We start from the raw sequence: 72,089 nt of genomic DNA, 5'->3' as shown, positions 1-72,089 counted from the left end.
CCTCCCATAACTGACTCTCCCCACGGGCAAGCTGAAGATGGTATTTGAGGTAATGGCTTGGGCCTTTTCGGGGAGTTACTCACTTTTCCTGGGTTTCTCCCTTCTATACAGGAGGCATATGTTACTCAACTTCTGTTTGTTTTTTTCCTGTTAATCTTTTATAACCAAGGGGTCTTAGCTAAGAACTTAGAAGGGTAGACGCAGAGGTTTCCCTATTTTCCTTCCTCACTGAGGTTCCCTGAGCCTGTCTTTTGTACCTCTGTAACTAGTGCCTAGAGATTCTGCAAAAGTACAAGTCCTGCAGAGACTAAAACTCAGATGTTAGTTGAACGAATTTATTTATTCTCCATGTACAGATTAGAAAATTTGGCCTAGAGAGGTCAGGCAGTCACCTTACAGTGACCTTACAGCTAGTAGGCAGTCACCTTACAGCTAGTAAGAGGCAGAGCCACGGTTAAAACCATGCTCTATATCTGTAGGGTATCTTCCAAGGGAGGAAGCAGGGAGGCATTCTGATTTGAGGGTGCAGCAAGTGCACGGTGCATGGTCCTGCGCAGTTCACGGGTTTGCAGCCTCTCCTATATGTCCTTGAAGGGCAGCACCCACAGTGCTGCCTTGGTGTCATGTGTGTTTCCTCTAAAAGCAGGATCTAGGCCGTGTCCCGCCCTCATAGTCAGGAGAATCATGTTTCACAAATGGTAGAGAAGAGCTGCAGGACTTTGAAACCTGGCCCCTCAAGATCGCCTGTCCTGCTGATAAAACTACAAGTAGGCATGTCCTGGCTCCTGTTTCAAGGACTGACATCCCTGGCTCTGGATTGCTTGTGTGTCGACAATTCCTCTTGGAAAATCTTACAAGCACCTTTTGAAAGCCACACAGCGCCCGAGGAGCTTGCATACAGCACAGGCACAAAAGCTTGAAACCTTGAGGCTCTGCCCACACGGATTAAATAAAATGCTTTAAGTGGCTTTGCAGCTACTTAGGAAAAACAGTTTACATAAGTTGGTGTGCTGTTGGAGGAGGGCAGAAAGGGTGGTTTTAATTTTTTTTTAACCTTCTCTTCCCCTTAGTTTAATAGCTGCAGACGCCTCAAAGAGGCAACTCCTTTTAATACAACCTGCTTGTAAATTTCCCGAGACAGAATCCAGATGCCCCGATTTCAGGCCGCTCCCCAGGGCCTCCCACGTCCACCGCGCCAGCGCGGAAGGGCCCCGGGCGGGGCGATGCCCGAGGAGGCCATGCGCTATGACTTATGCTTTCTGGGCCCTGAGATGCAGGATATTTAATTGCTAAAAGTATTCAAGGTTTTACTGAAGAACTAGGCAATGCTTAGAGGTTTTACTCTGCTTTACCTTGATGAAAATGGACTCTGGAGAACTGAGATGCCAGCACACAGCAATCACACGCACATACACACACACACGCACATGCACACATGCACATACACGTGCACAACACACATATACACACATGCACAATCCATATATACACACATACACATGTACACACATACATAATACACACACATACACATGTACACACATACATACATATGCATACACATGCACACACATACACATGCACACACATACAAATATATACACATACACATGTACACGAGGAGTGTACGAGGGAGAAAACTCCCTCGTTTTCTCCCATCACACTCAGTTGTCTGTTTACTCTCCAGAGAGATAACAGCATGGTGAATTTCTTCTAAATTCTTTCAGAAATGTGTTGTACATAAGACATATTTCCCATCCTCTAGTGTACATTTTTATGCAGAAACAGTAGCATGTGGATATAATTATGCATCCCGATTTTTTACTGCGTAATGTATCTTTGAAATATTCCACTTCAGTGATGTTGATGGTGAGGGTGGTGATAGCGGTGCTGCTGCAACACGCGCACACACATATAGTATATGTTCTAAATCTGACATCACTCTACGTCTTTAACCCTTACAGCGCCCTTACAACAGTTCTGTACTCCATTCCCCAAGCCATTCTGCAGCATCAGCTCTCAGCATGAAATCACTGCCTCTCACTTAGGGATGCCTTATTCTTAAGGGCTGCGTGATATTCCTTTAAACAGGGTATCCCATTGATATATCCTGTGCACTGTTAAGGATGTCTTAGGTTTCTTTTTCCTATTTTTTTGCTATTTCAAGCAGCGTTTCAATCTTTCAATATTTGACTACATACCTTTGAACTTGTGCTTTGTGTACATATTTGTAATATCAATGAATCAAGTTATAATAGCAGTTTTTTAAAACACCAAATGCTGATTTTCTTCTTACCTAGAGGAGAAATGGAGAGGGCTTACTGAAGCAGGCGTTTCCTGTGTCTCTACTCTTGCAGCCAATTTGAAATGGCCCCGTGAAGTCCAAGGGCTTACTAATTATCTGTTAAATGAAATAATTAAATAAACAAAAGTTGTCATGTTTTAATTATATACAATGTATAAAATATTTTGAGTTAACACATGTCATAAAATTTATAGAAATGTTATCCTCATTCTACAGATCAAGAAGGGAGACACAAAGTCTCAAAGATAAGAAGGAGCAGTGTCATCTTTAAATTTCAGCTCTTTGGAATCCAAATCTATACATTATGTGTATCTATGTGTATGTGTGTGTATGTGTATGTGTATGTATGTGTATGTATGGATGTGTGCATGTATGTATATGTGCATTGTGCATATGTTTCCTCTAGGTCCAACCTCAACAGAAATCATTTGACTCAGGGGATGCTCCTCTTTGTTTCCACTTATACGGGATGAATGCCAATTTGCAAGAGAAAATATTAGATACAATGATGGATAAAACTAAAATGATACCTAACGTGCCTTAAATGCTTATTGCGTGGGACACTTGAGACAAATACTTGGCCTCACATTATCTCACATACTGAGGACAGTCACCCTAGGAGGCTCAGTGTATTGCTGTTGCCATTTTGCAGATTAGAAAAAGCAAATTGAAGCTAGGCAGAGTTTAGTGACTTGTTGCCTAGTATCATAGGAACTGGTAAGTGACTAAAGAAGACTCAACTCCAGAAGGGATGGTCTCCAGAGCCCCAAAGCCTTAAATGCTACTTCTTTACTGGAAGTTAGAATCAATATGGCATAGATACCTTTTAAGACCTTGAAGATGATACTTATGGGTTGTGCTGAATCCCCAATGCATCTATATTTCCTACAGTTTCCTGTCCTTTATTTTCAAGTCTTCACTATCCCTTTTGAGGACTCTGTCTCAGCTTCTATTATAATGAGATCTCTTCTGCAGTGAACATTCAGTTGTTTAATAAATAACTACATATTTTTTAAATGACAGACTCACCAGAATTGGCCATTACTTAATAATCACAAACACCAAGCTTATGAATATTTCATGCTCACTCATTTCTGCTGAGACTGTAAGCATATCCCATATTTCTGTAGCTACAGATTATGCAGGGAACAATGGAAAACATGTTTTGTGTGTTTTCTTTAACAATTTGATGATGGAAGAACACCTTGCAGTGTTGGAGATAATGTAAGAAATAGTCGCCTTTTGTTATTTGAGTGCTTGAAATAAAAATCTCAAATGGCAAGTTGTAATCCAAACCACAGTGATTATAGAAGACTGTATAAAAAGGTATACATTTTAAATTCATAAATCTAAATGACTCTATCTGCAAATAAGTAAACTTTATTCAATTTTCCACAGCAACTACCCGATACCATCACCCAAAATACTGCAGACACTGTACTGCTCAGATGTTAAAAAGTTTCAGTTTGGGATTCAGTTGTTTCTTTGTTCTCTCCTGTCTTCTTTCAATCAGTGAATGTTAGAGTTGTTACAAGAGATCTGAGGGAGGAGCACACCTTTGAATGAGAGCACAGAATCGGGAGCCCGATGAAATATGGCGACACAGGACAGGCTTCCTCGAAGAAGAATGTTTAAACCTGATGAGGGGATCCAGAGGAGCTTACCTGGCAGAAAGGTGGGATGTAGAGGCGGTAACAGGCATTGGAAGAGCCCATAGAAAAAGCAGGGCACTTTCTAAAAGCTGGAGAGAGCCAGGGTGGTGATAGCATCGTGACTGAGAGGAACAGCAGTATGAAATGGGCAGAAGCCAGATCCTGCCGAGACTAGTAAACCATGAGTAACGAAGAATTTGAACATTTGCCCAGGAATATGGTCACAAGCCATTGAAGGGTGTGAAGGTGGGGAGAGACATGATCTGAGTCCTGTGTATAAAAATCATGGTCATTCCAGCTGCTGAGCGCTGAGTGCTGAGTGAGAAATGGAGACAGACAGAGTGGCAGAGAGAGAGAGAGAGAGAGAGAGAGAGGGAGGGAGGGAGAGAGAGGGAGAGGATTTAGACATACGTGCAATAGTCCAGATAAAGATTATGCTGCCCTGGAGGCTTGGATCAGAAGAGTCAAAGTGACCTGGAGAGCAGTGCGTGGACTTGAGAGCCATTGTGGAAGTGAAATACACAGTGGAGAGTGACTGATTAGGTGTTGGCAGTAAAAAGAGGAGAGTGTCAAGAGTGACTTAGAGATGAAGGACTTGGCAAACTGGGGAGACCGTGAGTTCTATTTTGAACTTTATAACATTATTTCAAAATTCCCTATTTTATTGCCTGGGAATTTGTAGCAAGAAGAGGAAAGCATACACACACACACCCAAGTCCCACTTCCAAATTGTGCTTCACAATGCCAAGATTTTCAGCTACATCTTTGTGGGAAGGGCCGCTCTTTCTGTTAAGTTCACCACTCTATTCCCAGTGGCTATGACACCTGGGCATACAGTAGGTGCCCAATAACGAGTCTATTAGAGCAGCTGAGCTGTGTTCCAATCTGGGATATAAGAGTCTTGGGGAGATGGCTGTCCTTTCCTTGTCCTTCCTTCCCCCATGTTTATTTCTTTCTAAACTTGTACCTAAGTTTCTCATTTATGGGCTATCTTATGGAGTTAGACAAACTGATACTAAAGTTCATGTGGAAGAAGAAATATATAAGAAGAGCCAGGAAAAAATAAACTTTGAAAAGAAAAGCTCTGATGGGGTCTAGTCCTAGCAAACATTAAAACATACTATAAAGCCTCTATAATTAAATCAGCATGGAACAGGTCCATATAATAGACCAGTGAAATAGAAGAGAAAGCCTATTCAGAAAGAGAAAAACAAATATCTTATATTAACGTGTCTATGCGGAATCTAGAAAAATGGTACAGATGAACCGGTTTGCAAGGCAGAAATAGAGACACAGATGTAGAGAACAAACGTATGGACATCAAGGGGGGAAAGCGGGGGTAGGTGGGTGGTGGTGGTGTGATGAATTGGGAGATTGGGATTGACATATATCCACTAATATGTATAAAATGGATAACTAATAAGAACCTGCCATATAAAAATAAAATAAAATTCAAAAATAAATAAGTTAATTAATTTTTTTTAAAAAGATGAGAAAGCCTAGTACAGTCCAAGGTACTTATGGAAATTTAGTATATAATGAAGATAGCATCTCAAAGCACTGAGACAAAGAAGGGCTTTTTAAAAAATGACATTGGGACAACTGAGTAGCCACCTGGAAAATGATAAAATTGGATCCATATTTCACACCATGTATAAGAATACACTCCAAATAGATTAGGGATCTCAAGTAAAAATATGAAACTCTACAAGTACTAGAAAAAAAACATAGGTAAACTCTACTTCAACCATAGTGGAGAGAAAGGCTTCCAACTGTGACTCCAAATCCAAAAGTAATATAAGAAAAGATTGACAAATTTACTACAATAAAAGGAAGAAGTTACATGGGGGGAAAAACCTAACAATAACATATATGAAATCAAAATACAACTGAAAACTGGGAGAAAATATGTATAAAATATGCCACAATAATGTCTCCAATGGCTTAAAATCTCTAAAAATAGAGAGACAAAGTGGCAAGAAGCTGAAATTTTAAAATGCCAAAAAACAGGGAGTTCACTGGTGGTCTAGTGGTTAGGACTCGGCACTTTCACTGACGGGGCCCAGGTTCTGTCCCTGGTCAGGGAACTGAGATCCCACAAGCCGTGCGGCACAGCCAAAATAAATTGCTCTGAAATAGATGAAGAACCAACCACTCATAATTAGAGAAATGAAAGTTAAAACACTGACACAGAATTCGTCACCTATAACACTGGCACAAATTAAACAGCGTGACAGTACATTCTGTTGGTGAGGCTGAGAGAGGCAGGGACTCTCAGACACTGCTGGTGGGAATGCTGACAAGGAATTGGGCCAAATGTAACAAAACTCCCCACGCATGCACCTTTGATCCTGCAGTTCCTCTTCTAGAACTCTACCCTGAAGGTGCACTCCAAGAACATGAAAATACATATGCACGATGTTGTCCCTTGCAGCGTCGTTTGTCATTGCAAAATTTTGGAGAAAACCTAAGTGCCCATCCCTAGGAGCGGAGTTGAATAAATGATGGTGCGTCCACAAAATGGAGTACTGTGAGGCTGTGAGAAGAATGAGGGCAAGTTCTACAATGTGATTTGGAGGGATTTCCAGAACGTGCTGTTAAGTGAAAATAGCCAAATACAGAAAAATATCTATAGTACATTCTCCTTCATGTAAGAAAAGGAGGCTATTAAAAATATGCATGTATCTGCTCATTTGTGCAAAAGAAATGCAGGATGGATAAAAAACTAAATAGATAAAAAACTAAATAGAGCCATTACCTCCGTGGGGTGGGTGAGAAAAGGGTAGAAAGAAGTTGAAAGTGGAAACAGGGTAGCGGGAAAGGAAGGAGAGACGCTTCCCTGAGTGTACTTGGTCTTAGTGCTCTGACTTTTAGAACCAGAGTAATGAAAAATACACCAAAAAAATAAACATATAAGCAAAAAAATATTTATAAGCAAAATCCATCAGGATGTGAGGGAAAGCCAAATGTGGAATATAAATAGTAATAAATTAACGTAAGTATATCACAAATGAAGGGGTAGAAGAAAAGAAGCAACCTAAGTGACTTTTGAAAACAGAATTTTAAGTGGATATTATAAGGCCAAAGGCAAATAAGACCTGTTTCAAAATGCTGGGCTTGACTTTATAAATCTGTTTCTCATAGAAGAATGAGTGAGCAATTCTAAGGTAATTTTATGGGTATATAAGGATAAAAAATAAGTAACTATATTACAGGTAATATAGTCAGGTTTCTCACTGTCAAAGAAAAAACGCACAAATTAATAAGATAAATAAGTCCTGGGGATGCCATGCACACAGAGTGATCATAGTTAACAACACTGTATTGTATACTTGAAAGTTGCTGAGAGAGTAGAACTTAAAATTCTCATCACAAGAAAAGAATCGTAACTATATGAAGTGATGGATGCTAACCAGATTTATTGTGGTGGCCATTTCACAATATATACAAATATCACATTATTTAGTAATACACCTTAAACTAATACAATGTTATATGTCAGTTATATCTAAGGGATGTGTCTCTATGTGGTTTTGGAACCTGGATTGACAGGACTAAAAGAATACTGAGACAGAAGTAGAAATATCAACTTCAAAATTTCAGCATCATCTGTAATCGGAGAGGCTATTTTTTTCACTATGTATTATTTCCTAATAATATCACACATAGGCATTCAATGAACCTATTTGTTATAAGAGAAAAAGGGACCAGATATCATTTTTTTAAAAAAGTGTATTCCTACAGTAGTTAGCATGATATAACCTAGGAGTTAACAAACTTTCTGTAAAGACAGTAAGTATATATGGCTTTGTGCACCAAGAGGCAAAATCAGGGATGCTACTAGGTACTTTCATCAGAAAAAAGGAAACAAATTTTGACAGAAGTCTTTGGTGAATGTCAAAATATTTAAAAAATTATTCTTATTAAATAACAAAAGGTTATTATTAAAATATATAAGTATAATTTTTGTAATCATCAACTAATAATTACAAGAGTGAAATTCTTGTTTGTGAGAGGGATAGCACTGTTATTCAGATTCAGTGTCCCCCACCATCATAGTGATTGCAAGTGTGCATTTGTAAAAAACATTATCGGTTCACCAAAAACAGGTAACTAGGGGGAGTTTGCCCGTGCGCCGTAGCTTGCCAACCCCTAACCTGGCCCGTGCCTACCCCTCCAACTTCACCTCTGCCATTTGCCCCCCTGTTACTCTGCCCAAGACCCAGTGGCTTTCTTTCCATTCCTCAAGCACCCCAGGTTTCCCCCTGTAGCTGGGGGGGTCTTGACCCTTGCTGTTGCCTCTACTGGATACAGAGTCCCCAGCTCTGCACCTGGCCAGTCACATCATTTAAATCTCGGTTCAAATGTCAGTTTCTTAGGGAGGCTCGCTCTGATCACCCCGTCTAAGTGCCAGCCCCTAACTCAGCCACTTCCTGTTACCCAAGTTAATGTCCTTTATAGCTCTCTTCACTCTCTGCAATGTCATACTTACGTATTTGTTTAAAGGATTTCCTGTCTGCACCTCTAGTTGAAGGTCCATGACACAGAGAGTTAATGTTTGGTTCCAGCTAATGAATTAACCATTGCTTGGCATGTAGTGACTTCTTAATAAACACTTGAATCAATAATGATTGAAGAGAGAAAAAAGGGATTACTGTAACCCACATATTGCATATGCAATACAATGAAGGCTGGGCAGGAAAGACAGCAGTCACAGTGGGAGTTTCAGACACTGAAAGATTTCGCTGCTGTTCTGTTGGGATCCTGAGAGAAAGCGGCTAGCTGTAACCTTATAAATGCTTGGTAAGAACATCCATTTCAGGCCTGTCATCAACTTGTTCTAGGTCTGGAATCACTGCTAATGGTTCACCTAGTTTATACTTTGACCTTCGGAAGCAAATGAACATCAGATGAGATACAGACATTCACACAAACTTGACTGCATTCCATGCAAACTATAAAAATAGCGGAATGAAACATCACATTAAAAATGGCATGACCCTACCATTCCCCCAAATAATCAGGGTGTTCAGAGTCATATGTGAGTCACTAAGTAGCAAGATTCATATGAACACATACTGGTAGCCAGTGTCTCTGAGAATAAAAGATTTCCTATTCTAAGTGTAACGGTATTCTAAGTGGAGATGGTAAAATGCAAACGACTTAGTATCAAAATTTAGTATAGAAGCTGCTGGGTATACAGAGAAATGAAAAGGAGAAGGGACGCTGGAATTAGAAAAGATTCTAAAATTATAATTGTCACAAGCTTAGGGGAGAAAATTAGACATCTTACCAGACACTGCAGTGAGGAGAAAACTTGTAAATTAGATTTATAGGGAAGTAACCTCAACATAGACAAAAAATAAACAGAAAAGAGCAAAGTCAGGTACCACTTGTAACTAACCTTGGAGAGATCAACTCTTTGATGGATTCAGTAGCATACCTAGAGTACGTGTCTGTCTAGCAATGATTAACTACTGAATTGAAAACAGATTTACGTGTAGTTTAGGACACCCATTTGCAAGAGCAACATATATTAAAACTTTTGTAGAATAATACTTTATATGAAAGTCAAATAAGGAAAAGTTTTTCTTCCCCTCAAGGAAGTCAGCGGGGATTGTTCAAAATCATCAGAGTGCTTGCTTTGTTTTAAAATCATACGAACGGTTTAAAAATTATTTCATAAATACCAAGAATAAGAAAATATATACAATCCAATTTCCCTGCTATTCAACTGACTTTATTGTCTGGGCAATGTTCCTCTCTTTGTTTTATGCATGTAAAATATTATGTAGTTATAATAATAGCTATCATAAATAATTTTGTATTCTGCATATTCTTACTGTATCACAAACATTCTTAGGTGGCTGTATTGTCTTTATTGTTCTCATTTTTTATGACAGATGAGTAGTCTGTATCAACACTGCATGATTGTTTTTGTGTTTTTTCCTACTTTTTCTTTATTAAAATACGGTTGAAGCTTTTACACTGTTTTTGAAGGGAAACCATTTTAAATTTATTGTTTCACTACAGACCAGTTTCAAAATAATATCAACACAAGAAGAAAATTACCCACAAAAGTCATTCTGAAAACATCCATGTTTTATTTATGTGCATCTTAAATTCATGTCACAAAAAGTATAGAGTGAACGTTGTACTCTCTACTTTCCATTAACATATTATGCCCTACATATTCTGTTTCTATTCAGTGATTTTTTTGTACCCTCTCTTCAGTTACTGTGGCTCACATTACTCTCTATTTTTTTTCTCTAGGTAATTCACTGCTCTCTGAAACTGGTCCTCTAATAAATGTGTGTCCTGGTGCATTACCTGCTTCCTGCCACTGAAATGTAAGTATCGTGAGGGCAAGAACCTGGCCTGTCTGTCCAGTGCTGTCTCTGCAAAGTCTGGAAAGGTGCTAGACCCAGACTGGGTCCTCAATGAATGATATTGGACAAAAGAGTAAATGAAAATCAGAATGGTTGCAGAGCAGGCGTAGAGCTACGTTTTGAATCCCAGAGCTCTGACTCCACAACGGTTCTCTAATACAAAATGGAAGGATAACCCGTGTGCCATCTTCCCTTCTGCTGTTCCCTCAACGAGGTGGTGATAGTGAGTGTTTCTTAAAAGGATTATAACTTCCTGTGGTTACAAGGGATTTTGCAGTAAATCTTCCCAGCCCCTCGAGAAAAAGGGAAACTTAGATTCCCAAGATCTAGCAGTAAACCGAGAGCAGTCTAGAGATGCTTAGCTGTTCTCAACTGTAAATATTATGACATACTATTTTATGATACTATTTTATAATATTTTAGTGATGTCACAGGATGTGAGCTTTGGAGTCACTTGGCAGATGACGTAATATTAATTCTACTAATTCCCAGCTGCATAACCTTGTCCAAGTCACTTCCTCCTTTCTACCTCAGGTTCCTCTTCTGCAAAATGAGGGACAATAATAATGTCCTTGCAGATGATTGTGGTGAGGAATAAGGATTAAGTAAATTGATATAAAAACAACTCTATGTCTACATTTACATGTATTTGGAGTGCTGCTTTGTCTATAGAAAACATTCCATAAATATTAACTATAATCATCGTCAGCATGTAATGGTCGGTAGTTTTGCAAAAATCCAATTAACTTTTCGCTTGTAGAATTAAAAAAAACAGAGTTCACACAGTATTCCTTTAAATAAATAGGACACGTTCAAGGCTATTCCTCGAATATCCCTCTTACTTATTTGCATTACACTATGTCTCTTGACTGGAAGAGAGAAGGAAGAATGACCAGTGTTTTGCTGGAAATGGTGCATGACCGTGGCTTTGAACATGCAAATGCATCATTCCTGTGAATGTCATTGATCACGTGTGCCCAGGAGAGGTGAGAGGGGGATGTTAAGTGATGCTGCTTTTGACTATAAAAATCCCAGGGGCCAAATTATGTAAATTCTTTTGGAGCTCAAGAGAGTGTCCTGCCAACTAGTGGATGTAATAAATGTTGTTGATGTTGTAATGAAGATACTTAAGTTTCTGATAAAATGGCTTCTTCTTTGGGCCTTGCTTTAGGACCAAAGGCTTTCCTTGAAGGTGAAGGGGATTTATGTTTTTACCTAGACTCATAAATTAAGTGGAAATCTGAGGCAAAGAAAGACTCTTGTCTCAGACATAAGTGTGTTCACAGGCTCTAGCATGTTCTTTCTCACAGGCAGCACTTGCTGGAAACCTTTTAGTAAGAAACGCAGCTTATTGTACTGACTCTCTTCCCACCTTTTCAAAAGTTTTTTTCTTTTCTTCCAAACACTTGTTAAGCAATGATGAGTTGGTAAAATCTGCACACAAATGAGAACATGTAATTATGGTCAGGAAGACAATCCATTTTGTATGGATAGAATTCCATGCCATAGATGAAAAATGTCATCCACAGCAGCTTCATTATAGACAGAGAGGCCAGGACCAGCTGTGCTGCCGTAACATACTTCAAACCCTCAGAGTTTCAAAACCGTAAGAGTTTATTTCCTACTCATGCCGAATCCACTCTAGTCCTTGTCTCTTCACGGTCACTTTCTTGAAATGCTGACTCAGAGATTCAGACCTTTCTCGTCTTTTGACCTCAACATCTCATTGTTCATCCTCTGTGATCACCACTAGAGGGAGAGACAGAGCCTGTAGAACTCACAACCATTCTGCGATGCGTTGATTTGCTGAAGACCATAGGCCACAACTAGTCATAATGCCCCCAGCTAACTGCAAGGAAAATGGAAAAGGTTCGGGGAGAGAGAGGGGTCACATAAATATTAATGATCAGTAGAATGTAAAAGATACAATTACCAAAATATATTCTGAGAAATATGAGGGATATAAGGTATTCTGAAGAAAAATGCAAGAGGCCAGAGGCATCCAGTGAACTAAAACACTGTTGCTAATCTGACCATTTAACTTCCCCACTTAGAAATTCTCAATGCACGTTAGCCGACTGTCAACTCTGAGAAACCATTCTACCAATAGGCATGATTATCTTTGTTTAATGCAGTTTCTTTTTTTTTTTTTTTTTTGCGCCAACTCGATTGACCATAAAATAATTCCTTTTCACAACACGCGTGAACCTAATGTCCCATTGAACTCACACTAGACAAACATTCCATTAGGCATCTTGAAATACTGAAGTTAAAAACCTAATGTGCACTTAATACATATTTATTGCCAGACCATTAAATGAATGAATGAGGAGTCACTTTTCAGAGTCAGGGACACCCATTAAATCAGATTTTCGGGGATAAAGTTCTACACGACACCTGCCTTAAAGTTGAAAAATAAAAACCCTAGGTCAAGCGACTAGCTTTTGCTTATAAGATGCTACACACCAGTTTTGATGGGTTTTGTTGTTGTTTTTGCCTCTGTGCTGACTTGAGTGTTTTTCTTGTGCCGTCAGCCATAGCTCATCTGCCCAAGATTTCACAGTGGAATCATCAGGGTGTTTGTACATGTACAGCTCAGCATGTACAACCCATCCCACACTTCTGTCCACACAGAAATTTAGGAATGGAAAACAAACCCCGCATTGTGACGGAGAGAATTGAAATGATATGTTGCATAAGCCATGCTCTAGATGGTGTTCCACGCTGAAAACCTCGCAGACTCACGATAGGAAGGCGCAGCAGCAGACGCAGTGCTAGTGTACTTTCCACATAATCCAGTGCAGTGCGGTTTGGAACAAAGCTCGGGCGTTGGAACAATACCTAATGGTTTGCCTTGGGTCCAGAGAGGGGCTGGCTGTTGGCGGCAAACCCTGGAATCTGGGAGGAGAAAACAATATGGAAGCAATATTATTTGCCATCTAATTTTCTGTAATCCAGAAGGGCGTTGTGCTGAATGATAGCACACAGAGGAAAGATTAAATGTAATAACATAATATTCACAGTCTGCATCAGAAGTTGCTACTCTTGGCGCCATGGAGGCAGATGGCTGGCACTGGCCGTTGCCAGGAGGTGTTAAGTGGGTAAGTGGTACTGAGGCAGAGAGTCATCTGTGGGGAAAATGACAGTCATGAACTGCTTGTAATGCTGTGAAAACTCAATGAATTTGATTAAACGCAGATTGCAAAACCGTTTCCTGGACGACCACTGGACACAATTGTTTATGCCGAAACGTGCTCTCTCCCAGCGACAAGTCGGACAGGAACACTGCCGTTTCTGCTGCCCATTGGTTGAGCATCTTTTTTTTTTTTTTTTTTTTTTTTTGCTGTATGCGGGCCTCTCACTGCTGTGGCCTCTCCCGTTGCGGAGCACAGGCTCCGGACGCGCAGGCCCAGCGGCCATGGCTCACGGGCTTAGGTGCTCCGCGGCATGTGGGATCTTCCCGGACCAGGGCACGAACCCGTGACCCCTGCATCGGCAGGCAGATTCTCAACCACTGCACCACCAGGGAAGCCCTGGTTGAGCATCTTGACAAAGAACGTGACCAAGGAGCTGAAAATAGCCCTGTCCTCCTAGCCGTCACCAGGTCCCCGTACACACAGTTGTCTAACTCTGCGGGAAGGTTTTCTAGGAGGGGCAAGGTGAACATGATTACAAGCCATCCTAGCCCTGGGAGACACATTTGTGTAAAGTTTTTGTGAGATCTTACCCTATATTCTCAGTGGCCACACTACCTGTGCTGGATCAAGGTGCCTACCGTGCAGTTTGTTTAGTGTGGGTTATAGACAGAGACACTACAGTGGCAGCAGAGCAGTTACGTGCATAAGGCCTGCAGGCTCACGTCAGGGGCCCAAAGAGAAAGGGAATGGGAACGGGGAGGCATATAGATTAGGGTGGCCCTGCCCCAAGTGTGGTTCTAGGGCCCGTGGGCATATGCCAACACTTCCTTCCTGTTCACGATAAGACAGATGCAAAAATGTTTAACCATTTGACAATTTTGTTGAACCTCATACTGAACAAATGGACTTTGTATTATTTGTGCCTTTTTGAATTTTTACTTTTCTGGTAATTCCTTTTTATTATACTTTACAAAAGTTCTGTGATGGATTGGGAATTTCACTACAGACAGTCTGAGAATCAACAAATTGGAGTTGCAGAGGCAGATTTAGTCTGCATTTCTTACAAGGTTTATCGCTTTTTTTTTTTTTTTTTTTTTTTGCGGTACGCGGGCCTCTCACTGTTGTGGCCTCTCCCGTTGCAGAGCACAGGCTCCGGACGCGCAGGCTCAGCGGCCACGGCTCATGGGCCCAGCCGCTCTGCGGCACGTGGGATCCTCCCGGACCGGGGCACGAACCCGCGTCCCCTGCATCGGCAGGCGGACTCTCAACCACTGCGCCACCAGGGAGGCCCAGGTTTATTGCTTTTAGCAAAGTACTAACCTATCTACATTTTGTTTTTCTCAACATTTGATAAGTAGATTATATCATTATTAAATAACTGGGTACACCAGGAACCCCTCACATAAACTAATGAAAAATCATTAAAATGTTTAGATAATCCATGCCTACTAATCTGAACATTGCACAAGGTGAGTGATTGATTAAGTTCAGTATTGTGGAAGAGTGAATGGATCGGGTAACACACACACTTGCTTTTGTCCTGTATTCAGTTCATGCAGCAAGTATTTGTTAAGCATTAGCCTTGTTCCAGACACGGTTCCAACTGCTGAGGATATGCAAGTGAATAAAAATCGTAAAGACTCCTGCCTATGGGGAGTTTATATATGAATGATCAGGGGCTACAGTTGAGACAGAATAGTTATAATTAATAAGTAAATGGTATGGCTGATTTGAGATTGAAAGTTGCTATAGAAAAATAAGAGAAGTATAGCAAGGCATGGAAAGAGGGAAGATTTTAAACATGGGTTCAGATTGAGCTCCAAGTTAAAAAAATGACATTTCAACAAAGACATGAAGAGGTCAAGTTAGCCATGTGGATATCTGGAGAGGGAATAGGCCAAGTAGAGGTAACAGCCAGTGCAAAGGTCCTGTGTTAACAAGTATATAGCATACTGGAGAAGCAGCATGGAGGCCAGTGTGGCTGAAAGAGAGAGGACAAGAGAAAAGTGAATAGTTGAAGACAGAGAGGCAATTTGAGTCCTTGTAGGCCATTGTGAGGATTTAGTTTTCACTCTGAGTGAGATAGGAGCCCTCGACAGTTTGAAAAGAGGACTGACATGGCTTTACTTATATTTTAAAGGATTATAAGGCTATCACAGCAATCCAGGTAAAAGATGACGGCGGATCCAACCAGAATGGTAGCGATGGAAAAGGTGGAAAGCAGTCAGGTTCTAGGTATATTTGTAAGGCAGAATCAACAGGATTTCCTGACATCCTGGGTATAAGGTATGCCTTATACTCAGTATACCTGCAAGATATGGGTAGAGCAGATTATATAGCCATGAGGTGGTCCTCAAATGAGCCAGTCTGGGAGACCAGGTAATGGAGCTGCCAGAGGTGAACACAGTCACAGCAGAGAACCCTCTAACGCAAGAACAGGAACTGCTGTATGAATTGCTTGTCTGATTTCAGGGGCTACACTTTTAAAATTCTGTAAGTGGTGCTTACCAGGCAAATTGCAGACATTTGTTTGCAAATGCAAACTCCTTTGTAACCATCATTGTATCCATTTGTACTGGTAGCCACAGTATGGAAACAGCTGGAATATCCATCGATGAATGAACAAAGGATGCATGGTGTATATATAATAGAAATCTATTCAGCCACAAGAAAGAAGAAAATCCTGCCAGTGTGGCAACCTGGAGGAATCTTGATGGCATTATGCTCAGTGAAATAAGTCAGACAGAGAAAGAGAAACACTGTGTGATTTCTCTTATATGTGGAATCTAAAAAGCCCAAACTCGTAGGAACCAATCAGATTTGAGGTTACCAGAGATGGGTGTTGGGGATGGAGGAATTAGGTGAAGGTGGTTAAAAGATACCCATTTCTAGTTATAGGGTAAGTGAACTCTGGGGATGTAATGTACAGTATGAAGACAATAATTAGCAACACTGTTTTATATGTTTGAAAGTTGCTGCGAGAGTAGTTCTTAAAAGTTCTCACCACAAGAAAAAAAATTCTAACTATGTGAGGCGATGGATGTCAGTGAAAGTTGTGCTAATCATTTTGCAATATATACATATTTCAAATCGTTATGCCATTCCCCTGAAACTGATACAGTCAATCATATCTCAATAAAACTGGAGGAAGAAAGAAGAAATTTACACATATCAGAAAAATTAGTAAAAATAAAAACCAATGGGGAGTTCATAACTATCTTATTGCAGATAAAATTTTCATCAATATATAAGCATTTGAGAAAAAACCCTGAACATTAGGGAAATTAATTTGGCAATAAGTTTAAAGGTTAAAAAGGGAAACTTTGGGTGGAATCGTTAGAGTCCGCACGAGGGTGTAACGTGGATTGAAGACGAAGAGTTGATGGAAAGCGACAGAAAGAGCTATGAATCTGGGGGACGGGAGAGCCAGTCTGTAGAGGCAGGACTTGGAGGAACACGGCAAAGGCGGTTCCAGATGGCAGACGGGAAGGATGGAGGTGGCACTAATTGTCATTTGGAAGTCATTAGAAGAAACAGTTTGGGGAAGTAAACACCTTGAATTTTGATAAAAAACAAACGTCACTTCTGCCAGCCCGACATTAAGATGAACTTGAGGACCAGATGGTCACAAATGTGAAGTTGGATCCCAGCAAAGAGGGTAGAGCCAGTATATAAACTTGGGAAAGGTCTAAAAGAGGGGATCATTGAATCACATGCAGGAAATGAGACTTGCATCAGTGCTCACATATATGAAGAGGAGGAATGAGAAGATTAAGAGGTAGGAAGGTAGAGTTAAACATGTTAATGTGTAGAAAGGATTTAGTGCAGTGCCTGGGTCAGGGTAAACGTGTTTAATAAAAAGGTGACTATTACTGAAGTCACTGTTAGTGTTGAGTTAAGGTGAGTCAGGACAGTGAAGTATTACGGAAGTTAAGAGGCTTTAAAGAACGACTAATTTTGCTATGCTTTCAAATGCTCTAATGCCAGGATATATAGAGATATGTATTTGGAATATATATCTAGAAAGATATAGAGATATGGAGAAAGAAATAGATAAACAGATAATCTGCTCTCTGGTTGTCCTCAAATATTCTAACGTTCCGGGATCAGTGTTTATCTTTTGTATCCCTTCCAATGAACTGTGGAAGGCTTAGTGATTCGTCTTCAATATCATCAAAATTTGTATTGGTTTGTGTTGGTTAAGAGCACAGGCCATCCAGTCAGATTGCCTGGGTTGAATCCTGGCTTCATTTCTTGCTAGATCTGTGAGGTTGGACAAATTGCTTAACCTTTCTGTTCCTCAATTTTTTCATCTGTAAAATGGAGTCATGATATTACCTACTTCTGTTATGGAAATGAGTTAAGTACTTTAAAAGCAACTTTCCTAATGTAACTAATAAAGATTAGTTGCTATAGTATTTATTGTTTTCTCCTCCCACATAGCTATATATCCCTGTTCTCATCTCACTTTCTACATGTGTTGTTCTCTTTGCACCCATGTTGCACCACACTGGATATTGTTATAATTGCTGTAGCTGAAGTACTAGAGAAAATTGAGAAAGACAACACAGTGTAAAACAGAATGGGCATGAGTTTACCTTCGAGAAAGAGGTTTCCTCACCATCTTGGCTGTGAGGAATTTGTAAGAGCTCTCCATCTCACTCAGGATGTGTCCCACTACTGAAATAATCTTCTCAAATCTGTGTTACTCTCTAAATCTGGGCTAAGAAACAGAGAGCCGTAAGGTATAAGGAGGTTAAATAAACTGTCTATGATTAAAAAATAAATCAATGAAACAGAAATTGCCAATTAGCATAAGAACCAAAAGCAGTTCTGGACTATAAAAACATAGGCTCCTTATACATAAAAAAGTATACTGTAATAATAGTAGTTACATCCACCAGTCCTGTTGTCACAATTTGAAAGCTCCACAAACAACTTAAAATCTCTTCTTCGTCTTCCAACTAAGTGAAACTAAAATTGTTCTTTTAAAGTGAAAGCTTTATGTATAATATAAAACAGAGGTAGTGCATGATTGCCCCGATCTCCTGACTACAACTGTGTTTTGTAGTGTGATTTTGTACATGGAATTCAAATGCTTTGAATCGGTAAATGTTAGCCACAAACCCCACAATCCCCAATCTTGAAAACCAATCTGATTCACGTGGGTTTTGTTTTTGTTTTTTATTTTAACATCTTTATTGGAGTATAATTGCTTTACCATATTGTGTTAGTTTCTGCTGTATAACAAAGTGAATCCGCTATATGTATACATATGTCCCCATATCCCCTCCCTCTTGCGTCTCCCTCCCACTCCTCTAGATGGTCACGAAGCACCGAGCTGATCTCCCTGTGCTATGCGGCTGCTTCCCACTAGCTATGTATTTTACATCTGCTAGTGTATATATGTCAATGCTACTCTCTTACTTTGTCCCAGCTTACCGTTCCCCATCCCCGTGTCCTCAAGTCTATTCTCTGTCTGCATCTTTATTCCCTTTTCTTCACACCCACTCCAGCATTTATTGTTTGTAGATTTTTTGATAATGGCCATTCTGACCAGTGTGAGGTGATACCTAATTGTAGTTTTGATTTGCATTTCTCTAATGATAAGTGATGTAGAGCATCCTTTCATGTGTTTGTTGGCAATCTGTATATCTCTTTGGAGAAATGTCTATTTAGGTCTTCTGCCCACTTTTTTTTTTAACGTCTTTATTGGAGTATAATCGCTTTACAATGGTGTGTTAGTCTCTGCTTTATAACAAAGTGAATCAGTTATACATATACATATATCCCCATATCTCCTCCCTCTTGCGTCTCCCTCCCACCCTCCCTAGCCCACCCCTCTAGGTGGTCACAAAGCACCGAGCTGATGTCCCTGTGCTATGTGGCTGCTTCCCACTAGCTATCTATTTTACATTTGGTAGTGTATATATGTCCATGCCACTCTCTCACTTTGTCCCAGCTTACCCTTCTCCCTCCCCGTGTCCTCAAGTCCATTTTCTGTGTCTGCGTCTTTAGTCCTGTCCTGCCCCTAGGTTCTTCAGAAACTTTTAATTTTTTTTTAGATTCCATATATATGTGTTAGCATACAGTATTTCTTTTTCTCTTTCACTCTGTATGACAGACTCCAGGTCCATCCACCTCACTACAAATAACTCAATTACGTTTCTTGTTATGGCTGAGTAATATTCCATTGAATATATGTGCCATATCTTCTTTATCCATTCATCTGTCTATGGACACTTATGTTGTTTCCATGTCCTGGCTATTGTAAATAGAGCTGCAATGAACATTGTGGTACATGACTCTTTTTGGATTATGGTTTTCTCAGGGTATATGCCCAGTAGTGGGATTGCTGGGTCCTATGGTAGGTCTATTTTTAGTTTTGAAGAAACCTCCATATTCTTCTCCATAGTGGCTGTATCAATTTACATTCCCACCAACAGTGCCAAAGGGTTCCCTTTTCTCCACACCCTCTCCAGCATTTATTGTTTGTAGATTTTTTGATGATGGTCATTCTGACTGGTATGAGGTGATACCTCATTGTAGTTTCGATGTGCATTTCTCTAATGATTAGTGATGTTGAGCACCCTTTCATGTGTTTGTTGGCAATCTGTATATCTTCTTTGGAGAAATGTCTATTTAGGTCTTCTGCCCATTTTTGGATTGGGTTGTTTGTTTTGTGGATATTGAGCTGCATGAGCTGCTTATATATTTTGGAGATTAATCCTTTATCAGTTGCTTCGTTTACAAATATTTTCTCCCATTCTGAGGGTTGTCTTTTCATCTGGTTTATGGTTTCCTTTGCTGTGCAAAAGCTTTTAAGTTTCATTAGGTCCCATTTGTTTATTTTTGTTTTTATTTCCATGTCTGTAGGAGGTGGGTCAAAAAGGATCTTGCTGTGAATTATGTGACAGAGTGTTCTGCCTATGTTTTCCTCTAAGAGTTCTATAGTGTCTAGCCTTACATTTAAGTCTTTGGTCCATTTTGAGATTATTTTTTATACAGTGTTAGGGAGGGTTCTAATTTCACTTTTTACATATAGCTGTCCAGTTTTCCCAGCACCACTTATTGAAGAGGCTGTCTTTCTTCATTGTATACTTTTTATCCTTTATCAAAGATAAGGTGATCATATCTGTGTGGGTTTATCTCTGGGCTTTCTATCCCGTTTCATTGATCTATCTTTCTGTTTTTGTGCCAGTACCATACTGTCTTGATTACTGTAGCTTTGTAGTATAGTCTGAGGTCAGGGAGCCTGATGCCTCCAGCTCCGTTTTTCCTGCTCAAGATTGCTTTAGCTTTGGGGGTCTTTTGTCTTTCCATACAAATTGTGAAATCTTTTGTTCTAGTTCTGTGAAAAATGCCTGTGGTAGTTTGATAGGGATTGCATTGAATCTGTAGATTGCTTTAGGGAGTATAGTCATTTTCACAATGTTGATTCTTCCAATCCAAAAACATGGTATATCTCTCCATCTGTTTGTATCATCTTTAATTTCTTTCATCAGTGTCTTATAGTTACATGCATACAGGTCTTTTGTCTCCTTAGGTAGGTTTATTCCTAGGTATTTTATTCTTTTTGTTGTGATGGTAAGTAGGAGTGTTTCCTTAATTTCTCTTTCAGATTTTTCATCATTAGTGTATAAGAATGCCAGAGATTTCTGTGCATTAATTTTGTATCCTGCTACTTTACCAAATTCATTGATTAGCTCTAGTAGTTTTCTGGTAGCATCTTTAGGATTCTCTATATATAGTATCATGTCATCTGCAAACAGTAACTGTCTTACTTCTTCTTTTCCGATTTGGATTCCTTTTATTTCTTTATTTTCTCTGATTGCTGTGGCTAAAACTTCCAAAACTATGTTGAATAATAGTGGTGAGAGTGGTGTTCCTGATTTTAGTGGAAATGGTTTCAGTTTTTCACCATTGAGAATGATGTTGGCTGTGGGCTTGTCATATATGGCCTTTATTATGTTGAGGTAAGTTCCCTCTATGCCTACTTTCTGGAGGGTTTTTATCATAAGTGGGTGTTGAATTTTGTCAAAAGATTTTTCTATATATATTGAGATTTTCATATGGTTTTTATCCCTCAGTTTGTTAATATGATGTATCACATTGATTGGTTTGCGTATATTGAAGAATCCTTGCATTCCTGAGATAAACCCCACTTGATCATGGTGTGTGATCCTTTTAATGTGCTGTTGGATTCTGCTTGCTAGTATTTTGTTGAGGATTTTTGCATCTATGTTCATCAGTGATATTGTCCTGTAGTTTTCTTTTTTTGTGACATCTTTGTCTGGTTTTGGTATCAGGGTGATGGTGGCCTCATAGAATGAGTTTTGGAATATTCCTCCTTCTGCTATATTTTATAAGCATTTGAGAAGGACAGGTGTTAGCTCTTCTCTAAATGTTTGATAGAATTCGCCTGTGAAGCCCTCTGGTCCTGGGATTTTGTTTGCTGGAAAATTTTAAATCACAGTTTCAATTTCAGTGCTTGTGACTGGTCGGTTTATATTTTCTGTTTCCTCCTGGTTTAGTCTCGGAAGGTTGTGCTTTTCTAAGAATTTGTCCATTTCTTCCAGACTGTCCATTTTATTGGCATAGAGTTGCTTGTAGTAATGTCTTATGATCCTTTGTATTTCTGCAGTGTCAGTTATTAATTCTCCTTTTTCATTTCTAATTCTGTTGATTTTAGTCTTCTCCTTTTCTTTCTTGATGAGTCTGGCTAAAGGTTTATCAATTTTGTTTATCTTCTCAAGGAACCAGCTTTTAGTTTTATTGATCTTTGCTATTGTTTCCTTCATTTCTTTTTCATTTATTTCTGATCTGATCTTTATGATTTCTTTCCTTCTGCTAACTTTGGGGGGTTTTTTTGTTCTTTCTATAATTGCTTTAGGTGTAAGGTTAGATTGTTTGAGATTTTTCTTGTTTCTTGAGGTAAGATTGTATTGCTATAAACTTCCCTCTTAGAACTGCTTTTATTATATCCCATAGGTTTTGGATCCCATAGGTTTTGGATCATCGTGATTTCACTGTCATTTGTTTCTAGGTATTTTTTGATTTCCTCTTTGATTTCTTCAGTAATTTCTTGGTTATTTAGTAGCGTATTATTTAGCCTCCATGTGTTTGTATTTTTTACAGATTTTTTTTCCCGTAGTTGATATCTAGTCTCATAGTGTTGTGGTCAGAAAAGATACTTGATACGATTTCAGTTTTTTAAATTTACCAAGGCTTGATCTGTGACCCAAGATATGATCTATCCTGGTGTATTTTCCATGAGCACTTGAGAAGAAAGTGTATTCTGTTGTTTTTGGATGGAATGTCCTATAAATATCAATTAAGTCCATCTTGTTCAATGTATTATTTAAAGCTTGTGTTTCCTTATTTATTTTCATTTTGGATGATCTGTCTTTTGCTGTTAAAGTCCCCTACTATTATTGTGTTACTGTCAATTTCCTCTTTTATGGCTGTTAGCATTTGCCTTATGTATTGAGGTACTCCTATGTTGGGTGCATAAATATTTATAATTGTTATATCTTCTTTTGGGATTGATCCCTTGATCATTATGTAGTGTCCTTCTTTGTCTCTTGTGATAGTCTTCATTTTAAAGTCTGTTTTGTCTGATATGAGAATTGCTACTCCAGCTTTCTTTTGATTTCCATTTGCATTGAATATCTTTTTCCATCCCCTCACTTTATTTCTGCATGTGTCCCTGGGTCTGAAGTGGGTCTCTTGTAGACAGCATATATACGTGTCTTGTTTTTGTATCTATTCAGCCAGTCTATGTCTTTTGGTTGGAACATTTAATCCGTTTACATTTAAGGTAATTATCAATATGTATGTTCCTATTACCATTTTCTTAATTGTTTTGGGTCTGATTTTGTAGGTCTTTTCCGTCTCTTTGTTTCCTTTAGTATTTGTTGTAAAGCTGGTTTGGTGGTGCTGAATTCTCTTAACTTTTGCTTGTCTGTAAAGGTTTTAATTTCTCATTCAGATTCAACTTTTATTGACAATATTATGTCATTGATGTTTTATTTCCTATATCTCCCATGCCAGAAATACTGTCACTTTTCATTTACAAATGTAGAACCCACCTGACATGCTCCAGGGAAAGGAACATGAAAGCCTTTTGTTTTGCAGCCCCAAACCTAGATAGATACAATTTTGTACTTGTCAATCATACCTCAATAAAGCTGGAGGGAAAAAAGAATCTGGGCTTTCAGAAAATCCAATTGCTCATTTACCCTTATTCTTGTCAAAGGCATATTTTCAGAAACATTCACACACTATAAATCTTGGAGGAGAAGAATATTAGCTAGTCTTATTTTTTTCTAATCATTGGCTCATTTAATATGAAAAAGTAAATGACGTTCGAGCTTATTTCATTTATTTTTTATATTGATTTTTTACTAAAACTGTAAAAGAAAAAGGCCTTAGGTATCATAATGTGCAAGTGGGAATGATTAGATGGATACAAATACTCAGTTAATCACCAAAGAACACCATTTTGGGGTCTGCATGGCCTTCTTTACAGTGGCAAAAAGACTGGGGGATAGTTTGGCATTCGTTTTTCACATAAAATGTTAATGAGATGCACAACAGATGACTATTCTTTCCTTTCTGGATTTTAAAGATGATTTGTGCCATTGTTCTGTTTATCCTAAGAAGGATTTTTTAAGTAGTAGAATCCTAAAGACTTCTTAACAGGTGTTTCCATGTTTCTGATAGATATTTGTTTAATATGTGGTTAAGAAAACAACATAAAACAATGCAATAGCTGAAATATAACAATTTATAAGTGCAGAGTGCTTTGCAGTTATCTTAGGTTGGGCTCCCTGGCAGACAGATTCTGCGAAGGAGATAAAGTTACACCACAGTGTACCCTTGGGAAGAAAGAAGAAGATAAGTAGAGAGAGAAGAGGGAGAGATGGGTGGTGATGCAGCCACGGTGAAGGTCTAGGCCAACCCCACGGGGCCTCTGAAGCTGGGAGGCCCTTTTGGGATGCCCTGAGTTGGGGCTTTTATATTTCTCCCTTGACAAATCATTACATGTGGGCTGCCCCGGGAAGGGGGCATGACCTCAGAGAGGCAAATTATTTCCATTGAGGCATTTCCAACAAACCTTAAATATTTGGGTATTTTCCTCCCCCTCCCCTGCCAGTGTCTGTTTACCAAGGCCACTGGCCATCGGTCCCTTGGAAGGAAGAGTGGAGGAATCGTTACCACGTGTGGTGGTCAGTGCAGGGTTCTTCCTCCCAAACACCCGGCCTCTTCAGTCAAACGATGCCTGATCTGAACACTGGCTTTCTCGCAGACCCTGGGAAAAAGACTGTAACGTTTTACTGAGGCAACTTCCCTCGTGCATCTTCCCTGGTCCTCCGTGCACCTTCTGATTGTGCACACACAGCAGTACACTTACCAACTGTCCATCCGTTTGGCTGCAGGGACAAGTTCTATTAATCATCTCCCTAACTCTCTGGGTCTGGCCCTCTGGCTGCCATGCTGACCTGCCACTCATTTCAATGCTCACGTTCACCTGGCTTCTGATGGTTCAGCTCCGCCACCTGGCCTCTATAGTTTTGGGGTTCCACTCTGCCTATCATTGCTAACCCAGCTGAGTGATGGCACCTCCCGCCACCATTAGCCTTGGTCTTCTGAGAACGGGCGCTATTGAACTTTGTGATGCAGGTGCCTCTGCCAGCTGCACATCCCTTATAGCTTCGGAAAAGGGCTTGTCTTTCCTGGCATCCCATGGAACATGGTCATCGGGTGGGTTTTCCAGACTGACAGAGTGTACCCATCCCCGCTGCCCGCGGAGCTGAGCTTTTTTTTTTCGTGGTACGCGGGCCTCTCACTGTTGTGGCCTCTCCCGTTGCGGAGCACAGGCTCCGGACGCGCAGGCTCAGTGGCCATGGCTCACGGGCCCAGCCGCTCCGCGGCATGTGGGATCTTCCCGGACCGGGGCACGAACCCGCGTCCCCTGCATCGGCAGGCGGATTCTCAACCACTGCGCCACCAGGGAAGCCCTGAGCTGAGCTTTTTGTTCCCCTCTTCCACCACCTGCCCTGGCATGGGGCATTTCTGCCTCACTTGCTGTGCGCCTCTTTGCCACTTCTAGGAGCTTTCCTGGCATTTGTGCTAGGTAGGTATGTTTGTACCACCTCTACTAGTTTTCTATGCATAACAAAGTTAGCTGTTTATAACAGCCCCTGTTTGTCATCAGTTCTGTCCATCAGAGGTCCACGTGGGCTCCACCTGGCTCTCTAGTGACGGGACCCACCGGGCTGACATACAGATGTTGGCCTAGGGGGAGCTCTCATCTGGAGGCTGTGTGGGAGAACGTACTTACAGGGTCATTCAGAAACTGGAGATTTTAGAAAATATGTTGGAAAAATTCTGGATTCAAATGCTTTTGCCCCTGAAGGTTGTACTTATGGTCCTTTCTTCCTTCCTTCCTTCCATAACTTAACTAGGTGAATCAGTTAATTCTCGCTGTCTGTGATGTGTGTCTGCTGATGTCTTTGCTCACTTTCAAAAACTCTTTTAAATGTCGCTTTTAATCCTGACTTCCTAGGGGTCACCACTGTGTCTGTGTAGATTTGTGTCAGCACAGAGGTTATGCTCACGTCAGCCTGAGTCAGTAAGTCTTCCATCTCTACCGACGGATTTGTTTGTAGGAGAAGCACATTCGAGGTTCAGAAGGTTTTCAATCCTGCCCTAGATTTCACCTTCTAAGGGGCCCTTTCACATCTCCTATGCAAATGTTGCAGCTTCAGGGCTAACCAGGAGTGTGTGGCTAGCGTGTGCCCCCTCCAGAGTCCATTGTCTGTGTTTGCAGCCTCAGCCTGGAATATGCTGCCCTGGTCTTGAAACCTCAGTCCAGTGTATCCGTCGGCCTACCCCACCTGACGAACTGCTACATAATCACTTTGAATATTAAGGCTGCTGGGTGCGGCCATCACCCACTGCTCCGAACAATAAAAGCTCCTTCAACTAGGGCAGAGAAGCTGCCAGTCCCCATGGCCCGTCTCATCTGGCAAAACCTGCATGCCTACCAGGCTGGGGTAGGCTGGGAGAAGGCCTATCCCAGAATGCCACAGATTCCCAGAGTTCTTATCCAGAGTTGAGCAGAGTTTTCAAGGTTAACCACTTCTCAGATTGTTGTATGATATTGGTTCATATCCAGAACACTTAAATGGTTGTGCTTATTTGTCTATCTCTATAGTTGCTCTCTGGGGAGAGGATTTGCCCATCTCGTTGCTTGATCGTGGTTAAGCTTTTGGAGACTTCTTTTGGAATCTGTGATTTATCTCATTTTCTCCCCAGAATTAAGTTAGAGCCAGTTTGGGTTGCTGAAAAGCAGAGAACCTTAATGAATAAAACTAGCTTTGGGGGCTTCCCTGGTGGCGCAGTGGTTGAGAGTCCGCCTGCCGATGCAGGGGACACGGGTTCGTGCCCCGGTCCGGGAAGATCCCACATGCCGCAGAGCAGCTGGGCCCGTGAGCTATGGTCGCTGGGCCTGCGCTGCGCATCGGGAGAGGCCGCAACAGTGAGAGGCCCGCATACCACCAAAAAAAAAAAAAAAAAAACTAGATTTGGGGGCTTATTTTATGAGTCAGCATTTCAGAAATGCACTTTGCTTTGCCTGTTTCGTAGTGTTACAAAGTGCTTCAGATGAAGGACTTTTGCCTTCTTTTTAAATCCATTTTCTTTTTCCTGTGAAGGTGAGTTCTTGACTAAAGAAATCAGGAAAATCCTAAAGGAAACTCCATGGTGAGGTTAAGTATCTGCTTCCTCTAGTTCACATGCACTGTTGACCGAGAGCTCTGTTTCTGCCTGAGAGCTCTTTGTGATGTGAATATGTTGAACTTGGTTAGAGACTCCAAGTGTGGGAATGTCCAGTGATGAAGACTTGGTGCTTTCATTGCCAAGGGCCCGAGTTCGATCTCTGGTCGGGGAAATAAGATCCTGCAAGCCGCCCAGTGTGGCCAAAGAAAAAAAATAGAAAGACTCCCAAGTGTGAGAATGCAAACCAGACACCAATTCCAGGCCAAATGTAATATCTGAAGATCTATTTGAAAGGCCAACTTATGAGAATGCTTAATGCCGGAAGCAAAAATATATTTGGAAATGTCTCCGTAACTACTTTATTTTAGAAGGAAGTAGAAGTCATTCTGAAACGCGATCGGAAAAAAGGCATATCCATTTCCTCAGAACATCAGAAGCAGAGTTTTGAGGTTGATCTGAGGCCTTACAAAGGCTCCAGCTGCGATGTGGGCTGCTGCGTGATAGCAGAAGCATGCAGGCCACCTGCACATCCCATCAGAGCTCCAACAAAAATCAGCTCTGTTGCCAACAGCTGTGAGGCAGCGTGGCCTTGGAGTGGATTTAAACAGCAATTTCAGTAGCATTACATCTCAATTTACCGGGACATTCAAAAGGCCAATGGGAAGGTCTAAAATAATTTGACTTGAGTCTCTTCTTTTCGTTTAGCAAATTAAGCACAATTATGTGTATAGACATGATGAGAAACATTCCTTTTTCTTGGATTGTACCTGAGCTCCGATGCCCTTGAAAATCAACCAGAAGTTCCTTTTCTTTGCCAGGAAGGTCAACATGTGTAGAAGAATCATTTTTTTAATTGCTTTGATGAAAAACATGAGTGGTTCTTCTCTGAAGCTAAATAGGATTCTTTCTCTGAATAACAATCACCCAGAGGTCAGAATATTTCCTGGCTGGCCTTTAATGATCCTTATGAGAGAACTCTTCAAAGAAAGCTCTCTCTACAACTGGAGGTTCAGTTGGCTTCCTGGTCTTGAGCAAAGTGAGTAGATGTGGTCCTTATGCCCCAAAATGCTTCCAGTTCTAGAAAGAAAACTAACTTTTGGGCACATTCATACTCTAGAATTTAATAAATGCTTGGGCTTGAGGATGGAGCAAGGTGTAATGGTAATACACAAACATCTTTTTATTCTTATCTTTCTTATAGTTTCTTCCAGATATCAACTCCTTCCTATACTCATAGTATCCGCAGATTTTTAGCCCCCAGTCTCTCCAGCCATGCTTACAAATGTGAATTTGTTGAAAAGAATGAAAGTAGCTTCATCTTGAGAACTGGTGCTGAAAGGCACAGTTTATTTTAATCCTTATAGGTATGTGTGTCTGTATGTGTATGTGTGTGTATAAAGAAATAGTTAAGTTCTAATCAGTAGATAAGACAAACATCTTGTACAATCAAAACTACCTTTGAAATTTTATCTCTAGAATATATCCACCACAGCCAGTTTTTCCTCCATGTCAGAACAGTAGCTCTTTCTTTGGTTGAGCACCAGATGAAGTAGGTAAATTGTGTTTAGGGACCAAAACAAATGAAAAAACAAACAACTTATCTTTAAACATTAGAATCATAGGCACACAATGTGAGGGATATAAGACTTAGACCAGAGTAGGGAAAATAAGCTTTATGCCTCCCATGTCCTGCTCACTTTTAGGCTGCCAGGAGCAAAATAGCCAGCATTATTTGAACTATCCCTTTATCTCATTTTAATTATTACTTTAAAATTAGCTGATAAGCACACATAGATGGATTGTATTGGTTTAAATATGTGTGTTGTGCCTACATGATATATCCATAATAAACCACACACACACACACACACACACACACACACACACACACACACTTTGGAACAGTGGAGATACATGCATGTTATTTTTCACATTCTCCTGAACTTATTTTTCCCCATGCACTATGGCAAAACACCAGCTGACTGAGACATCTCTAAAATCTTCCCCTATCAAGCATGCAACTCTAAGCTTCTCCTCTGTTAAAACAAGTTCAACAAGGGGATGTTGTCAAGAGTTCTTTAATCAGTTAGGTACACTATCCTGTCCCTTGAGTTATCCTAATTATTTGAATGGTTTGATTTCCACAAATTCAAAATTGCATATTAAAAAGGAAGGTGGGGAAAACGCTGGGAGAAAGGGATACTTTCAGATGCCAGATGAAAAGCAGTGATAGGTTCCCTCAAGTAATCAACACTTAGCTTTGTTTGGAACACAATTGATCTTGTCAGGGCTAAAAACCCATCTGGCTCTGCTGTTGATATCCCCAACAAGGAAGAATAATTAGAAAATTCCTTAATTAGTGTTCCATTTAATCTTCCATTGTCAAGGTAAACACTTTGATTAAAGTAAGTAGTACTCAGGAGTAACTACAGACTATTTGGATTTCCATAAACTTATTTAATTTTCCTGTCTTTCACCATCTCAACCAATATTGCCCTTCCTGAGACTTGCAGTAACAGGGAAGGATTTTAAGCAAAGCAAGTGAAGTGCTGGTTTTCACCAAGATCTGATTCCCAAGGAACAGATTGTCAGCCTTTTGTTTCTGCTGAAGATACAGATGAGCTCATAAGCCAGCTTCAAGGTGCTCCTGGTAGCAGGGTCAGCCTGCAGCGACCGTGATGCTTCCTGTAGTGATCCACACAAGGGTCACTGGGGACTGTAATCAAATGCACTTTCCTGATGCAACTAGAGATTCTCATACTAAGTGAAGCGAGTCAGAAAGAGAAAGACAAATATCATATGATATCACTTATATGTGGAATCTAAAATATGGCACAAATGAACCTATCTACCAAACAGAAACTGACTCAGACATAGAGAACAGACGTGTGGTTGCCAAGGGGGAGGGGGAGGGGGGGGAGAGGGATGGACTGGGAGTTTGGGGATGGTAGATACAAACCATTCTAAATGTAGTCAAACTATTACATGTAGAATGGATAAACCACAAGGTCCTAATGTATAACACAGGGAACTGTACCCAGTATTCTGTGATGAACCCTAATGGAAAAGAATATAAAAAAAGAATGTATATGTGGGTATAACCGAGTCGCTTTGCTGTACAGCAGAGACTGCCACAACATTGTAAATCGACTGTACTTAAATTTTAAAAAGTTTTTTTAATGCCCATTCCTGGGCCCACTCTTAGATTTTAATTCCATAATTGGATGGTGGTAGGGTTCAGGTATTTGAATTTTTATCTCCCCAGGGATTCTAAAGCAGAAATACTACTTTTTCACTCAACCTATGACTCCTGTTTACCTTATTACAACTAATACTTGTTGTTGGTAGAATTTAGGCAAGCCACCTATGGGACTCAGCTCTTTCTGTTGGAAAGCCCCCTTAACTCAGAGATATAAGTCCTGCTAATGTGATCTTTTATCTGTTTTCCGGTTTTAGCCTCTTATTCATTCATTTGTTAAATAAGTATTTCTTGGTCACTTACTATGTGCAAAGCAGTTTTAGGTGCTGGAGATTTAGGAATGAAAAACAAAAAAATTGATAACATCGGGGGCTTATATTCTACTGAAAGGAGACAAAGAAGAAAGAATTACCCAATAATTTAGAATACCAGGAGTGATGAACACAATGGAGAAAAAAATAAAGCAAGGGCAAAGGATAACATGTGGGAGGTAGGTTCTGATTTTAAACTGGATTGACATGATAGCTGACAAGTTAGGGCTTTGAATGACCCCCCCCCCACCCCCTTGTGGTCGGGGATCCTCCATCCACTTAAGCATCACACCCTGCCAGAAAGTAAAGCCAACACAGGAGAAAGCAGGGGGAGAGAAATTGGTTCAGGCAACCTTGTCACAGATCCTGAATTCAACCATGCCTCTATTTTTTGGTTAGACATTAGAAAGACATTTAGTAAGGAAGCTATTAAACCCACTCCTCCATTTTTTAGTAAGACAAAACATTAAATTCCCTTTCTGGGGGTTCCCTGGCCACGCAGTGGTTGAGAGTCCGCCTGCCGATGCAGGGGACACGTGTTCGTGCCCCGGTCCAGGAAGATCCCACATGCCGTGGAGCGGCTGGGCCAATGAGCCATGGCCGCTAGGCCTGCACATCCAGAGCCTGTGCTCCGCAACCGGAGAGGACACAACAGAGAGAGGCCCGCGTACCGCAAAAAAAAAAAAAAGAAAAAAATTCCCTTTCTGATTTAATAAAGAATACATCGTACTTGTCCTTTGCAACCAAAAATTCTAACAAATACTCTAATGACATTTATTTTTAAAAAATAAAATCTATTTTACTTTCTCACTACATAAGAATATTATAGAAAATTTAGAAAATACAGAAAGGCAAAGGGGAAAAAAATAAATCTTAGGACATCATTGTAATGATTTTGCTTAGTATTCTATAATATGGCTTAATTGAACCAAACTCTACTGTTGTGTGTTTAAAAAATTTATCATTGCTGTTGGTAATGACTCCCAACAAAATTGTAAGAAACACCTTTGAGGCAAATTCTTTCCCATCCATAGTTATTTCCTTAAGATATATTACTGGAAATGGAATTGCAGGCTCAAACAGTATACGCATATTTGTGGCTTTTGAAATGAAAGTGTCAGTTTGCCCTCAGTTACAATTGTTACCAGTTTTGAGCATCATTACAAGTAGATTAAAGTGCTTGTTACTTTATACATTCACCAACAGCAGAAAATAGGAAAAAAAAATTTTAATATCTTTCTCTTATCAAATCACGGATATCATTATTTTATATATATTTATTTTTTCATTCCACGTAAGATTCCTTTTTTCACCCTATTAAGAATTTAATATATTTCTTCTTTTGTGAATTGACAGTGCCTTTCAAATATTTGGGTACCTATCATGTTCTTACTGATTTCTAAGAATGGTTTATATATTAAATGTGTTCCTTTGTTGATGACAAAAATTCAAATTATAAGCATTGTTATTTATTGTGCCCAGAACAATGATAAGTTCTTCATACACCATTTAATTTTCCTACTTTAATAGTATGATCTATTATCATGCTTTTCTCTTAGCTGTATACCCTGCAAGATACTCACTTAACCAAGGATGAAATCGCAATTTAGAGAAATGAACCTGTTCGAAATCACACAGCAAGTAAACAGTAGAGCTGGAATTTTAAGTCCAGTCTGCTTGAACCCAAAGCAGTGTTTAACATGAGGCTAAGTTGTCATTGATTCTTATTTCCTCTCTATCTCGTAGTTCAGGGGTCAGCAAACTACATTTCTCAGGCCAAATCTGCCTGCCACCTGATTTCATAAATAAAGTTTTACTGTAACACAGCCATACAATCATTTATTGTTACTTTCATGCTACAAGAGCAGACTCAGTTGTGACAGAGACCACATGGTCTGCAGCACGCTAAACTATTTACTCTCTGGCCCTTTACAGAAAAAGTTTGCTGACCCTTGCAGTAGCTTCTTGTCCCCTAGAAACAATGTAAATAGCTATTGGATGTCCTGAATCTATCCTTTATCTCTCTATGTCTTCGTGTTCTCTCCACATTTCTATCTAGAATTAAATAACCAGTTATCCTGCTTTTATTTCAGCTATACACTGTGTAAGACTGTGATTGAGTGTCCCTATGGATACTTTCATTCAAAAACTAACTAGCATGTTTTTATTTCCAAAATATCTTATTCTCAGCCCCTCTTATTTCTTAGCATCCTGCCTTGTTTTAATGACACAGCATCTTCCTGAATTTCATTAAGAATAATATTTACCTTTTTAAAGATGTTATTTTTAATGAAAGCTGTTTCATTTGTGGGTTGTTTCTGACTTTTAATCAGGTGTCCATATGAGTTTCTGGAATTGTCATTGCTGGAAGCCACTGTGGAACTCTCTTAACAGAGACAGAAAAACCTAGGCAGACTTTCCTTCCAAAGGCCTCCCAGTTCCCTCCTGCACACAGGCAAAATCAGTCTACTGCCTGTGTGCCCTGCCAGCTCTGCCCCTGGATGTTGCTGTAGGAGAATGGATTCTGTGTGTGTGTGTGTGTGTGTGTGTGTGTGTGTGTGTGTGTGCAGGCACATGCGGTTGAGGTGGATTGTGATGTCTCTGTACTCAAAATGCTCCTAACTAACCCTCACTCTCTCTGGTATGGGTCAAATTCCTCTGGGTCTTCACTGCCAGGACAATTCCGTGTGCTTCTGTGATATTGTGATTTATAAGAAATCTATGTTTGGTCATTCAGACGACCCAAATATATTTCTCATGTATATCTGGTCTTCCTCCATAGTTCCCGGCTCACCATACCCCCAACCCTTGGAATTTCCTAAGTGTTGAGAGCTATCAAGCTGTCTTTTGTTATGTAAATGAGGTAACTTTGGGAGAGCACCTAAGAATGGAGGCTGGTTGCCAGAGAACCAGTCCCCATGATTGAGGGCTTAAACCTTCCCTCCCACACCTTGATTTCCAGGGAGGGGAGAAGGGCTGCAGTTTGAATCAGTAGCCACTGGCAATGATTTATGTAATGAAGCCTCCATAAAAACCCCCAAACGGATAGCTTTTTGACCCTTTTCAGAGCTTCATGCGGGGGAGCCAGAGCACTTCCGTGTGGTTGGCCCCGTGCGCCAGGAGGACAGAAGCTCCTTTGTTCAGGACCTTGCGCTCTGTATCTCTTCATCTGGCTCTAGATTCGTATTCTTTAATATCCTTTTATAATAAATTGGTGATCTAGCTGTTCTAGCAAATTAATCAAGCCTGAGGAGGGATTGCGGGACCCTCTGATTTATAGCCAGTCAGTTAGAAACACAGGTGACAACTTGGACTTGCTGTTGGCATCCTGAGTTGGAGGGGATTGTGGGAACCTCCAATCTGTAGACAGTTGGTCAGAAATGCAGGTAACAACCCCTAGGCTTGTGACTGAGCCTTTTACCTGTGGAAACTGATTCTGTCTTCAGTAGATAGTGTAGAATTGAGTTGAATTCTCAGATACCCTGCTGGTGTCCAAGAATTGCTTTGTTGGGTGGAGAAGCCTCCACACACATGTGTTGGAATTGGGTCCAAGAACCCTTATCAGCATCTAAGAAGAACAACTTATCAGCTGGATACATATGTTTCCTTTCATGGTGATCATAATGGAATTTATTCTGGCAAATAGTCTTTTGTGTTTGTAGTAGGAGGTTGGGCCCTTCCTAGGCATCAAGGCAGGTAAAGCTCTGTTCTCTGTTCCTTCTTTTTGTTTAATAGGGATAAATCTATGGGAACATTTAGGCTAGAAGAATACATTACACAAGAGCTGATTGCTCTTAATCTGTAGTATTTTAGATGAAGCTCAATAGAATTTGTTAAGTAAGACTCATTTGCTAAATAAGCTAAGGCAACAAACAGGCTACAGAACTGGAACACAGTGTACAAATCAGCAATAATAAAGGGCTCATCAAAAAGTACAGGAGAAGATCATACTGGGAAAATCCCTTCCCAGCCTGGCACTGCATTTTGAAAGCGATGTTGATAACTTCCTCCATATCAAAAAGTGGGCAACCATGGTAGAGAATTGTCTGGAAAGAGAGTCATAGTTTTGAAGATTGTTTTCAAATTTTGTAGCGGCTTCCAGATGGAAAAGAGAACAATATTATGAGTGACTTTAATCAGCAGAAAAAATATTAATGATGAGATATTATAGGGAGGAATTTTTTGGTTTATATTAAGTAATATAATTTATATTTATTTTTAGTTTAGAAAGATATCCTTCTCACAATTAGATATATCCCCAAACAGAATAGGTCACCTTCTGAAAAATATTAGATCATTTTAGTTAAGAGCTTAATTTGAGGTTAAAATAAGCTTTGTTTTGAATCACTAAGTGTGACCTTGGGGCAAATTACTAACTTTCTCTGAGCCACTAGTTCTAAATTTGCAACATTTTCATAAATGTTGTTATAAAGATAAAATTATAATGAGATGTTCTTAGAACAGCACTCACACTCAACAAATACATTTATGTTGTTACTGGTGAGTGGTGAGTTTCCCATTTCCCAGCTGTATTCAGGTAGAATCTGGATATTCTACCTCGAATAGTGTATAGGGGATTCCAGTTTTGAAATGGAGCTTGGATTAGATTTGGTCAAGTAAGTTTTGACCACATATGTACTGACTTTAATTTGCATACCCTTTGATTTATTCATTTGTCCCAACAAATATTTACTGACTGCCCATTCTGTACCAGGACCAGGCTAGGTGCTAGAATTCCAGCTGATAAAGGAGATAAGATAAATCCTTGGTCTCTTAGAACTTGTACTTCAAGGGGTGTGGGGGGAGAAGAGATAAGAAATAAACCTTAAAAAGCAAGAAAACACTAGAGAGTGGTAAATGCTCTACTTAAAGTTAAAGGAGGATAAAATAACAGAGTGTGACTGGGAAGGCCTCTCTGTGTGAAGCCATTGAGATGGTGGAGTTGTTCATTAAAGCAGCACAATCTAACTTAGTCTGACTAATTCAGGGAATGACTAGTAGTAGAGGACATGGTTAGAGATGCAGGCCAGGGCCAGATAATACTGGGTTTTGTAGGCCAGAATAAAGTGAGGATTTGTGAACAAAATTAATGAACAGCCCCTGTTATCTACTGACTGATTATGACACTGCCATAACTCTTCAACTCTCAAACCCAAATCTCTAAATTAAATTTGCATGATCTGCTGAGGTCCTACCTCCTCACCCTGCATCAACTACATGATGTCATGAGAAAGTCAACTAAATATATTTTATGGATTTAAGGGCAAAAGGGAAAAAGAAAGAAAGCAACAGATTTTACAAGTCCCGTAAGGATGTCTTCCGATATAGGCTTCACCACCTCTTCACTATAATCATTTTTTTCTATTTTTTCTTGGTTTTGTTTTGTTTTTGTTTTCTGACTTTTGCAAAGTATTTTGCCAAAAAGTATTTATCAAATAAAGGGTTAATTTATAAATATTTGTGGTAATTTTCTTTTTCTATCTTTGTATGTCCTTTTAAAGAAGGAAAGATTGCCAAGTTCCAAACTTCATGAAATGCACACCTAAGTGCTAAATATGAGTCATAATTAACAGGAAATTAGCCAAATAACCATATTCTTTTTTGTCAGCGATCAAATACAGTTTTATGCCATGCGTAGAAGTCATGACCACATGTTTAATTATAGTTTTCAAATGTCTTTGTTATGAGGATATTATTGCCTAACATTTACAGAGGATTTACCACTGATATATACCAGGCAGAGTCCTAAGCACTGTATATATACTATCTCGTTTAATCTTTACAATGATTCTATAAAGTAGATTTTATCATTATGCCATTTTATATATAAGGAAACTGAAGCTCAAGAAAAGTTTAACAAGTTGACTAAGTTTACACAACTAATAAGGGGTTGAACTGAAACTGAATTAAGGCAATTTGACCAAGGATCCTACATTCTTAATTATTCTAAAAGCTGTCATAATATAAGAAAGATAATGAGGAAAACATTTACTTGAAGTCAGGAAGGCAGTCTACTTACAGAGTGACCACTCTGATTTGGGGCAGATATGTGATATTTTCTCTGTCCTGAGATGGAAAGTTAGCTGTGGGAAATGGAGAAAGATGTACTATGTAGAACAGATGATTTAATCTCTTTGAATCTCAACTTTCTTGTCTGTAAAATGGGGATTAGAATACCTACCATATAGATTCCTGATGAAGATTAAATGAGATGACGGGCCAAGAGTAGGCATTCTATAAATACCAATTACCTGATTAAGTTCTTTATTTCCTTCCCATCTCTCACTGAAATCTTGGAGATGAGTGGTACCTATCTGTAAATCATCTTACAATCCAGGGATGAAAACTGATGCAAACATACAGTGTTATAATTCCTTCTGGAATCAGAAAAGATTTTTTAAATATCCTTTGATTTACTGTGGAGAAAAATGTCATGCACACTAAAGGTAAATTAAGTAAGACGATGTTACAATCTATATGGTGATGGCAGTTACTTGCAGTTAAGTATCTTATCCAAGTTCATGGTGCTAGTAAGTAAAAGAGGCAGGACTTAGAAGCAACACTGTTAACTTCTTTTCAAGTAGCTTTCCTACTACATCCCCCTGAAAAGGTACTAATTTATTATTTGGTTTCTCTCAACTACAAATCACCTTATTTTTCCTCAAGCTACAGAGAAAGTCTGTGTATCACTGTCAAATCTCCTTTTGGACAATATCACCCTGCCATGTTTCTGTCGAAATGAATCTGCAACACTGACTGGAGAAAAAATATCTAAAGTAAAAGTCCTCATTGTTCATTCAGGGATAGAGTTGGCTGAACGAAGCCTTGGGAGGTGTCATCACCAGGGCAGACTGGATGCAATTAGGAGATGCTGGATGCTGCTCTGTGTTCCCTGGCACTTCTGCACTCACTTAAAAGGGCAATTTCGCTTTGTTTCTGTCCTGGCTTTCATTCCACTTCTGCGGTTCACAGCCATGGCCAACCCTGAACTCACTTTTTTATTGTCTGTGTGGACAGTGTCTGTGACATATTGACCTTGCTTAAGATTCTGGAACTGGAGGCTCTTTCTTCTACGCATGGGGAAACCAGCCATGCTGGTGAGTACTGCATGGGATGAAAGGACACCAGAAGCTGTTTTCAGAATTTCCTGAAAATCAGGGGAATGAAGCTACAGTTGAGATTCTTGAAACTATTTTTATACATGATTTGAATTTGCTCTGTGAAATATTGATCCAAAAAAAGTCCATATCATAATACCTACTCACACAGCCCTTTGGTGAGTAGGAAGGGAACATTTCCTCTCTTCCTTAACTCAGATTTCCAGGGTTTACCAGGAATACAAGGAAAGGGTATGGACTATAGTGTATGCTAATTGTTATGACTGTCACCCATCCATCTGTCAAATGATGCTGAAATTGTATCTGGCAGGAAGGGTAGCACTTACTTTCAGGACTATATGTCCATGAGTTTTAATTTCAGATATACTAAGTCTCAGAAAGTTCAGATGTTTATGTGCCTCTACCTGACAAAATTCCATCAGGATCCCCATGATAAGATAAAGGAGAGGGTCCAAAAGTGTATTTTCTGAAAATATTTTGAGAGTCACCTTTTGGTATCCAGGCATAGGCAATATCCTCTAGGGGCAAGTCTTGACTCGAGGGATAAACACAGAATTTATCACAAATATAGAGGGCAGAAAAGTGAAGATTTATATGTTACAGGAAAAAAAAAAAAAAAAGAAGAAGAATCCATAGCCAGAGTGGATTTGGACTGATTTGCAAAATAGTTGGCCTAGAACTTTTTTAAGACTATCAGTGTAAATATTGGCTATTCCCCCCAAAACTTACCTCAATCTCCACTGGCCCCATTTAGGTGAGGTCTTAAAAGATATTTAACAAAGTTCTTGGAACTGGGAGTCAAGGAACTGAAGTCATGTGTCATCCTAAGGGTGTACTATTTAGCCTCTGTGACAACCTTGGTGGTGGTGGTGGTGGTGGGTTATTTTTTTTTTTAATGTATATAAAGTAAAATTCATTCTGTGGGGTACAGTTCTATGGATTTTGACAAATGCATGGAATCATATATCCAGCCCCATGGCACAGTACATTTCCATTATCCCCCAAATTCCTTTCTCTTTCTCCTTTGCAGTCAAGCCTTCCCTCCACCATCAACCCATGGCAACCAATAATCCGTTGTCCACCCTATAGTTTTCTCCCCATTGAATTAGGTGTGGAATAGTATCATGGTGAAGATTTACAATTTTTTTTAATATAAATTTATTTATTTTTGGCTGTGTTGAGTCTTCCTTGCTGCACTCACACTTTCTCTAGTTGTGGCGAGCGGGAGCTACTCTTCGCTGTGGTGCGCGGGCTTCTCACTGCGGTGACTTCCCTTGTTGCAGAGCACAGACTCTAGGCGCGCCGGCTTCAGTAGTTGTGACACGTAGGGCTCAGTAGTTGTGGCGCACGGGCTTAGTTGCTCCGCGGCATGTGGGATCTTCCAGGACCAGGGCTCGAACCCATGTCCCCTGCATTGGCAGGCGGATTCTCAACCGCTGCACCACCAGGGAAGCCCCAAGATTTAATTTGCATTTCTCTAATCACTAATGATGCTGAGCAGTTTGCATGTGTGTATTTGCCGTCCTTATATCTTCTTCAGTGAAATGTCTGTTAAATATTTTGCCTATCTTCTAATTGAATTGTTTTCTTACTGTTGGGTTTTGAAAGTTCATTATATATTCTGCATAAAATTTCTTTATCAGATATAAGTTTTGCAAATATTTTCTCATAGTCAGTGACTTGCCTTTTCGTTCTGTTAAGTTTGCCTTCTGAAGAGCAAAAGTTCTCAATTTTGGTGAAGTCCAGTTAATGAATTTTTTAAAAAATTTTATGGATCATGATTTTGGCATCATATTTAAGAAATTTTTGCCTAACTCAGGGTCACATAGATTTCTTCTGTGTGTGTTTGTGTGTGTGTGTGTGTGTGTTTGTAGATTGTTGTGATTTTAGGTTTTTACACTTATGCTCCATTTTGAGTTAATTCTTGTATAGGGAGCAAGGTATGGATCAGGGCTCATATATCTTGTTTTTTATATTCCAGCATAATTCGTCAAAAAGACTATCCTGTCTCTATTTAACTACCTTGCACCTTTTCAAAAATCAATCAACCATAATGTGTGGGTCTATTTCTGGACTTTCTAATCTGTTCTATTGATCTATCTGTCCATCCTTTCTCCAGTACCACACCTATTACCTTTATTTGGTTGGATTGTCAGAAAGATGATGAAATAGGTGAAACACAGGTTTTTGTTTTGGTTTGGTTTGATTTTAAGGATGTGAAGCTATTCTGTGTGATGTTGTAATGGTAGATACATGACATTATGTGTTTGTCAAGAAGCCACAGAACTTTACAGCCCGAAGAGTGAACCTTAATGTATCCAAATTGAAAATAAAGCATTTAAGAGATGGAGAGATCCCAGGATGGAATACAGACCAAAACAAAAGAATCTAACTGTATTACAAAGACTGTACCCGAAAGAAACTCACAGAAGGGATGAAAGAAAAAGGTGCTGATCTAAGTAACTCTGGAAATGAGTACGGTCTGTAAGACTAAAGGCAAAATAAATGTCACATAAGCACTGTAATTGACAAAGGTGTTTCGCGCAGGGATGGCAGTTAATAATCCTGAAACCATTATACATGTGTACTTGAATTGAGCAGTTAAGTAAATGGATGGCAGATGGGGGAAACCACGTTTATCCTTGTTGGAGTATGAAGTTACAGACCATCAAGGGAGAAGGTTCCAATGATCCATGAGGTAATGGATTAAAGTTGGACTCATTAGCATGAACTCTTGTTCAGCTTAATATAGATACAGATAAATATGTATAGAAATTTTTTATAGATATGTGTATATACAAAAATTAGTATATATATGTACATATATATTAGAATCAACAATGCATTTACAGCAGTGAGCACACCAAGAGCCCAGATTCTGGTTTCTAATTCCATTCTCCAATAAAAGGAACAACGGCTTCTTGGAAAAATAGCTGATTTAAGGACTGGGTCAGGATATACAAAATGAGCCTGACGAGTCTTTTAGTGCCAAAAACTACAGAAAGCCTGAAATCACATCCAATGACCAAAGCTGGGAGATTTAAGCAACAAAACACAGTAGCATTCCGAAAGTTTAAAATCAATATTCATACTATATACTGGTGTAAATAAATGATTGAATAAGTAAATAAATTGGGGAAAATGGGTAAATCTTCTGTGCAGAAGAATTTCACTAATTTATTTGTCCTTAAAGAGGTGAAGCTCAATTTCCCACTCCTTAAACTTGGGCTGTACATTGTGATTTCTTTCCAAAGAGGACACTATGGAAAGAAGGAAAAAGGTAACTTGGCAGTGGAGAAACCTGAGAAACACCACAGCAGCCAGGTGATCAAGATCAGCCGCAATGTAAGTCGCGTTGATAGGGTTTGCCCTCGATACAATGTGAAAAGAATGCCATTTTACCTCTGTGTCTCCCTTCTGAGCAACCATAACCCCAGTGTAATTGTGAGAAAAACATTAGATAAATCCCAATTGAGTGATATTCTGAAAAAAAAAAAAAAATCCTGACCAGTATGCCTCAAACTGCCAAGGTTATCAAAAACAAAGAAAGTAAGAAATTATCACAGCCAAAGGAGACATGATGACTAAAGATAATGTGGGATCCTGGAACAGTAACAACGAAAAGACAACAGGTGAAATCAAGTTGTAAAAAAAGGAAGTCTGAATAATCGTGGACTTCAGTTAATAATACTTTAAAAATATGGATTCATTGTGACAAATGTACTATATACTAATACAAAACGTAAGAATTGGGTGTGGGGTATGTGGGAACTCTCTGAACTATCTTTGCAACTTTTCTATAAATCTTAATTTATAGAAGCAGAAAGTTTTTTTTTTTAAGTGGAGAAAACCACAAGCTTTTCTGCCTCAGTCTTAAACATGAGATTCTAAAGCAGCTTCATCTCATTTTCCTTCACCAGTCTAAAATTCCCAAAATTACTTGCTTAGAAGAATTACAAGGCCAGGTCTCATCTTAAGGACAAGAGTGCCATATCTTTCATGGGCTCAGGTGAAGGGGTGATCACGTGCCACCGTAAGTGTGCAGGCCTCAGGGGAGAAGTTGAAGATGGCCACGCACCCTTCGCTATTCCTCCCGTGAAGAGGTGGAGTCTCCCTTCTTCCTGAATCTGTCCTGTCCTTAGTGATTTGGCTGATCAACAGAATCTGGCAGAAATGCCATCCTGGGACTTTTGAGGACAGGACCCAAGAAGCTTCAAACCTGCTAGAATCCCTTGGAACAGACAATCTTGGGACATCTCCTTGGGGAACTAAATGCCTTGTAGTGAGAAGCCCAAGCCCCATGCAAGGCCAGGTGTAAGTGCTCTGTTGGTACCTCAGTTGAGCTCCTTGCCAACAGCCAGCAACTCCAGACAAGCATGTGAGCCATATGGGACATCCATCCCAGGTGAGAGGTGACTCCTATCCTGGTCACCATCTAATGGCAACTGCAGGATAGAATCTCAGTGGGAACTGCCAACTGAGCCCCGTCAATCTGCAGACCATGAGGGATAACAATAAAGGGTGTTTTAAAGCACAGGGATTTAGGATGGCTTATTTTGTAGCAATATAAAAGTAAGTAAAATAGAGCACTCTGTCGAATGTGGCAGTTTCAAATTCAATTTTCTAGGAGCATTTCATGTAGGAACAAACAACTACACAAAAGCAACCATTTACTGTGTGCCTCCGATTTGCAAGGCATGGTCCAGCAACTGCAACTCCAAGCCGTAGTGATACCGCTGGGCAGGAAGAAAGCATTTTTCAAGTAGCCATTGTGACATATGGCAAAGAAGCCACCAAGTCAAAAGATTTATGTCTTCCGAAAGATTACTACTTAAAAGACTACCTACTGCTTCTTCGCAATTATTTCAGAAGTATGGCTGGTTAGAGTATATGAGGACCCTCAGAGGAAATAAACATAAAATCAACACACCTGAACTGGTATAAATTGAAAGACCTTCAAACGTTATCCTCGCCAAATACGAATACTGTAGATTAATGTATGTTTAATAGGTAATTAATATTAGATTTTTGAAGCAAGATGGCATTTCTAAAATTTCTTTTATAGAAAAGATTTGTTATAAATATGCCAACTCGATAAGTTTTAAAATTTTGAGTAAAAGTTAATGTCTCAACAAGTTATCCTATCTACATCCATGAGTTTGTTATTATTAGGTTACTATGAAATGCAGTGGAAATTGAAATGTGTTGCTTAGTTAGAAGGAATCTATCAATATCCTTTCTTTCTCTTTCTTTTGAATTGGAGAGAAACATAATCATGTGCCATTTGTGCCAGTAACCCAAGGGAAGAGGTGAAAAGGTGTATGAACATAGGCTTGGGAAGGAGCCATGAGCCAATGAGGTGACTAATGTCTTAACCCTCTCCCAGGTAAACTCAGAGCATAGCACGGAGGGAAGCAGGACAGTACAGCAGTTAAAAATTCTTCTCATTGAGGCAGAAGTCCAGTTCCTCCGCTCACCAGATTTGTGACCTAAGGGTTTTAAGCTATTAGAGAAGCATTTTAATAATATATGTATAATACTTGCCTTAGAGACTGGAGGGGTTAAAATATGATTAAGCTTTCAAAGTGCCTGGCAGAGTCTGGCACATACTAAGCAGTGGTAAACATTGGCTTCTAATTTTAATAAGTCGGGAAAAACATGATCTGGAGTCTATCCATCAGGTCCTATGCCCTGGCTTCTCCTGTCACTCCCTTCTCTGCAGGGAAGATACCAGTGCTCACAGAAACAGTCTCAGCTCATTGAGAAGGAGAATATTTCCTCTGACATGATTTTAGGTTGTGATTTTAGGTTTTTACGCTTATGCTCCATTTTGAGTTCATTTGAGTTAATGACCGTAATTCTGGTCAGAGCAGTGATGTGGAGAAACATCTGTAGGGCTTTGTGATCTTGGGCAAATTATTTAACCCCTCTCTCTGCCTCAGTCTTTTCATCTGTAAAAGAGGGATAATATGGTACCTCCCATATAAGGCAAATATGAGGATCAAATAATATTATGCATGTAAAGTGTCTAAAACAATGCATTCACTTTGTCATTATTATGTTTAAACAGTTATTATCAGTGTAAAAAAAAATATCATGAAGCATATAATCAATACCCTGGTATTCTGGTAGCCTTTCCATTGGTCTTTTCCCAAACCTTTTTTTTTTTTTTTTTTTTTCAGAAAATATACCTGAGTGTAATAAGATGAAAACAGTACTAACATGGTAACAGGGGTCATTTGATGTATCTTAGAGAAGTTGTTGCTTTAGCTGTAAAGGTTTTTGTTGTTGTTGTTGTTTTTAAGGCACGTGGGTTGTTGGGTGAAATATTGAGACCTTGGCTAACAGAGCTCAAGCAATAAGGCTTGTTTAGATGATTATGGGGAACATCCCCAAAAGGGGAGAGGAAAGAGATCAGAAGGGCCAAGAGGGGAGAGAAGAAGGAAGAACTGGCTATCAGATGGTGCGTGGAGCTGCACGGTGGGAACCAGTGCAGGGCGGATGTACGTGTTCTAAGAATAAGCATGTTCACACGTCATGTGTTCGCTTGGCTGAAAGCTTCTCTTCTCTCCAACAACCCCACCCCTATCATGTGAAAGTCTATTCACTTATGGACATGTTGGACCCATAGGGGCTTTAATGTATACACATTAAGAAAGTGGATATCCTGCCTCGGTGATGGGTTGTAGGCAATAAATGACACATGCATTGAAAAACGAATTCAGAGGCAAGGGAGTCACTCTGCCTCATTTACCCAATGCAAAATTGTAGAGAAAATATTGACTGTTTCAAATGTCCACAAGTTATGGGATGGAAGACTCATGACCATCTTTTTTCTTTTTTTCCGGTACGCGGGCCTCTCACTGCTGTGGCCTCTCCCGTTGCGGAGCACAGGCTCCGGACGTGCAGGCTCAGCGGCCATGGCTCACGGGCCCAGCCACTCAGCGGCACGTGGGATCTTCCCGGACCGGGGCACGAACCCGCGTCCCCTGCATCGGCAGGCGGACCCTCAACCACTGCGCCACCAGGGAAACCCTCATGACCCTCTTAATGAGATCTTACCATCATGTCCCTGTGCTCAGTCCAGGACCTTGCATATGAGAAATTAATGAGATCACAGCTGGCCTCTGGGTTACACATGTCTCAGGCATTGTGTATATACGTAGTCTTTACTGCAAAGTGTTCAGGCCTCGCTCATAATTCTCTAGCTGGTCTCCGTAGCTGAGAGAGAATGTGTGTGTTGAACGAGACTACTTGAAATACATTCATTTTACCCAAACATTATTTATTCAGTGTATTTTTTTTCTTTAATACTTAACATTTACCATGTAGTGTTCCAAGTAGACAATGATGCCCTCATGGATCTTTCATGTTAGGCAGAGAAAACAGAATATATACATGTTCTAACAAGCATAATAATTTCACATAGGGCTATGAAGAGTATTAAAGAGGGTGTTTCGTTAGGGGGGATCTTGACAGGGAATTCAATAGGGAAGCCACTTAACAGAGGATTTGGGGGTTGAAGCATGAATGATGAGAATTAGCCATAGGATAATTTGGCGGTAAAGACAAATTAGACATCCTAGACAGAGGAGCATTGTGATAAAGATGAGGTTAGTGAGATGTAAAGAAGGTGAGTGTGCTGGTTTGAATGGGGTACAGGGAATAGGTGAGTTCAGAGATGAGGAGAGGTATCAGTAAAGAGCTGAATTTTATTCTGAGGGCAATGGGGAGACTTTGGAAGATTTTAAACAGGGGAATGACATGATCTCATTATAAGAATGTCTTTTCCAATAAACAATGTCCATCTCATCTATATCTCATTTGTTTATCACCACAAACCTGGACTCTAAGCTTTTAGCACTGCCTCTTTTAAGAACACAACTGGTACTCAAAGTGCATATTTGCTTTTTCCAAGGTCATTTGAGCAAAAGGAAAAATTGAGGACTTTACATCATGGCAAGTGAGAATTGGCTGCCTCTCAACTTGAGCGCTCTGCGTTTAATAACTGATGGAAGGGAAAAGGAACCTTTCTAAAATCTCTGCTAAAAGGCACAATGTGGTACTGTGATTTTTTTCAATGCTCTTTGCAAAGTAAGCTAAAACTCATCTTTGAAAGAAGCATGAGTAAAATGCTTTTCCTTACTTTTCTTCTAAGTCTATCTTTTACCCATGTCTTTGCTGAGTCTGCATATGCACCATCCATGCCAGTTGCTAAGGCATTAGCTGATGACCTGCAATCTGGAGAAAAGGGTCAAGAGAGAGATTAGAGCTGAGGGGGGAACGTAGGGCTTAGAGAGAAGGGGTGATCCACGCAGCAGGTTTCAGCCAGCCTGACTCAGTATCACCAGAGGTGTATTAAAAGGATTTTGTGATGTTTAGATTTTTGTGAAATGAAGCTATGTACCTTGATACAACATTTCCTAGTTTCTAAACAGTCCAAATTAGCAAATTTGAAGTTACCTTCAATATGACTAATATTTTTTTGTTTATGTAAAATTTCATTTCTGTGATAACATTATAGTGTATGTGTTTAACATATTGCATTAAATTTTGTGCTGTCTTATGGAATTCTTAATATAATGCTCTGAATCATATATGAACTCTGAAAACAGACCTTTACTTATTTATTTTATAAAGCGTTGTTAGTCTTCCTTATAATTCAAGGTTCGGTAATTTATGCCAAAATTTTTATTGAAAGCAAGCATAGGGACTTCCCTGGTGGCATAGTGGTTAAGCATCTGCCTGCCAATGCAGGGGACACGGGTTCAAGCACTGGTCCGGGAAGATCCCACATGCTGCGGAGCAACTAAGCCCATGAGCCACAACTACTGAAGCCCGTGCAACTAGAGCCCGTGCTCTGCAACAAGAGAAGCCACCACAATGAGAAGCCCGCGCACCGCAACTAGAGAAAGCCCACGCGCAGCAACGAAGACCCAATGCAGCCATAAATAAATAAATAAATTTTTTTTTAAAGAAAAAGCAAGCATAATAAAAACACTCTTTAAAAAGTGGTGGCATTAAAACACTAAAGATATTCTGATTTTAAAAAATAAGTTAACTAGGGCTTCCCTGGTGGCACAGTGGTTGAGAGTCCGCCTGCCGATGCAGGGGACGCGGGTTTGTGCCCCGGTCCGGGAAGATCCCACGTGCCGCGGAGCGGCTGGGCCCGTGAGCCGTGGCCGCTGAGCCTGCGCGTCCGGAGCCTGTGCTCCGCAACGGGAGAGGCCACAACAGTGAGAGGCCTGCATACCGTAAAAAAAAATAAAATAAGTTAACTAAATAGAGTAGATCTAGATTAGTTTAGGGAAAGATTGTGCTTCCTCCTTTTCTTACTTCTTCTCACCCTGTAATCCCATCATTCATCTTTTAGTGACCAAAGGTGTTTTACGTTTCTTCTAGATACCAAATAGTATGGTAGGTGGCGTGTAGGCATTGGTGAGAAAAGCAGACGTCGGCCCTATAGAAACAATGGGCAATGTATATACAATAAACAAAGAGACATAAATAAATGAATGAATATACAGTTACAAATTGTATTGAGCTCTAGAACGCAGGAATGAGGGGATGGCATACACTTTGTTGCCTCCGTCGTATCCAAGTTCCCCTTTTTTTCCTTAGCAACAAAACTATAGTTTTTGCTGTTGGTGGTGGTGGTTTGGGGATGTTTGTTTGCTTGTTGGTTTTTCGGAGTGGATGTGGAGACAGTATGCCCTGCCTAAAAGAACTACTTTTCCCAGAATCCTTTTCAACTAGAGAGAGCCCGTCACTGAGACCTGGCCAGTCAGATGAGAGGAGGCATGCACTCTTCTCTCGGTCAGGAACACGGACGAAATGCTGGAGTGGAGAGCGGTCATGTGGGGGCTGGAGGGCGAGAAGCATGAGTGCGAAGACAGATGGAATCTGGGTGCCCATTCCCGGGCTTAGTGTTACGTGGCAAAATATGTACAAACATTTACTTTAAAATGTGTCTTAGTTAGGTTTTTCAGGCTAATCCAGGCTGGGATGTGAGTGCTGAGAACTTGCTTAGGAAAGAGGTAGGAACAGAGTTAAATATACGAGCACCCACAATTCTCTGAAGTTGGTTGGTTATGTCTATACAAATGCTTAAGAAAAACAAACTGAAATTTTAAAAGACAAAAACACACCATCCCTACACTTCAAAATTTTTAAGATAAAAAATAGGATATTTGGTACACACCCATATTCACACAATATATTTAGCTGTCTACTTCTCTTTATATGTGCAGGCCTATATATTTAATGAGTAAAATGGAAATATCTATTCCTTAGGTTAAGTTTTCATTTCTACTTTTGACTAAAATAATAGTTTTCAACTTTTGTTTGTCATATTAGAGGATACAGTGAGCCTCACCCAAGACCAAATGAAGCTTAGAGACTCTGATTTAGTAGGTCTGGGTGCCGTGAGCAGGGCCACGACATTGGGAGGCTTAAAAATCCCCCCATGATTCTCATATACAGACGGTGTTGAGACTCACTGACCTGGAGTAATGAACTGTACTTGGGCCATTTGCATACCTGACTTACCTGTGCGGAACGGGCAGTCAGGGAGAAGAACCTAAGGGCTAACAGCTTCCTGCGCCCCATCAGAAAGAAAGTCTCCATTCAAGTTCTCTCTTCATTAGGAAGTAACTGGGTGATCTTGAGAAAACTATCGAATCTTTCCAACCCTCCATTTCCTCACTGTAGATGGAATGAAATAACAGATGCCATGCACTTACCAACGAGATATGATGAACATGCAATGTATTTAAGATCTACATCAGTACAATCAAGTTTCTGCATCCAACATAATCACACAAAAATGACTGACATTTTGCGAATTGGAGGATACTTTGGGGGTGGTCTCACTGAAAATACAGACAATGGGAGATGCAAAGATGTGCTTTATGAGCCCCACAGAGACACTCCAAGAGTCAATAACCAGTGCACTTGAAACTAGATGCAGTAAGAAACCTTTGTGAATGCATTTGGAGGATGCACGTCATGTTAAGATGCTATTGAAAAGTAAAAAAACAAAATTTAAAGACAGCGATTTCAAATATGAACCCCCACTAAAAGAATCCCTAGAGCAGGCCTACTCAGCTGCAGGCTGTGATTTGCAAGCTAGCTGCTCCTTGCAGGACAAGCCTGTGTAGCTGCTCCATGGTGGGTCTCAGCCGGAATGTTATTTACTTAACCATGGATAATGGTTTTTCAGAGCAACCCCAGGGAAGCCAGAAAGCAAAAGTTTCTTCATTATGATAATAGTATCATAGTCTTATTAGAGTTAAAATAAACACTTAAGACCATCTACCCTGACCTGTTTATTTTAAAGATTTAAAATCCATAGCCCGTGGGTTCAGTGCCTTGGTTAACTCACACTAGACAGTTGACGGAAGGCAATTACAAGCCTCCAGGCTTGTTGATGTCAATTCTAGCACCCGTTATATTTCTCTTAGAGCTGTGCTTTCAGATCCAGCAGCCCCCAGCCACGTGTGGTTTTCAAGTCTTGAAATGTGGCTAGTTTGAGTTGAGATGTGCTGTCTTAGTCCATTTGGGCTGCTATAAAAAGTGCCATAGACTAGGTGGCTTATAAGCAACAGCGATTTATTTCTCACAGTTCTGGAGGCTGAGATCAGGGTGCCAGCATGTCAGGGACTACTGAAAGCCCTCTTCTGGGTTGCAAACTGCTGCTTTATTATATTCCTCACATGGCAGAAAGAGAATGAAAGAGCTCTTTGGTGTCCGTTTTATAAGGACACGAATCCCATCTGTGAGGTCTCTACCCTCGGGACCTAATCACCTGTCAAAGGCCCCATCTCCTATCGTCACATTGGAGGTTCAGGTTTCAACATAGGAATTTTAAGGGGACAAAAACATTCAGTCCACTGTACATGCTATAAGTAACATATACCTCCATTTTAAAGATTTAGTGTGAAAAAATAGAGCTCAATATTGTTCTGCTGATTCCAGGTTGAAATGATAACATTGGGGTTCAGATAAAACATACAATTAAATTAATTTCTTCTTTTTACTTTTTAAAATGTAGCTGCCAGAAAATATAAAATTACATATGTGACTCACATTTTATTTCTGTTGGACAGCTCTGTCTCAGATTCCTTGCACCAAGGCAAGTTAAAAGAACCAGAAAACACAATTTAAAAGATTCACAGTCATTTAAAAGTTTCAAGGACATGGTAAGAAATAAAGGGAGAAAACGTCATAGAATAAAGATGTGTGTAGTCAGGTTTAAAATTCTAGATGGGTTTTTCAAATGGCTCATCTTCTAGAAACATGGAGAAGTCATTCAAAGAAAGAAAATGGGAGTGTTTCATTCAGTGATTCAGGGGCAAAACACGTCAACATTTAGAGGCTACCAGCTGTTCTCCTTTCAATGTGTCTTGCTTGTGCCGCAGGGGGGATAATGTGTTACATATAGATCACAGCAAGTCCCCTACATACGAACGAGTTCTGTTCCAAGAGCGCATCCATCAAATTTGTTCTTAAGTCCAACAAAGTTAGCTTAGGTACCCAGCTAACAGTCAGCCATATAGTACTGTACCGTAATAGGTTTATAATAAGTTTGCCTCTTTGAGAGTTTGCAACTTGAAGGTTCGTATGTAGGGGAGTTACTATATAACCCTTAACTGTATGCTTCTACGGTCATTGAGAGACATCAACATGACTCCTAGAGAAAGTTGTAGTAAGGATAAGTTATTTTTATCTGAGAAATGCCTAGCAAACATGTATTTTTCTTTTTTCTTTTCTTAAATTATCCTACAATAAATTGACTTTTTATATATGTTTGTAATACACATGTTTGTAGCAAACAGTAGATTCAGTCAATGTTCTACTACAAATTAGACTGCTGTTCAAGAGAGGGGTTAGGGTGGGATATCTGTCTAGCTGGTTTTCTTTCTTTCTTTCTTTCTTTTTGATGGAGATTTATTTCTTTCAGGTTTAAGATGGAAATGGAAACCTGTACCATTATTCATTCTGCATCACCGTAAGTAAGCTTCATCACCAATGGAAGTTTTAATTTCTTTGTGAAAATACATTCCTTGCTGATTAATTCCATCTTCCCTTCATTTTCAAACTGCAGAAGATTTGCCTCAAAACCCAAAGATCAGGTATATTTCATTCTTTATTAAACCAGTAACAAAAGAAAATACATTTATATCATTCAGGAAGCAATCATGGAGATACTTTATAGCTCATTTGTATCAATATCAAACTAATTCAATAAGTCAAACATGCTGCCCTTTAATCATGGAAAACTGTAAGGTATTTCAGCTGAATAAATTAAGGGCAGCTAACTAAAAAATGAGCTACTCACATGAAGCTCATTATTTTTAGGTTGAGGGATCCTTTTAGTTTATTAGAATTGGGTTTTTTTTTTTTTTTTTGATATGCCAGATGCCTGTTTTGCCCAACAAAAGTCAAAACACCTCAAAGCATAAAAACATGCACCCCATGTGTTATATAAACTTAACTTGATAACTAACATCAGCCATGTCATTTGCAGCTATTATCTTGGTGAAAAATACAAATTCCTCGTCTAAAGGAAAGGTGCAAGTTTAGAACTCCAGAAATAACCAAAATATTAAAATCCAACACAAATTGGATTCAGTTGTATAATTCATGCTGGAAAATCAGTTAAGATCAGGAAGAAACAAGTTGGACATTGGCCCGAAATTCCTGTAAAAGGAATGGACAAACCACATGCTGGTTGGCTTTTCTAAATATGGACAAAACAAAGAGAATGTGTTTTGTACAAACGCCTGTTCTGGGCACAGATGTTTGTGACTACGTGTCATTTTCCTGAAACTTTTAGTAAAGCATGTAGATATTTACTGACACTGCCTTAGTCTCCCAATGGTTCAGCCAGCAATACTAAATGTTGGCTATTTATGCGCCCATGTTAAACGAAATTTAATCAGTCATGATTGATTTTTGCCGGTGGATGAAATGAAAAATGTTGGGTTCTACAAGGCCCTGTGTTCTGCCATGTTTGTTGGTTTAGCTATGTGTGAATGTATGGTCATTAGACTTTTTGTTCACATCAGAAGATTTGCATTTCCCGAGAATCTGGCAACAATTATAAGAACAATAATCTCAGGAAAAACATGTTGGGTGATTGATATGAATTTGCCATGGATTAAGATGTTCAAAAAGTATTATCAGAAAAATATTCACTGAGCATCTTTTAGCATTCTAGATGTTCAGGATACAGAGGTGATTAAAATAAAGGCCCTGTGTGTATTCTATCCAGAAGGATGGCAGATAAGTTACAAATAAACATACTAATGATGTTACATTAATGTTCTGTGAGTATTCTACCCAGAAGGATGGCAGATAAGTTACAAATAAACATACTAACAATGTTACATTAATGTTCTGTGAAGTTAATAATGGCATAGGTGGCCTGGGCCAGGGGCAACTTCAGTCACAGTGGGAGGTAATTTTGGGTTTTTTTAACTGTGCATTTTGAAAACACATCAAATCTACAAAATGTTGCAAAAATAGTACAATTAACTGTTTATTTCCTTTACTTTGCTTAGCCAATTGCTAGCACTTTGCCATGTTTGCTGCAGACTTATCTCTATATTGTTCTGACCCAATTAAGAGCTTTGGGTATCTTGAGCCTTCACTCATGTTATTCGTTCCTAAATACGTCGGTGTGTATCTCCTAAGAACAATGCCATTCTAGCAATCACCATGGAACAGTATCATATTTAGGACATTTAACACTGATGCAAAACTAGAATGTAAAATACAGTGCATATTTTAAATTTGCCAGTTGGCTCAGAACTGTCTTTTCTGACATTAGGAAGTGACTCTGACTAGTAGCTAATTGATGAGCTAGACACAGCCACATAAAAAGGGTTTCCAGGAATGAAGACAGAAGGAATAGAAAATCCAAAGAAAGTTACATAACATCTGTGTAAAAAATTTATTTAAAAATGATAGTTCTAGCCAATATTCTAGGAATTATAATATTGATAACCAAAATCTGGCTCTACATATGCTAGTTAATTTGTTAAATTTTATGTAAAATTCTATGTAATAAGAAATCTTGCCCAAATGGATAGTCATTTTGTTTCTATTTGGTTTTCCTCCAGTTTCTCCATCTGCACATTTTACCTGGTCCTCCCCCCATCGTTAATTGCAGTAATCGGCCAAGGAGCGCCCAGTAAGATTTAGGGAAATTGTTGCCAGCGGAATTTGAAACATGGATATGGGGTATTTGGAAGCAATTTCTGATAAGAGAGGACTATAAATTGCTACCCCAAGGTAGAGCTTGCACATTACCCAATAAAATGTTTTTCTTTAAACAAGCTTCAGAGGGAGGAGGGAGGTATTAGCCATGAAACTTAATGGACTAAAGTGCCATTACTTATTACATAGGACTATTTATATGAAAAATGAACATTGAATGTACACATGGAGATAGTGTAAATTTATCTTATCTACATACACAGAAGATTCTGACTGTAATGGACCTAGTGGTCCCTTTTTGCTCATTCCATTTGCCTGAGTACTGTGTCTGGATTAATAAAAAGAGCATATTTTCCCAAATGAACATAGACAGAAAGGCCAACGGGCCCTCTCCCAAGGACAGACAGGTCCCTCGAAGACTTTCAGAGGGACCCAAGGTCAGGTAGCCCTCACTTGGGGCCACGGAAAGATTGTAACATCTTTCACGTCCAGCACAGAAGCGGGCTGGGATGTCTGCTTCCTTCTCACCTTTGAAAATGATAAAATAAATCCAAAGTGTCATAGACCATCTGTTACTTACGACGCAACATCTACAGATCAATCTAAGCAAAGGGAAGACTATTACCCCCACTGGGAGGGAGTTGCAGTTAAATTTCCTTCTACTTCACTTGCCTGATCACTGCCCAAGAGAGCTTAAAAGCCCCCTCCGATACAACCTCCTTTCTTCACCCTTGAATTAATCGCTCTTCTTAAGGTCTACATTTTATATTTTTTAAAAGTACCAAACTATAAGCAAGAGTGATGGGAACTCTGAAGAAAAAATGTCGCGCACACATTTGTATGTCTTACTGTTGACATTTACGGCAGCCTTAAAAAGAAACAAAACTAAAAATGCCTGAAAGGCCAACAAGAATAGATGATTCAATGAATTCACCTAATAAATATTAGCCATATTAACCACATTAAAAAGGAATGTGGATCATGTATGCCTCTACTAAAGGAGAGCCATCATGGAAGGGAAAAGATGTGACAAGACAACACAAACCCAGAAAGCCAATTGCAGAATTATACTCAGAGGAGTCCCTTGTTTTTTTTGTAAAAGCAAGAAGGCAAGCACTGTGTATGCTTGTGTGCCACTGGATGTGTGTGTGTGTGTGTGTGTGTGTGTGTAGATTAAAGAGGACCGTAGATTAAAGAACTAAGCTGTTCACAGTAGTTCCCTTTGAGACGTGCTATCGAGACCTGACAGTGATGGGGAGAGGAGTGCCTTTTTAGATTTATACTCATTTGTATGTTTGTGTTAAGCCCATATATTGGCATTTTAAAAATAGCAAGGCCATAATCATAAGGTAATAGAGAGAAGTGGCAGCTTAGCAAATGTCCAGCCCAGTTCCATATTCTTTGGACATATCCTATTTTAAACAGGCAGTGAAAATTGAATTAGCCCAAGCTCCCCAAATCTTAAAGAAGGTAATTTGGGCAATTATTTATTTAATTTACGTAAAACAAAACAAAAGAATACCACCCCCAACCTACTTTCCCGTTAAACATTTGGGTATTTTGGCACAAAAATTATAGATGACTTAAACGATTAGCTTGCATGTTGTACACAATTTAAACTGAGGTTATAATCAGTGAGATACTAAGGTTAAGTTATTCGGAGTCATGTTTCCACACATTTTCATTTATTAATGGTAATTCAAGAAAACTTTCAAACTTCTCATAAAGTAGATTTTCATGGAATTAATTTTAAGTTGAAAACTGGAGTATGATCTCATCATTGGAGCGTAGAGAAAAGAACGAGAGAAAAGATATGGGCTAGTTATGATTATAGCATTCATTTTGTGTCCTTTTTTCTGTGTAAACTTGTGATATTAAATATGACTTTTTCCATTGCCTTCGATTACCTTCCTGGTTTCCAAAGCTCAGGAATGGACAAGTGGAGGCAGACTCTCTCGTATCTTAAGTCAGGGTTCCACCAGCTCTGCAGGTTTTGCCAAGAGGTTACGACCCTGGAGGTCCTGCTAGCAGTAGGCTGTCACCCACCTGCCAGCTACACAAAAGGGACTAAAGGGCCAGTACTTGGTGCTGTTTGGTGCAGAGCGGTAGCTGTGCTGTGTATTCCATAACTGCACCTCACAGTGGAGAGATAAATAAGCTGTTTCTTTCTTACTTCTAGCCAAGTGAGAGATTTTTTAAAAGAACCATATTGAGAACTAGACATAGGTTCTCCTTGACTTTGGGCACATAGGAATCAGTGTCTGATGCTGAATGAAGGAAAGTTCCGAGGAGGGAGAGCTTAGGAGGGCAAAGAGAGAGGGGCCGCACTGCAAGCTGACTGTACCTTTACTGTGTGCAGGATAAGCGTGTGTGCGTCTCGTGGACCAGCACTGGTGCGTCCGAAGGGAGCTGTCCTAGGGCTGTCGTAAGAGGCCCAGCCAAGAAGCCCCACATCTTGTGACACCCACAGAGAAATGGGCACCTGGAAGTCCAGCTGCTGAGAGAGAAGGTATTGCTTCTTGGAAGGGCCACACAGTTGGGGACTCCCGGGAAGAGCTCTCTTAGGAACCCAAGAATACACCCATGTGAGAGAAAGAGCCAGAAATTGCTCCTGTACTCCACTGAGACAGTCCAAAGCCAGACAACAACCGGTCCCCCCAGGTAAGACCTTTTCTCTTCTTACTGCGCCTCTCTCCCCCGTGTATCAAACTCTACCGCAGTTGTGTATGGGTGCTGGTGAGGAAGAAGGGACAGAAGAAAGGAAGAGGCGAGAAGCCGGTCTGCAGGTCAGGGGAGACAGACCAGCCTTACAGTGGCTGAAAGAACGGGGGTTCCGTATAGCTGGGCTGAAACTTCTTAATTACCAAAATGACCGTTCTTCTGAATGAAAGACCATGAAAAAGCACGTGTCTTGCTAAAGACTTCATCCAGCATAGAAAAGGGAACTGCACAGAGAAGGGGTTTAACGGGACAGAGGAAGAAAGAATAAAAAGCTCTGTGCACTCAGCCAAGCCAGCTTGTTCAATCTGTAGTTATACATGGCCGCTTTCAGTAAGTTCCTAAACGCTGATTTAGAAACTTTTATTCTACTTCATACACTTATGAAAACCACTCGGAGGCAAATCTCCGTTCCTTTCACGTATTGTGGAATCTTTCAGAAGGATGTCTCCCCAGTCCTTTGGTGAACAATGGCTCCGTGTCACTGAAAGAGTCCCTTCTATGAGCAAAGTCATGTTAGGGAAGGGACTTTGTCAGCAGAGATTCGGAGTGCTATCAAACCCATAATTCCTGCCACTATGAATAGGAATTATGTGTGAACATCAAAAGGAAAGTGAGTTCTGCCTTGCCTGCCATCTTTTGCTGTGAAGAGAGTCTGGACTTTAATCAGAACTTTTGCACAGCACCCCTCAAACCATTCAGAAAGAGTTGCTTTGCGCCATTCAAAAAAAGAGTTGGAAATGGTACTCGCTTTGTTTGAAAGTAGCCAACAAAAAGCCCCCATTTAGCAAGCATTCCTTTTGTAGTTTAGTATAGGTGTTCGGAGTCGGGCGTATTTCCCTGAAAGTAAGTCATAAACGTAGGTTGGGGTTTGCAAACCCACAGCCCAGGCATCCGTGTGTGTGTGTTGCCAGCCTGGTGTTTACTTTTTAAAACCCATGTTATTGTTTTGTTGTTTTCTAAGAGCTTTGCTGAGGTATAATTGACATTTGATTCCAGACATATTTAAAAAGTATAATTTGATAGAATTTTGTGTACACATACACCCGCCAAATGATCACCACGGTAAAGATAGTGAACGTATTCATTATCCCTAAATATATGCTCATATCCCTCCGTATTCTCTCTTCTGACCTCTCTGCCCTACCGCCAACCCCATGCAACCCCCAGCCTTCTTTCTGTCACTATGGATTGTGCGGTAGACTGTTTATGTTCCCCCAAAATTCACATCACATCCCCAATATGATGGTATTTATTAGGAGGTGGGGCCTTTGGGAGGCGATTAGGTCAGGAGGGTGGAGCCCTCGTGAACAGGATTCGTGCCCTTATAAAAGAGGCCCCACAGAGCTCCCTCACCCCTCCCACCGGGTGAGGACACAGCATCTATGAACCAGGAAGCAGGTTCTCACCAGACACCAAATCTTGATCTTTGTCTTCCCAACCTCCAGAATGGTGAGACATAAATTTCTATTGTTTCTAAGTTACCCAGTCTATAGTATTTCTGTTATAGCAGCCCAGATGGACTAAAATAGATTGCTTTACATTTTCTAGAGATTTATAGAAGATTCATACAGAATATAACTTTCTGTTTGTTTTCCTTCACTGAGCATAGTTCTTTTGAGATCCATCATGTAGCAGGTATTAATAATCCATTCCTTTTTTATTGTGGACTAGTATTCCATTGTATGGATGTACCACAATGTTTATCCATATGCCTATTGATGTATATTTGGATTACTTTCATTTTGGGGCTACTGCAAATACAGTTTCTATGAATACTTGGGTATAAATCTTTGTATGGACAATGCATTTTTCTCTCTTGGGTAAATACTTAGGAGTGGAATGGCTAGCTCATAAGGTAGGTGTATATTTCGGTTTTTAAGAAATTTCCAAACTATGTTTTTAAAGTGGTTGTAATTTTAAAATTTCCAACCACCATTTCATCAGCATTCTAATTCCTTCACATACCTACCATCATTTGGTGTGGCCAGTCTTTTAAATTTAAGCCATTTTAATGGGTTGCAATGGTATCTCACTGGGGTTTTAATTTGCATTTCCCTAATGATGAATAATGTTGAGCTTCTTTTGATGTGTTAATTTGCCATCTGTATATCTTCTTTGGTGAAGTCCATTCAAATCTTTTCTGTATTTTTACTGAGTGTTTCCTTATTGAGTTTTTTTTTTTAAACTGAAGTATAGTTGATTTACAATGTTGTGTTAGTTTCAGGTGTACAACAAAGTGATTTTATATATATATATATATATATATATATATATATATATATATATATATATATATATATAAAACTTTTTCAGGTTCTTTTTCCTCATAGATTATTACAAAATATTGAGTATAGTTCCCTGTGTTATACAGTAGGTCATGGTTGATTATCTATTTTATATATAGTAGTGTGCATATGTTAATCCCAAACTCCTAATTTATCCCTACCATAAATTTGTTTTCTATGTCTGTGGGTCTATTTCTGTTTTGTAAATAAGTTCATTTGTATCATTTTTTTAGATTCCACATATAAGTGATATCATATAGCATTTGTTATTATTGAGTTTTAAGAGTTTTTTACATATTCTGAACACAAGTACTTTACCAGATATGTGCTCTGCAAATATTTCCTTCCAGTCTTTTCATTCTCTTAACATTGTCCCCTGAAGAGCAGAAGTTTTAAATTGTGAAGAAGTCAAATTTATCAATTTCTTCTTTTATGGATTTTCTCCTATGTTTCCCGTCTCTCGGCATCATTGTCCTTAATTACTGTGTCGATTGCTTTGAAAAATATCATCTTAAGTATTGTGTCTGGTTTTTTGGTTGTTTCAAGGGGGATAGTAAATCCAATCCCTATTATTCTATTTTGGCAAGAAGCAGAGGCCTGGTGTGTTGCCTTAAATTTATTTTATGGCCAATATTTAACAATCTGGAAACTCCACATAATGATCTACAGATTTGGATTCCCTTGAAAATTATCTGGTCACACAGTGGTCATATTCCTGCATAAACTAACAGGCTGGAGCAGAGTAGGCTTCAGCTTGGTTACTAACCACTAACCACTTACCCAATTCAACTTTCTGATTCAGTTGATAAAAAACAATATCTTTTTATTAAATTTCTTAAAGATATTGAATTAAAGATATTAAAGATAAAATTAAAGATATTAAAGATATTATTAAAGATATTAAATAAAATATCTTTTATTTTATTTATTTATTTTTGGCTGCATTGGGTCTTCGTTTCTGCGCACGGGCTTTCTCTAGTTGCAGCGAGCAGGGACTGCTCTTCGTTGCGGTGCGTGGGCTTCTCATTTTGGTGGCTTCTCTCGTTGTGGAGCACGGGCTCCAGGTGTGCAGGCTTCATTAGTTGTGGCGCACAGGCTCAGTAGTTGTGGCTCACGGGCCCCAGAGCGCAGGCTCAGCAGTCGTGGCACGCGGGCTTAGTTGCTCCATGGCATGTGGGATCTTCCTGGACCAGGGCTCGAACCCGTGTCCCCTGCACTGGCAGACAGATTCCTAACCACTGCACCACCAGGGAAGCCCAGAAAGCAATATTAATTACAAGGTTACTCAGCTTCGTTTGCACTCAAATATAACCCTATCTCTAGGTCATACATTGGATGGGCAAAGAGTTTTAGTCATTCAATGAACAATTATCCTTTATTAGTAAATGAAAACAATGCACATCTGATTGAAACAGTACAGTACTATTATCTTTATTTGCAAAGAAAGGGAGAAATTGACATTTTTAGTGCCTATATACCAGACATTTTTTTTTTTTTTTTTTTTTTTTTTTTTTGCGGTATGCGGGCCTCTCACTGCTGCGGCCTCTCCCGTTGCGGAGCACAGGCTCCGGACGCACAGGCCCAGCGGCCACGGCTCACGGGCCCAGCCGCTCCACGGCACGTGGGATCCCCCAGGACCAGGGCACGAACCCGCGTCCCCTGCATCGTCAGGCGGACTCTCAACCACTGCGCCACCAGGGAAGCCCTATACCAGACATTTTAACATATAATGCTTAGTTAAATCGATGAATTCAAGTCCTAAAACAATGCTATTGTTGAATAGCAATTAATGAATTAATTGCTGAATTGTTGAGTTAATTAATGAATGATTAATTCATCAAGTACATATTTGTTAGCCTTCAATGCAGGTGGGGCACTGGCTGACGACCGCGTTGGGGCAGAGAGTGTTATGATATCATCCCCGTCTCATAGGTGCGGCCTGCTGGCCATCCTGTAAGACTTGCAGCCTTCTTGTAAGCTCTATTCCTCCAGGACTGGGGGCTGGCTAATTTACAAAAAAACATAATTACTCTTATCAGTGAGAATTACCTGAGGGTGGCTCAGATTAGACACATCAGACTTCATTCTAATTTGGTATTATTGCAAGTATTATCTAATTTCTTCAGAGAGCGGTTGAGCTATCTCCTCTGGATATGTGGATAGAAATGCTTTCTCCAATTTACTTCCTACGAGGTGGTTTTGTAACTTCCCCCAGAATCATTGTTCAGTCTAGTTACCATGAAAGAACTGATGAGAGGTATAAAATGAAGACCAAGTGACCTTTAAAGATCAAGCCCATTTGGACTTCCAGCCTGGCACGGAGGGAGAGCAAGGATTCCTGTGCCATGAAATAAACTTGAAAGGGTCTCAAGTTCCCGCATGCAGCCTCCTTGTACATAATGGGCAGTATTCTCTTCCCCATCCTAGCAGATGGTTTTAGGGTCAATTTGGATAAGGAATGCAAAAGTACTGTGTAAAATTAAAAGCAATATAAAATGTAGGAAAACAGTCTGTTGTGCTGTGAAATGATAATATTAATGGTGATAAGGATAAATAATGCTTTTTGAATATTGATATGCAAAACAGTGATCTAAGCACTTCACAATTAGGAGTTAATTTAACCCTCATAGTTAACTTCATGACGATAGCTACTATGATTATCTCATTTTACAGATGGCAAAACTGAGGCACAAAATGTCTCAGTAACTTGTCCACAGTCACAGCTAGAGGGTGGCAGAAATGGAATTGAGGCCAGATAGGAGTCTCTGAGTCCACGTTCTTAATTATAACACTATGCTCCTCTCAATATGAGAGCTGAATTGTCCACAAAGAGTATTAGAAAACAATTGTTTTCAGGGAAAAGAAATCAAGTTGGGGGTTAAAGGGTATTAGAATTCCATCTTAACAGAGTTTTTTGTTGTTTTGTTAAATTGTTTTTTCCTCACAGGGATTTTAATAGTGAGGTTTTCTTTATAGAAAAAAAAAATCCAAAACAAAAATAATCATATTAGATTTTAATTATCTGCTTAAATTTTTCTCCCAATATACCATAATCCCAATATACCAATATATTGTGATACCTTTTGAGCAAAATTCTTGTTTTTCCTTTTTATTCCTTTTCCTACTCAAAACACAAAAGAATGAACAAAAACGTATAATAGTTCCTCAACAGACACTTGATGAATAAATTTAAGGTTACAGTTTTAATTTGGCTTGCTTCAAAAGAAACATTTTGATATGGTATCTCCACTGAAGGTAGATATAGAATGATAATTAACATCTATATATTACCTGGAGAGTTTCTTCACCCTTCCCTATATTAAATAAGATTATAATTCAAGAATTAAAGGATAGTCATATCTTTAATATAAAATTATCTTTTAAAAACTGTTTCTAACTAAAAAGGGTATTTAAGTAATCACACATTCAACAGATTAATTTTAAGGACACTGTAGGCATGATAAAAACTCAAAATCCTAGGTCCTGAACCTGAGTCTCATGTTTCATGTCAACTACTCTAACACCAATGACTTGAAACAGACTCATGAAACATTACTACACAACATTGTAACTGGACGTTAGGAAAAAAAGAATTGAAACAGATCTCATGGGAGACATTTTTCGTCTAGTTCCAGACATATGCTGCTCTCTAGTTTAGCTTAATAGGTCACTCTCAGTATTGGTAAGTAGCCAAAATATTCCCAACTTTATTTTTCTTTTCATCTAGATAAAATTTGTCAGTTTTTATTCCAAAAGCATGGCGTTCTGCTTTGATTTGTGTAGCATGAAACCCCACCGCTTATTAACCAAGCAAATGCCTTAGAAGCTAACCTTGGTAAAATGAAGGAAAAACAGGATTTCTAGGGATTCTTGGCAGGAAAGGAAATCCTAATTTCTGAACTCTTTATATGCGGAGTTGACACTGCTTAGAGTGAAATCTGGCCAGAGGTGTAGAACATCTAGCAGCTGTTCAAGAGCCAAGTTGCTAAGCCAGAGATAAAAATGAGAAAATGTAAGCATAGGATGCAAACATGAAAAAATACAGTAAGTCACATTACACTAGATTCAAGCTTTGGAAGCTGATAGAGCTGAAAGGGTTCTTTATACATGCACAGAGCTATGTAGGTCAAGGACTCCATTTAACATAGATTTTGCTTTCAGTCTTGGCCTCCTGTAATAGCCAGTAGTCTCCTCCTTACCCTGCCAGGCCATCTTCAGCACAAGGGTGGCTTATTTGGGGCTTTGTACATGGTTAAGGGATTGAGTTTTATCTTAAAGCAATGGGAAGCCATGGATGGTGGCGCCTAGATGTGACTTAGTCTTGTGTCTTTAAAACACTCCTCTGGGGCTTCTCTGGTGGCGCAGTGGTTGAGAATCCGCCTGCCGATGCAGGGGACACGGGTTCGTGCCCCGGTCCGGGAAGATCCCACGTGCCGCAGAGCAGCTGGGCCCGTGAGCCAAGGCCGCTGAGCCTGCGCGTCTGGAGCCTGCGCTCCGCAATGGGAGAGGCCACAACAGTGAGAGGCCCGCGTACCACAAAAAAAAAAATAAATAAATAAATAAAACACTCCTCTGACTGCGAGACTGTGAAAAGGTTAATCATAAAGAAAGGGCAGTAATGGGCACTAAATAAGATAATTCATGTAAAAAGCCTAGCATATTTCCCATTTATAACCTTGACCCCGCACTTACCATGGTTTTAAATATGTAAGCATCTATGCCTTTGCTTCTTTAATTATTCACTTCTCCACGTGGTGACTGCAGTCCCGTGAGAACAGGGAGCCCATCTAACGTAGCCAACACTGAAATCTAAGTGCCTGGCACGGAGGAAGAAACGCATATAAAGCACCGAAAGGAACAAATGAATGGATACATGGATATGTGAGAACTCCTAGAAAATACTCATGCTGGGAAACTTTCTTCCGTTGCGCTCATCTCAGACTGTGATTTGATATGCATGTGAACATTTGATTAATGGCTGAATCCCGCACTTGACCATAGCTCCATAAAGCAGCCACTGTGTTGCTTTTACTCACTCCCTGCTATTTTCTCACCATCCAGCAGTCTGGCACACAGCCCTTCAATATAGCATTTGTAGAATAAATTAATGTAGTGGGTCCCACGGTTGTAGCAGAGGATGTACATAAACTCTTATAAATGGTTATTCCGTAGTTCTTTTGATAGACATATGTCCTCCTCTAGCACGTATGCTCCCCGGGGGTGGGGTACGTGTATCTCCACTCCCTGCCAACAACTGCCCTGTAGAGTGCCTGTAGCATAGCAAATACGCAATACATATTATTAACTGGATGGCATAGTTCCCAAACTAAATGTAAATAAATGTGCTTGATTAATTTCATCTTCAGGAAGAGTCTTGAAAAGAATGAAAGATAGTTCCATTGTCAATTTAATTTTTGTTGTATTTTATTTATGTTGGAGAAAATGTCGGAAGAATCTGGAGGCTTAAAAGATGTTATTCTTTTTAAATTCATGCTTTGGAAAGTCTCAAGAGGCCCTTCCTTCCCCTTGGTATTAAACAAGGCCAACGATATTACCAAACTGAGGCTAAACTGGCATGAATTATTCAGAGCAGCAGGAAAAAGCAGCTGCTCATCTTCTCTGTCCCTAATTCTGAAGGGTGGAGAACTGGAGGGCAGTGGTGACAACCCCAGGGGAGAAGAAAAGATAGATGGTTGCCCTAAACCGCATAAGCTATAACACCTGCAGCATTGCGTTTAATTTGGCGGAGTCCACAGTGCCTCCTGTAGGTAACAAGGGCAAAAAGTGGGAGGAAGCATATGAATCCCTGCTTGGATGGTGGAGGTGCGTGAGGGACAGGAAAAGGGAAGGGAGAGAACAGAGGAGGGAGAAGGGGAGGAGGGCGGCGGAGAGAGAGAAAGACACCTGTGTCCATCCTAGAAGGCAGGAGAACAAATTCTAGTTAAGGAATAATATGGGGCAGGGAAAACTGTCTTCCTGTCCAGAAAAAAAGCTGAAGGGAAATTGAATGTGTAAAGAAAAGTATTTGCAAATTAAAACATGTTAAAATATTGTCAAAATAAAACGACCCGGCCACTCAGCTGAAGAGAACCCTGCCTTCCGGATAATTTTTATCTCTTTGATCCAGAGGCTATTTGAGAATATTTTGAACTTCTTGGGAGACCCAGTGGGTGGCATCTAGGAAAGTACTATGAGAGAGAAGGGGTAGGGATATTGTGGTCATAAATATAGACACTGGAATCATAAAGTCCCAAGGGAATTCCCTGGCGGTCCAATAGTTAGGTCTTTGCACTTTCACTGCCGTAGGCCCAGGTTCCATCCCTGGTCAGGGAACTAAGATCCCACAAACCGCAAAAATAAATAAATAAATACAATAAAAAATAAAGTCCCAGGATTTTAGGACTGGAAAGCACTTTAGAGTTCCTACCATATGGTCTTGGGTTGTGGAATTTGATACATGTCCAGTTTTCTTCTGGATTGAAGTGACTTTTACATGATGGATGGTTTTTGTGGGTTTTTTTGCGGTGCGCGGGCCTCTCACTGCTGCGGCCTCTCCCGTTGCGGAGCACAGGCTCCGGACGCGCAGGCGCAGCGGCCATGGCTCACGGGCCCAGCCGCTGTGCGGCACGTGGGATCTTCCCAGACCGGGGCACGAACCCGCGTCCCCTGCATCGGCAGGCGGACTCTCGACCACTGCGCCACCAGGGAAGCCTGATGGATGTATTGATGGGTGGGAAACAATCTTGAATCTATAAAGTTTTCTGACCATATCAGCTGCTTCCTAATGTTGCAAATTAAGAGCAGATGAATTGAGTCAGAAATGGGAAGAGAGTCCAACCTGCAATACGATGCTTTTTGGAGAAGGACAGGCAGATGCTCAGTGGCACACTGAGGTTAAGACACTGAGGTTAGAGACAACACTCTCTTGTGGAGCACGGCCTCTAGGCACGCGGGCTTCAGTAATCGTGGCATGCGGGCTCTAGAGTGCAGGTTCAGTAGTTGCAGCACGCGGGCTCAGTAGTTGTGGCTCACGGGCTCTAGAGCGTAGGCTCAGTAGTTGTGGCGCACGGGCTTAGTTGCTCCATGGCTTGTGGGATCTTCCTGGACCAGGGCTCAAACCTGTGTCCCCTGCATTGGCAGGCGGATTCTTAAGCACTGCGCCACCAAGGAGGCCCTAGATGGGCCACGACACTGAGGCCCATCTAGGCTTTCATAAAAGAAAATGTGTAATAAAAATAGGAACTGCAAAGCATGTATCCCATTACATTCATTGACGTGAACTTAAAAAACACAACTAAGATCACTCCCTTCTTGACAACCTGTACAAACATCCACTTACGTGCACATAAGCATACATATATACCCATAAAGAAGTGTTAGGTTTCTCTTTAGAGCAGCGGTCATCAATCAGAAAGGACGTTCCCCAGGGACATCTGGCATTGTCTGAAGACAGTTGGGGTTGTCACAACTGAGTGGGGGAAGATGGCACTGGCATCAAGTGGGTAGAGGGTAGGCATGCTGCTAAGCACCCTACGATGCCAGCGACGGTCCCCGCCACAATTGTCTAGCCCTCAGTGTCAATAGGAGAGAAGTTGAGAGACAAGCCACAGGAGGAATAAAAGAGAAATTCTCTCCCTAAAAATAGCAAAAGCTGTCATTGTACCCAGCGTTGTAATTGATTATTTGTAACCTTTATGATTAATTCTCAAAACATCCACAAAAGGTCATTACTTGTATCTGCTTAAGGAGAAGGGGAAGCTTGAAGAGGTTAAGTAAATCATCCCATGTCACTTGTCTCTTTAGAAGGAAAGAGGGGACAGAAAATCAGCATGGTTGTACTCATCCAGCTGGCCCCCAAATTCCTCTTAAGGAAGGCACTCTCTTTGCAAAGAAAAATACTTTGATAAAACAGATGAATATTAAAAGATAGACCCTAGGCAACGTTATGGGAGAGGAGAGCCAAGAGGAAAGAAAAAAATGAACTTGATTTTCATAGCCCCCCCAAAATAAGTAACACTTTCTCTATGAAAATACAGATGGTGCTTTTGCCTAGGTTCTCCTGAAGTCATGTGGTTTCAAGAGGGGAATTGTTTCTGACCATTTCATATAACAGATGTTCTTTTTCTTCTTGCCTTAAAAACTAGACAGAAACCAACCATGTCTATTTAAAAAAAAAAAAAAACATTCTTATTTTTAAATACTTTGTTTGAAACAAGTAGGTAAGACTTGTGATTAGTTGCAGGAAAGAATATCACTTTTTTTTTCTTCACAGCATAGGCTGTATTCACTAGAATTCCTGGCCAAAAACAAAAAATTTATACCTCAATCTCAGTATGTGAACTCACACAAAAACTCGCTGAAATTCTCAATGCTCTACCTGTTAAGACTGAGAAAGCAAAAATTCAGTTTCCCTTGGATGGTGGTTTTTCAGATAATCCTTCTTAACCTTTACTATATGAGCTTATCTTAGAGCAGAGTTGTAACCATTTCTCTTTAAGGGCCAGATGGTTATTATTTCAGGCCTGCCATCCATGCCGCTGTAGCGTGAAAGCAGACATAAGCAATATGTAAACAAATGAACATGGCTGTGTCCCAATAAAACTTTATTTACAAACACAGGCATGGGGCCAGATTTAGCCTGTTGATTGTAGTTGCTGGATCACTGCCTTGGACTGAGAGACTCCCATCTGACATACCAGATGCCCGTCCATGGTACTCAAACCTGAGTAGCCATGTAAGGAGCTTTGAAAAATACCCATGCCCAAGACCCACACCCGGAGATTCTGGTCTCACTTGTCTAAGGTGAGGCCAGAGCATCTGTTTATTACAGGCTGCTCAGGACCGGCAACCTCGAGGCTGATTGCTGTCTCAGGATCCAAGGAGAGGTTCAGAAACTCACTCAGCACCCACCAAAGTCTGATCTGTGCAGTGTGCTCTGTTTCACACAAATTGGCTTCCTCTTAATTGCACAAGAGTCTCATTCACATTTGGTCCTGCTTCTCTCCCTGGAACACACTGAATAGAGAAGCAGGTCAATAGCAAATGATCAACTCTAACCAGATAACCAACTTGGGGATGAGTTTTTAAACCGCCATTAAGGTGCCCAGAACATCTTAATGAATTTAGCAAATCTCCCCTGATGAGAATCACACAGGCTCTTAGTGCAGGATTTCTCAAACTTTAACGTGAACACAGATCAGCTAGGGATCATGCTTACATGCAGGACCTGATTCAGTTAGTCTGAGCAGAGCTCACAGTCTTGCATTGCAAACAAGCTCCAAAATGTTGCCAATGCAGCTGGTTTGCAGACCAGCTTGGTGGTCTTGGTGGACCACCCTTTGATTGGTTCTGGAGGATGACTGCTATGACCTTGACATGCCCTCCCACTACCATGTCCCACAAAATATATTTGGAGATGCAATAACCCTATACTTATGTCAGAATACTGCAAATATACCTACCAACTATGGTGAAAATCTACACTGGGCTGTTTTAGTTCATTTCTTTGTTTTTCAGTGAGCAAAGACAGGCAAAATAATTTTATTTATGTAGACAGAGTGTTTTACACTGATCTGTAAGCAGTCAACAATGATTAATGATGTTGCATTGGATAAAATGGTTGTTTTCCATATCTTATCATAGTGCTCTAGCTTCCCTGTTTTTGCTGAACATCCACAATCAGCAGACATTTTTGCCAACTCTACAAAATGAGGTGTTTCTTCCTTGTTTCCTGTGTAGAAGGCTTGAGTCCTTAACAAGGCAATCCATGCTTCCACGGCAAAGTGTGCATGGTATTGTGCAAGGAAAATTGACTCTGTAGATGTATAAGTTTTCTATGCTGTTTAACAAGTTACCACAGAATTAGTGGCTTAAAATAACACTCATTTATCATCTCTCAGTTTCTTTGCCTCTGTACTTCCTAGTTCTGGTGCAGTTTAGCTGGGTCCTCTGCTCCAGGATCTCACCACACTGCAATCCAGGTGTCAGCCAGGGCTGCAATCTCTTCAGAGGTTTGAGTGAGGAATGGTCCACTCCCAAGCGCCCTCAGGTTGTTGGCAGAATTCAGTGCATTGTCGCTGTAGGCCAAAGGTCCCCATTTTCCTGCAGACTATCAGCCAAGAGCCACCCTCAGATCTGCCGGTCTTAGGGGCCATCCACAATTTCTTGCCACATGGGCTTCCTCAATTTGATTGCTCACTTGACCAAGCCAGCAAAGAGAACCTTTTGCTCCAGTTTTATGAGATGGAGCCTTATATAATGTATTCTAATCAAGGAAATAATTTCCATAACCTTTGCCATATAATGAAATCGAATCAAGAAAGTGATATTTTATCACTTTTGCCATATGTACTGAAACCAGTTTCCCTTATATTCAAGGGGAAGGAACTACACAAAGGCATGCAATTTAGGGGAAAAGGCTTAATGGAGGTCATCTTAGAGTTTGTATATTTCAGCTGTTGAAAGATTTGGCTTTTTCTTATGTCTGGAAAAGCCAGAGACTCAACCACTTTGGGGTCATTTGATATTCATGGATAAAATGGGCATATAGCACAAAGCCTAACTGATGCAGCTATAAGAAACAAAGTGAGATACTATGCAGCATCATTGTAAAGTTTTATATAAATGTTAGGTTTTGCTTTTTTTGTTGTTACATCTCCTGAGAAGCTGAGAAGACAATGAAAAATGATGGACTTATAGAATTAATAAAACAAATCCATTCCGCCTCCTAATAAGAGATCATAGGGAGCTCAATTGCAGTGTTTTTAAAAACATCATTTTCAGTACAGTGGGTTGGATTAATCCTTATAAATATCAACTGCATTAAGAGTTTGGACTACAGGGCCTTCTAGTATGCCCAGGAAACTCCTTTCAGTACAACTGTTCCTCAGACAACAACTATACATTGTGGGAAAAGTAGAAAGACAACCAACCAAAGACACTGGAGAGTTAACCAAAGCAGGCTGAAACTGGACAGAAGTCAACACATAGGAGAAAGGAGTAGCACTGGGTGAGTTTCTCACTTTAATGGCTTTTATCCTGAAGACATGCCCAGTCTACACTATGCAGGACATTTAAAACTATGATGTAAAAGCTGCAGCCTTGCTAGCTAAAATAACTAGAGTATAGGGTGTGAGGTAATCACAGCTGTCAAAAAGTGAAGTGGGGAAAATACCAGAAAAGAAAAAGTCAGAGAGAGGAAGCACCAAATTCTGTCTACCAGCTGTGCCCAAATCACTGGATGACTCCACAAGCATGCAGGCAGGCATGGGTCAAAGACCAGCTGGCTCACCTAAGCCTAGAAGGATTGAACTGAAATATGAACTGCCACCTAAAGCAGGACAGACACAATTTTGTGATTTGAGTTCAACCAAGTTAACTGCCTGCTTTAAAAATAAACAAAAGACAGACACGGCACTCTTCACAGGAGTATAACAGAATCTAAAGTTTCTATAGCATACTGGTCACAATGTTGAGGATATAATCAAAATTACTCATTATTCCCCCCCAAAATATGAATGAAAACCAGAAATGAAGATCAGTCTAGAGCTGACCCAGATATTGGAATTAGCAGACGATTTTAAATAGCTCTTATAACTAGATTGAAAACATGAAGAAAAAATATGCTTGAAATAAATTAAAAGATTGTATAAAGGGAAATTATTTCAAAAATAAACAAATAGGGCTTCCCTGGTGGCGCAGTGGTTGAGAGTCCGCCTGCCGATGCAGGGGACACCGGTTCGTGCCCCGGTCCGGGAAGATCCCACATGCCGCGGAGCGGCTGGGCCCGTGAGCCATGGCCTCTGAGCCTGCGCGTCCGGAGCCTGTGCTCTGCAACGGGAGAGGCCACGGCAGTGAGAGGCCCGTGTACCACAAAAATAATAATAATAGTAATAAATAAATAAATAAACAAATAAAAATTCTAAAATTTAAAAATATGACATTGCAAATAAAAAATTCAATTCATGGGCTTATGGACATAAAGAGGGTAATAAAGAAAAGAGCCAGTGAACTTGAAGATAGAAAATTATCCAATCTGAATAACAGAGAGAGAGAAAAAGGAAAAAATTTAGGTCTCAGAGAGCTGTAGGACAACATCCAGAGGTCTAACATATATACGTAATTGAAGTCTCAGAAGAAGAAAGACGGTGGAACAACAACAATAACAAAAGAAGGGTCAGATGTTTCCCAAATTTGGTGAGAGACATTAATTCATAAATTCAAGAATCTCAGCAAACATAAGGCAGGATTAATACAAAGAAAACCACATCCAGGCATATCAGAGTTAAACTGACGAAAACCAAAGATAAAAAGAGAATTTTGAAAGCAGCCAGATAAAAGGTTACATACAGAGCAACAATGGTTTATCAATCCACACACTTCTTGTCAGAAACAGTGGAGGCCAGAAAACAATAGAGTAAGAGGTTTCATATTCTAACAGTGTGAGTTTTAGCATCAGACAACACGATTTAACATCTTGTCTTAACAACACTTAACAAACTATTTGATAGTTCCATATCTCAATATATTACCTTTTTAACTAGTAATGTGAAAATATCTATCTCATTGGGTTGTTAAGAAGATTAAATGAGTTACTAACACGTGAAATACTTAGCACTTAGTACATAAAACAAGCAAGATCAATCTTTGCCATTATTATCATCAAATTTTAATAATTCTGGTCAATTTAAATACTTCTACTTAAATGTTTAAACACATGTATAAAGACAAAGAAATGCATTTTTTAAAAAAAATCCAAAAAGTAAGAGTGCCTAATTCAAATTACCGGTAGCATCAGGAGTTTGCCAGAGAAAGAATGACTTCCAAAGGGACAGGAGTTAAACAATTTTACAGCAGGGAGACCCAGTTCTCCCGGCAGCTCAGGGTTGACTCCAACAGAATCTCTCACTTTCTCCTCACCTCAGGCCTCTGCCTGTGCTTATTCCCAAGTGCAGGTAATTAGTAATCAAATTTTTAATTACTTAATTAGTCCAACCCACAAGACATCTGAATAAATCAATTAATGCAACTCACAAAAGAGCTCATGTTTACAATGTAACCGTTAGAATATTTTCCTGGCAAATCAATACCAAATGCTTTAACTCAGAGTTTGGCCACGACGGCCCGTGTCCAATGTGAAATCCACGTTGAGCTTGATAGAAACAGAAGCAGGACTCGAAACCTAAGTTCTTTCCTTATTTTTTTTTTCCCATTAAGGGAATTCAGGGAAGTGAGAGTCAAAAGGTTGAGTGGTTTTGAGTCACCCAAGCTTAAAAACAGTTTTACTGGGCTTCGCTTTACTTCATTTTTTACAAATCGAAGGTTTGTGGCAACCCTGAGTCCAGCAAGTCTATCAGCACCATTTTTTTCAACAGCATTTGCTCACGTTGTCTCACGTTTTGGTAATCCTTGCAATATTTCAAATGTTTTCATTATTATATTTGTTATGATGATTTGTGATGAGTGCTCTTTGATGTTACTATGACTTGCTGAAGGCTCAGATGATGGTTAGCATTTTTTGGCAATAAAGTGTTGTGGTTTTTTTTTTTTTTTGCCGTACGCGGGCCTCTCACTGTTGTGACCCCTCCCCTTGCGGAGCGCAGGCTCCGAATGCGCAGGCGCAGCGTCCATGACTCACGGGGCCAGCCGCTCCGCGGCACGTGGGATCTTCCCGGACCAGGGCACGAACCTGTGTCCCCTGCATCGGCAGGCGGATTCTCAACCACTGCGCCACCAGGGAAGCCCAGAAAGTATTTTTAAATTAAGGTATGTACATTGTTTCTTTAGACATAATGCTGCTGAACAATTAATAGACTACAGTATAGTGTAAACATAACTTTTATATGTGCTGGGAAACCAAAAAATTCGTGTGACTCGCTTTATTGAGATATTTGTTTTATTTCAGTGGTCTAGAACGAAACCCTCAATATCTTTGAGGTATACGTGTACTGATAATTTAATTTTTTA

The sequence above is a fragment of the Kogia breviceps genome, chromosome 14, assembly GCF_026419965.1.
Source record: "Kogia breviceps isolate mKogBre1 chromosome 14, mKogBre1 haplotype 1, whole genome shotgun sequence".
Classification (NCBI taxonomy): domain Eukaryota; kingdom Metazoa; phylum Chordata; class Mammalia; order Artiodactyla; family Physeteridae; genus Kogia; species Kogia breviceps.
The sequence above is the reverse complement of the archived record's forward strand: the minus strand, read 5'-3'. Positions refer to the sequence as shown.